This window comes from Sapajus apella, unplaced genomic scaffold (genome assembly GCF_009761245.1).
Source record: "Sapajus apella isolate SASKATOON/1434 unplaced genomic scaffold, GSC_monkey_1.0 scaffold2, whole genome shotgun sequence".
NCBI lineage: Eukaryota > Metazoa > Chordata > Mammalia > Primates > Cebidae > Sapajus > Sapajus apella.
In genome coordinates, this window is record NW_022436942.1 from 34583593 (window position 1) to 34655681 (window position 72089).

At 37.3% G+C, this 72089-nt stretch overlaps 2 protein-coding genes and 1 long non-coding RNA gene across 4 annotated transcripts; 1 reads left to right on the top strand and 2 right to left on the bottom strand.

Moving 5' to 3' along the window:
• Positions 1–2068: 2068 nt before the first annotated feature.
• Positions 2069–21489, bottom strand: LOC116563458. The gene is made up of 3 exons (XR_004274404.1): positions 20962–21489; positions 18876–18880; positions 2069–2079 (listed from the first exon to the last, which is right to left on the bottom strand). It is a non-coding gene; the product is annotated as an uncharacterized LOC116563458 (long non-coding RNA).
• Positions 21490–21590: 101 nt separating this feature from the next.
• Positions 21591–52675, bottom strand: KRR1 (KRR1 small subunit processome component homolog). 2 transcript variants are annotated; one of them, XR_004274397.1, is made up of 11 exons: positions 52519–52675; positions 49351–49523; positions 48466–48600; positions 48164–48289; positions 47997–48080; positions 46874–46930; positions 45601–45771; positions 43761–43838; positions 43576–43669; positions 41412–41653; positions 21591–21612 (listed from the first exon to the last, which is right to left on the bottom strand). XR_004274397.1 is itself a non-coding variant. In XM_032296066.1 (10 exons), exons 1-10 carry the CDS (start codon positions 52601–52603, stop codon positions 41514–41516), a joined length of 1143 nt encoding a protein of 380 aa, XP_032151957.1. In that variant the 5' UTR covers positions 52604–52675; the 3' UTR covers positions 39498–41513. The 2 variants fall into 2 exon arrangements, 1 of the variants encoding a protein (XP_032151957.1); XM_032296066.1 differs by lacking the exon at positions 21591–21612 and having other exon boundaries at positions 39498–41653.
• On the top strand, positions 21940–40773 carry GLIPR1 (GLI pathogenesis related 1). Its single transcript, XM_032296079.1, has 6 exons — positions 21940–22309; positions 23104–23349; positions 31527–31639; positions 37160–37245; positions 40454–40480; positions 40579–40773. The coding sequence occupies exons 1-6, from the start codon at positions 22136–22138 to the stop codon at positions 40731–40733; spliced, it is 801 nt and encodes a 266-aa protein (XP_032151970.1). The 5' UTR covers positions 21940–22135; the 3' UTR covers positions 40734–40773.
• Positions 52676–72089: the final 19414 nt, after the last annotated feature.

Consider the following 72089-nt stretch of genomic DNA (forward strand, 5'->3'; position numbering starts at 1 on the left):
GACCTCTGGGTCAGAGATAAACAACAGTATTTTACTCATAGCATTACAACTTTTTTAAACTTTCTTTTCTTAAATTTTATTTTTATTTGAATATATGTATGCGTAATTTTTTAAATTGAATAATTATCTCAGTATGTTAAAAAAAAAAAAGCTGTCATTGGAGCCACTGATGAGAGGTTGTGTTTTAAAAGATATTTTAACAAAGAAACTGAAAAATAAAAGAGAAAAAAACAGGAAAAAAATTTGGCAATGAGAATGTTCAAAGGAAACAGCAACACCGCTGTTGAAACCACCATTTCCTTTGAGTTAAGCAAGTTCAAAATAATGATTCTCAGAAGTGTGAAATTAAGCTAAAAATGTATAGCTAGCTGAATAATATAAAAATTCAATATTATCACACTATCTGGCCTACATTATCTCTTGGACTATTTACATCATGTAGTGCCAACCCCCTCCCCCAAAATAAACACTCAGATGCCTGATCAATTTAGATGCCTAAAATTTTAACTCATGAATGACTAAATCTAGCAGTGCTATTCAGAATCATTAAGAACATTATGCACACCAGCATTAACCTATTTTATTTATTTATGCATATTTAGAAAGAATATCCTGTTGGAATTTATAATAATTTAAAAAATTTAGCCATCATAGTTATCTTAGGATAATTGGTATCAGAAGACTGTTTAAAGCAAATATACCTTTTAAAAATAACTTCAACTTTTAGATTCAAGGAGTATATATGCAGGTTTGTTTCATGAGTGTATTGTGTGATGCTGAGGTTTAAAGTATGAATGATCTTGTCATCCAAGTAGTGAGAAAAGCACTCAGTTGGTAGTTTTCAATCATTGCCCTTCTCTCTTTCTCCCCCACTCTAGTAATCCCCTGCGTCTGTTGTTCCCATCTTTATGTCCCTGTGTACCCGGTGCTTACCTTCCACTTACAGGTGAGAACATGTGGTATTTGGTTTTCCATTCCTGTGTTAATTAACTTAGGATAACAGCTTCCAGCTGCATTCATGTTGCTTCAAAGGATAGGATTTCATTCTTTTTTATAGCTTCATCGTATTCTGTGATATATACATACTATATTTTCTTTATCCACTCTGCCATTGTTGGGCATCTAGGTTGATTCCATGTCTCTGCTTTGTGAAGACTATTGCTATTAACATATATACATTTTATATCACAGAATATATATATATATATAACATTATATATATATACATCGTATTCTGTGATATATTTTCTTTATCCACTCTGCCATTGTTGGGCATCTAGGTTGATTCCATGTCTCTGCTTTGTGAAGACTATTGCTATTAACATACTGGTGCATGTATTTTTTTCTTGCACAATTATTTATTTTCCTTTGGATATTCAACCAGTAATGGGATTGCTGGGTCAAATTATGGTTTCAGTTCTTTGAGAAATTTCCAAACTGCTTTCCACAGTGGCTGAACTATGTATTAAGTGTTCCCTTTTCTCCACAGCCTCCCCAGCATCTGTTGTTTTTCAATTCCCCCCACCATCCCCCCACTCCCCCGAGGCAGAGTCTCATTCTGTCATGGCGCGTTGTCAGCTCACTGCAACCCCCACCTCCTGGGTTCAATCAATTCTTTTGCCTCAGCCTCCTGAGTAGCTGGGACTACAGGTGCGTGCCACCATGCCAAGCTAATTTTTGTATTTTTAGTAGAGACGGTGTGTCACCATATTGGCCAGGATGGTCTCAAACTCCCAACCTAATGATCTGCGCGCCTCGACCTCCCAAAGTGTTGGAATTACAGGTATGAGCCACCGTGCCCAGCCTTTTTCCCATTTTTATAATAGCCATTCTGACTGGTGAAACATCTTGTTCTTCCTGTGAAGAGGTTGTGGTGCGGTGGGGCTCTTTACACTCCACACCCAAGCACATCTCCAGGCCTCTGGAGCACCCAATCTCTTGGATTAGGAGTTTAGGCTGCAACCCCCTCCCCATACAGAGAACTTGGGGCCAAGGAGGTTTCCCAGCTCCATGCCTAGAGACACCTCTAGGTGCTTGGTGGCTGCCCCTTGGATTCTCCCTCAGCATTGGTTCTTGTTCCTGCCATTGAGGAACCTGTAGGCAGGCCTTCTCATTCTGGTACCACTCATCTTTCCCCACTTCCAGATGCTAAGCAGGGAGCTCAGACCACCGTGCACTCTGCGGATCAGCCTATAGCCTGAGGCAAGAAAGAGTTTCTCCCAGTAAACAATGATCATGTATATATCCAGCTACTTTGGCTGCAGCCAGCTCCTACCCATAAATGCTATCTACTGGCTTGTAGCTTAAACCACAAAGCCTAATATAAAAGCTGCTGACAAAAGTGCATAGGGCTATAGAAGCAAAGCCAAAACACCCTATCCAACATTCTCTACAGTCACACCCCTAGGGTACAGGAGAAGAAAAAGGGGAAAAAATGTTATAGGGAAAGAAACAAAAATAAATCCTACCCACATGAAAATAATTATAAAAATTAGAAGTGCCAGTATCTTCAGATGTGAAGGACCCAGTGCAAGAATTCTGGCATCAGGAAAAAACTGAATGGAGTGATACCACCAAAGCATCATACTAGATCTCCTGCAGTGGTCTGTAATTAAAATGGAAACTCAGAAATGACAGATAAAGAATTCAAAGCGTAGATTGCAGGGAAGGTCAACAAAATTCAGGGCAAAGTTAAAAATCACCACAGAGGAACTTTTCAAGCATTCCAGGAAATGAAGAGATAAGCATCTTTATATAGAAATCAATCTGAGATTCCAGAATTGAAGACCAACTTAAGGAATTTCAAAATAAAATGGAAGGCTTTATCAATAGACAAAACCAAGAGTATGAGAGAATTTTAGAACTTGAAGACCAGTCTTTCAAACTAATCTAGTCAGACAGAAATAAAGAAAAAATTTTAAAAATGAACAAAGTCTTCAAGAAATACGGGATTATATGAAGCTGTCAAACTTATGAATTATTAGCATTCCTGAGAAAGGAGGAAAAAATAAGCAAATTGGATAAAACATGTCTGAGAATAATTCAGGAAAGCTTCCTTAATCTTGCTAGAGGCAGACATCCAGATACAAGAAATCCACAGAACACCTGTGAGATACTATACAAAATGAGCATCACCAAGGCATATGTCACCAGATTGTCCAAGATCAACATTGAAGAAAAAAACTCCTAAAGGCAGCTAGAAGGAAAGGTCAGATTATTTGCAAAGCAAACCCCATCAAGCTAAAAGACTTCTCAGACTTACAAGTCAGGAGAGATTGGAAGCCTACTTTTAGTACATTTAAAAGAAATTCCCATCAAGAATTTCATATGCCACCAAACTAAGTTTAATATGTGAAGGAGAAATAAAATCTTTTCCAAACGAGTAACCACTAGGGGAATTTGTTGCTAGACAAACATTACATGAGATTTTTTTTTTTTTTTAAGTTCTGGGATACATGTGCAGAACATGCATGTTTATTACATAGGTATACATGTGCCATGGTGGTTTGCTGCACCTATCAACCCATCATCTAGGTTTTAAGTCCCACATCCATTAGATATTTTTCCTAATGCTCTCCCTCCCCCTGCCCCCCACCCCATGACAGGCCCCAGTATGTGATGTTCCCCTCTGTGTCCATGTGTTCTCATTGTTCAACTCTTATGAGTGAGAACATGCAGTGTTTGGTTTTCTGTTCCTGTGTTAGTTTGCTGAGAAAGATGGCTTCCAGCTTTATCCATGTTCCTGCAAAGGACATGAACTCATTTTTATGGCTGCATAATATTCCAAGGCATGTATGTGCCACATTTTCTTCATCCAGTCTATCATTGATGGGTATTTGGGTTGGTTCCAAGTATTGGCTTTTGTAAATAGTGCTGTAATAAACATATGTGTGCATGTGTCTTTATAACACAATGGTTTATAATCGTTTGGATATATACTCAGTAATGGGATTGCTGGGTCAAATAGTATTTCTGGTTCTAGATCCTTGAGGAATCACCAGACTGTCTTCCACAATGGTTGAACTAAATTGCATTCCCACAGTGTGAAAGCATTCCTATTTCTCCACATCTTCTCCAGCATCTGTGGTTTCCGGACTTTTTAATGATCACCATTCTAACTGGTGTGAGATGGTATCTCACTGTGGTTTTGATTTGCATTTCTCTAATCACCAGTAATTATGAGCTTTTTTCATGTATTTGCCACATAAATGTCTTCTTTTGAGAAGTGTCTGTTCATATCCTTCACCCACTTTTTGATGGGGTGGTTTGTTTTTTTCTTGTAAATTTGTTTATGTTTCTTGTAGATTCCGGATATTAGTCTTTATGGTTTTAAGTTTTACATTTAAGCATTTAATCCATATTGGATTAATTTTTGAATAAAGTGTAAGGAAGGGGTCCAGTTTCTGTTTTCTGCATATGGCTAGCCAGTTTTCCCAACACCATTTATTAAATAGGGAATCTTTTCCCCATTTCTTTTTTCTGTCAGGTTTGTTGAAGATCCAATGGTTGTAGATATGTGGTGTTATTTCTGAGGTCTCCATTCTGGTCCATTGGTTTATATATCTGATTTGGTACCAGTACCATGCTGTTGTGCTTACTGTAGCCTTGTAATAAAGTTTGAAGTCAGGTAGTGTGATGCCTCCAGCTTTGTTCTTTTTGCTTATGATTGCTTTGGCTATATGGGCTCTTTTTGGTTCCATATGAAATTTAAAGTAGTTTTTTTCTAATTCTGCAAAGTAGCTTGATAGGAATAACATTGAATCTACAAATTACTTTGGGCAGTATGGCCATTTTCATGATATCAGTTATTTCTATCCATGCACATGGAACGTTCATGTTCTGTCTTATTTCTTTGAGCAGTGGTTTCTAGTTCTCTTGAACAGTTCCTTCACATCCCTTGTAAGTTGTATTTCTAGGTATTTTATTCTCTTTGTAGCAATTGTGAATGGGAGTTCACTCATTATTTGGCTCTCTGCTTGTGTATTATTGGTGTATGGTAAGGCTTGTGATTTTTGCACATTGATATCGTATCCTGAGACTTTGCTGAAGTTGCTTATCAGCTTAAGGATATTTTGGGCTAAGACGATGGGGTTTTCTAAATATACAATCAAGTCATCTGCAAACAGAGACAATTTAATTTCCTCTTTTCCTTTTTGAATATCCTTTATTTCTTTTTCTTGCCTGATTGCCCTGGCCAGAACTTCAAATACTATGTTGAATAGAAGTGGTGAGAGAGAGCACCCTTGTCTTGAGCTGGTTTTCAAAGGAAATGCTTCCAGCTTTTGCCCATTCAGTATGATATTGCCTATGAGTTTGTAATAAATAGCTTTTATTATTTTGAAATATGTTCAATCAATACCCAGTTTATTGAGAGTTTTTAGCATGAAGGGGTGTTAAATTTTATTGAAGGCCTTTTCTGCATCTACTGAGATAATCATGTGGTTTTTGTGATTGGTTCTGTTTATGTGATGGATTATGGTTATTGATTTGGGTATGTTGAACCAGCCTTACATCCCAGGGATGAAACTTAATTGATCGTGGTGGATAAGCTTTTTAATATACTGCTGGATTCAATTTGCCAGTATTTTTTGAGGATTTTTGCATCAATGTTCATCAGAGATATTGGCATGAAATTTTCTTTTGTTGTGTTTCTGCCAGGTTTTGGAATCAGGATGATGCTGGCCTCATAAAATGAGTTTGGGATGAGTCCCTCTTTTTCTATTGTTTGGAATAGTTTCAGAAGAAATGGTACTAGCTATTCTTTGTACCTCTGGTAGAATTCAGCTGTGAAATCTGTCTGGTCCTGGGCTTTTTTTGGTTGATAGGCTGTTAATTACTGCCTCAATTTCTGAACTTGTTATTTGTCTGTTCAGGGATTTGACTTCTTCCTGGTTTAGTCATGGGAGGGTATATGTGTCCAGGAACTTATCAGTATCTTCTAGATTTTCTAGTTTATTTTTGTAGAGGTGTTTATAATACAACCTGATGGTAGTTTGTATTTCTGTGGGATCAATTGTGATATTCCCTTTATCATTTTTTGTCTATTTGGTTATTCTCTCTTTATTAGTCTAGCTAGCAGTCTATCTATTTGTTAATCTTTTTCAAAAACCACTTCCTGGGTATATTGATTTTTTGAAGTGTTTTTTGTTTCTCTATCTCCTTCAGTTATGCTCTGATCTTAGTTATTTCTTGTCTTCTGCTGGCTTTTTAATTTGTTTGCTTTTGCTTCTCTCGTTCTTTTAATTGTGATGTTAGGGTGTCAATTTCAGATCTTTCCAGCTTTCTGATGTGGGCATTTAGTGCTATAAATTTCCCTTTTAACATTGTTTTAGCTGTATTCCAGAGATTCTGGTAAGTTGTGCCTTTGTTCTCATTGGTTTTGAAGAACTTATTTATTTCTGCCTTAATTTTGTTATTTACCCAGTAGTCATTCAGGAGCAGGTCATTCAGTTTTCATGTAGTTTTGCAGTTTTGAGTGAGTTTCTTAATCCTAAATTCTAATTTGATTGCACTGTGGTTTGAGAGATTGTATGTTATGATTTCCGTTCTTTTGCATTTGCTGAGGGGTATTTTGCTTTCAGTTTTGTGGTCAATTTCAGAGTAGTTGCCATCTGGTGCTGAGAAGAATGTATATTCTGTTGTTTTGAGGTAGAGAGATCCGCACCTATCAGATCCACTTGATCCAGAGCTGAGTTCAGCTTCTGGATATCTTTGTTAATTTTCTGTCTCATTGGTCTAATGTTGACAGTGAAGTGTTAAAGTCTCCCAATATCATTCTGTGGGAGTCTAAGTCTCTTTGTAGGTCTCTAAGAACTTTATTTATGAATCTGGGCACTCTTGTATTGGGTGTATACGTATTTAGGATAGTTAGCTCTTGATGCTTTGATCCCTTTACCATTATGTAATGCCCTTTTTTGTCTTTTTTATCTTTGTTGGTTTAAAGTCTGTTTTATCAGAGACTAGGATTGCAACCCTGATTTTTTTTTCTTTCCATTTGCTTGGTGAATATTCCTCCATCCCTTTATTTTGAGCCTATATGTGTCTTTGTACATGAAATAGGTCTCTTGAAAACAGCACACTGATGGGTCTTGACTCTATCCAATTTGCCAGTCTGTGTCTTTTAATTGGTGCATGTAGCCCATTTACATTTAAGGTTAATATTGTTATATGTGAATCTGATCCTGACATTATGATGCTGTTTATTTTGTGCATTAGTTGATGTTTCTTCATAGTAGCATTGGCCTTTATATTTTGGTGGTTTTTTTTTTTCCCTCCCCCCCCATGGCTGGTACCAGTTTTTCCTTTCCATTTTTAGTGCTTCCTTCAGGAGCTCTTGTAAGGCAGGCCTGGTGGTGACAAAATCCCTCAGCATTTGCCTGTATGTAAAGGATTTTATTTCTCCTTCACTTATGAAGCATAGTTTGGCTAGATATGAAATTCTATGTTGAAAGTTCTTTTCTTGAATGATGTTGAATATTGTCCCCCATTCTCTGGCTTGTAGGGTTTCTGCAGAGAGATCCACTGTTAGTCTGATGGACTTCCCTTTGTAGGTAACCTGACTTTTCTCTCTGGCTTCCCTTAACATTTTTCCCTTTGATTCCACCTTGGAGAATCTGATGATTATGAATCTTGGGGTTGTACTTCTTGAGGAGTATCTTAGTCGTGTGCTCTGTATTTCCTGAATTTGAGTGTTGGCCTGTCTTCCTAGGCTGGGGAAGTCCTCCTGGATAATTTCCTGATGTGTGTGGCTCCTTGCACTTGAGGGTGAAGCAGTGCCCCACTCTGCTTCTGCTTGCTCTCCATAGGCTGCACCCACTGCCTAACCAGACCCAATGAGATGAACTGGCTACCTCAGTTGGAATTGCAGATATCACTGCTAGGAAGTACAGACTGGAGCTATTTCTGTTTGGCCATCTTGGCCCCTCCCCAACAAGCGATCCTTAAGGGAGTTCTAAACATGAAAACAAAAGAATGATATCTGCTACCACAAAAACATACTTAAGTACATAGCCCTCAGACTTTATAAACCAATTATACAACAGAGACCACAAAGCAGTCAGCTAACAACTGCACAATAGTTTTAAAGCCTCACATATCAATATTAACTTTGAATGTAAACCTTCTAAATGCTCCACTTAAGGGGCACAGAGTGGCAAGTTGGATGAAAAAAACAAGACTCATCCACCCATCCAACTGCTATCTTCCATCTCATATGTAATAACACTCATAGGCTCAAAGTAAAAGGATAGAGAAAGATTTTTATGCAAACAGAAAACAAAATGGGGTGTTACTATTTTTATATCAACCAAAACAGATTTTAAATCAACAGTAAAAAAGGAGAAGGGCATTACATAATGATAAAGGGTTCAATTCAACAGGAAGACTTACCTAATTCTAAATATATACATAATGATAAAGGGTTCAATTCAACAAGAAGATTTACCTAATTCTAAATATATACATAATGATAAAGGGTTCAATTCAACAAGAAGACTTACCTAATTCTAAATATATACACACCCAAAATTAATTGGAGCACCCAGGTTCATAAAACAAGTACTTGTGGACCTACAAAAAGATTTTTGACAGCTACACAATAATAATGGGGGACTTCAACATCCCACTGACAATAGTAGACACATCATGAAGGCAGAGAACTCACAAATTCTGGGCTTAAATTCAACACTTAACCAATTGGACCTAATAGATACACAATTGAATCCTCCATCCATCTGCCACAAAACATACATTCTTTTTATCTGCACACAGAACATAGCCTGAGATTGACCAGATGCTTGGCTATAAAGAAAGTGTTAATAAATTCAAAAAAAGTAAAATTATACTAATCATACTCTCAAATCACAGTAGAATAAAAATAGAAAACAATATCAAGAAGATCTTTCAAAACTACGTAATTACATGAAAATTAACCTCCTAAATGACTTTTGAGTAAACCACAAAATTAAGGCAGAAATAAAAAAAAAAAAATTGAAATAAAACAGGGACACAATATGCCAAAATCACTGGGATGCAGCAAAAACACTGTTAAGAGGAAAGTTTATAGCACTAAATGCCTACATCAAAAAGCTGGAAAGATCTCAAATCAACAGTTTCACATTGCACCTAGAGGAACTAGAAAAATAAGAGCTAACCCCAAAACTAGCAGAAGAAAAGAAGTAAAAACTTAAGACCTCAAAATCCATACAAAGAATCAATGATACCAAAAGTTGACTCCCTGAAAGGATAAGCAAGATTGGTAGACTACTAGCAAGATTAGCAAAGTGAATATACTTTAAACGGGACAAGAAATAAAATGTGGGAGAAATTATTTAAATTTTTTTAAACTAAAAATGGCTGGACATGATGACTCATACCTGTGATCCCAACACTTTGGGAGGCTGAGGTGGGAGGAATGCTGGAGCCTAGGAGTTCAAGACTAGTGTGAGCAACAAAGTGAGACAACGTCTCTGCAAGAAATGAAAATAAAAATTTAGAAACTGAGTTTATTATTTTCTCATATTTAACAAATGCTTAACTAAGATTTGTATCTATGGACTAAATTTTAGGAAAAAAAGGTAAAATGAGTGTTGATTGAGGAGGTTAGCATTATTTTTAGCAAAGTTATATGGTAACACAGAGCTGCATTTTTCAGTTCACATTTGATTTTCAAAGTAAACAGAGTCATTAAAAAGTATGTATGTATCAGGCCAGGCATAGTGGCTCACAGCTGTAATACCAGCACTTTGGGAGGCCAAGGCAGGCAGATCACCTGAGGTTAGGAGTTCAAGACCAGCCTGACCAACATGGAGAGACCCTATCTCTACTAAAAATACAAAAATAGCTGAGCATGGTGGCACATACCTGTAATCCCAGCTACTCGGGAAACTGAGGCAGGAGAATCACTTGGAGGCAGAGGTTGTGGTGAGCCAAGATTCCACATTGCACTCCAGCCTTAGCAACAAGAGTAAAACTCCATCTCAAAAAAAAAAAAAAAAAAAAAAGTATGTACTGGAGATCTTCATCAATTTTCCAAAGAACTTTTACCATCATTTGACATTTAAATTATTCTCTTTTTAAGGACTAATGGAGTTATTATTTTGTTTGTTCTCCTTGAAATGTTAGTTGGTTTAATTCTAGTCAGCTGTTTATCAACAGGATTTTTAATTAATTCCTAAAATCCTGAATCTCTTGCAAGAATTGTGATGTCATTTTGCAATTGATCTATATATTGCATTTGCCTTGTATTGTTGGATGTTAACAGCACTGTACAATCAATAAGAAACCTACAAAGACGTTGACTCTTCCTACGAGGATTACTTGTAATTATATAGCATGTAATTGTATAAGTTGGTTAGTAAATTTGTGTGTGCATGTGTGTGTTATGACTACTTTTGCTGCCCTATGTCACCTTGTTACTGTAGTGACTTGAATGTGAATACTCAGAAAATGAGGGTGCCTATATTTTAATTGTTATAAAATTATATGTTAGTGCAGAATTCTATAGAGTTTTCTGATAATGGGGCATGGTGGCATTATCACCTACTTTTTTTCTTTTTGTTTTACTTAAGTTCTGGGATAAACGTTCAGAATGTGCAGGTTTGTTACATAGGTATACATGTGCCATGGTGGTTCGCTGCACCTATCAACCCATCAAATTCTAGGTTTTAAGCCCTGCATGCATTAGGTATTTGCCCTAATGCTCTCCCTCTCTTTGCCTCCCACCCTCTGACAGGCCCTGGTGTGTGATGCTCCCCTCCCTGTGTCCATGTGTTATTGTTCAACTCCCACTTAGAGTGAGAAAGTGCAGTGTTTGGCTTTCTGTTCCTATATCACCTACTTTTTAATTATTATCTTATATTGACAAGAAACTTGAATTTAGCAGACAGTTTGAAGAATTATAAATACAGAAGATTCTTAATACAAATTTATACACTACGTTCCCAGTTAGAAATATTCCTAAGCTCTTTTAGGCTAAATATCTGTGTTAAGCACTATATCTATACTGAACATTATGGATTTTTTATTTAAAACAGTGCTGTCTCATAGAAATATAAGGCACACATTTTATTTCACATTTTCTTTTAGCTACATTAAAAAGGTAAAAGGAAGCAGGTAAAGTTAATTCTAATTTTATTTAATCTAATATATCCAAAATATTATTTCAAATTGTAATCAATATAAAAACTATTAAGCAGATATTTTACGTTCTTTGTTTCATACCAAGTCTTTAAAATCTGATGCATATTTTGCATGCAGAGCGCATCTCAATTTAGACTAGCCACATTTCAAGTGCTCAGTAAGTAGCTACAGTATGAGATAGTACAGATTTGTTTATTTATTTATTTAGAGACAGGATCTTGCTGTGTTACCCAGGCTGGAGTGCTGTGGTGTGATCTCAGCTCAGTGCAACCTGTCTCTTGAACTCAACTAAAACTCCCACCTCAGCCTTCCAAGTATCTGGGACTACAGGCATATGCCACCACGCCCAGCTAATTAAAAAACTTTTTTTTGGCAGGGCGAGTGCCTGACACCTGTAATTCCAGCACTTTGGGAGGCTGAGGCAGGTGGATCACAAGGTCAGAAGTTCACGACCAGCCTGGCCAACGTGGTGATATCCCGTCTCTACTAAAAATACAAAAATTAGCTGGGCACGGTGGCGTGTGACTGTAATCCCAGCCATTTGGGAGGCTAAAGCAGGAGAACTGCTTGAACCGGGACTCAGGAGGTGGAGGTTGCAGTGACCTGAGATCATGCCACTGCACTCCAGCCTGGGCTACAGAGTGAGACTTGGTCTAAAAAAAAATTTTTTGTGTGTGTAGAGATGAGTTCTTACTATATTGCCTAGGCAGATCTCGAACTCCTGGGCTCAAGAGATTCTCTCACCTTGGCCTCCCAAAGTGCTGGGATTACAGGAATGAGCCACCATGCCCAGCCCTAATAGCACAGATTTAAGGATTGAGCTCTTACAAGTAGCTCATCTCTGGAGCACATCTTATTCAATACTCAAGTACTTTTCTTAATAAGATTTGAGGTAGGGATTCTGTAGTAGAGGGTGTTATGAACTCAGTGTTTTTGTCTTTCTAAAATTCATATGTTAAAAACTTTAATCCCTAAGGTGGGGCCTTTGAGAGGTAATTAGGTTCAGATGAGATCATGAGGGTGGAGCCCCTGTTCAGTATTAGTGTCCTTATAAGAAGAGGAAGAGACTAGAGCTCACTCTCTCTGCCATGTAAGTACACATCAAGAAGTTGGCCATCTACAAGTCAGGAAGAGGGCCCCCATTAGGAACTGAATTGGCCATCACCCAGATGGTTGTATGGGACTTTCCAGCCTCCAAAATAGTCAGAAATAAATTATATTGTTTAAACCACCCGGTCTACTAAGACAGAGGGAAAGACAATAGAAATGTAATATAATAATGACAACTACCACTGCCTCACAATTTGGTAGAAAAGAAAGACGCGTGAAAAGAAAATAAGGGAAGAAGGAGGAAAGGCGCTTCTTATGAGAGTCGGAAAATACAACATAGAAAAGGTAACATTTGAGTTGGGCCGTGAAGGATAAGCAGGAATTTGATAGAGAAATAAGTAATCAAATGACATTCCAGTCAAAAGGAACAGAAACCCTGAGTAACAGAAGAACCTAGCATTTGGTGTCTGATGAGAAGTTAAATGAAGCTGAACTACAAGAAACAGGGTCTCTAGGGTGGGTAGTTGGCGTGAGGATTGTAAAGTGTTTGTATCAACCACTGCTCAAAATAAGAGGATCTGATTTAAAATGTTGCTGAGCAACAACAAACCAGTGACACCCACAGAATAGTTTTTCCATTTTCTGTCGTTTTACTTAAACTAAAATAAATATTCTTTGAACAAGGATTGGCTAAGTTAGCTCATAGGAAGATCCTAAGAGTAAGAGTACTGGAGATCCTTGCATGAACATGCTTGTGATTGATTACTATTGGCTTCCAGGTTAGATAAAGATATAAAGGCAGGTTGGGACTGGAGATGTTGGGTTGAGAGAATAAGATAATGAAAAGCCTGCAAGTCATCGTAAATATGGAGAAAATATTTAGCCACAGGGACAGTGAAGAGCTTAAGAGGTAGAAGGGAGACTGTTGTGGCCAAGGGGCAGGAACTGGGGGAGTGAGCAATTCTAGTTGGTAAGGCCCAGGAAAGATTTGTTAAAATAGGTGGAATAGAATTGGTTAAAGAAGTTTGTGGGCAGAGTGTTAGACATTCAAATGGAGATGAAGACCACAGGCCAAGGCCCAAGTCCTCAGGGGTTGTAGAGGAGGTCTGAGGATGAGAATGGTATGAGTTGAATGGGTATAAATGAATGTCAGACATCTCAAATGTTACTGAAGAAAGGCTGTGTACCAATGGCGCGTTGGAAAGCTGGGAAAATTTTGGTCCCACCTGTTAGGCATGTTACTTGCATAAAGAGACCACCAGGAAGGCTTTGTGTGAGCAACATAGCTGTTTATTCACTCTGATGTGGGTGGGCTGAGTCCAAAAAGAGAGTCAGCAGAGGGTGGTGGGTTAGGAGTTGGTTTTACAGGTTGGGGCAAGTGGTCAGTTAAAGGTGGTAATCTATTTTAGGAAGGGGAGGTGCATCATGGGATGCATGTTCACAAGGGTAGGGGTCATCTGTTACAAACAAGCATGATCATAAGGGTGAGGGGTATCGGTTGCAAGCAGAGGGGAGGGTGTGGTAAATTACATAGTTAGAGGAGTGGGGGTCTTGAGAAACCCAATGTCCAGGGGGGAAATTCCACAAGGCTGAGCAGGAACAATGGTTGCAGGGGAAGAGCAATTAGTTGAGGCAGAAACAAGTTGTTTCACTTCTTTCTGTGGCCATGTGATTACTTGTGGTTACTTCTGACTTTCTGGCTTCTGGGAACCATCCAGAGGTGTACATGTGGGTCACCAAGGCCTTAATGGCCAGGCTTGGACTTAGAGGCCTGACACCAACATCCCAAGATACAGTGAATGAGAATGAATGAATGCTTTTAGCCAAGCACTTTACCAGGGTTAGGATGTCAGAAGAGCAGAGAGAAGCAGCATGGCACAGACTAGTGGCTTTCAAACTTTGACTGTGTCCAGGAAATGCTGGGAAGAGCTGACTAAAAGCACCGATCGGTTGTTATGGTATGGACATTCAAATGCACACCAAGAGAGCCATTGATATAAAGAAGAGAGACAACCTGGGTTTAAGTCACTTCTTTCACTTACTAATGGTGTAAACTTGAGCAAATTACTTAACTCTGGCCCTCAGCTTCCTCATCAAACATGTAGCTATATCATACATATATTTCAGGATCAAAATGAAGTAAACTTTAACTGAGAGCATGCCAGATTATACTGTGCCATCAAAAGTATCCAGCTGGTGGTCACAGGCTGCAGTGAACTGGCAGAAGATAGCTGTTCTCTGTAATTGGAATAGTCCAGTATATAACTATTAGACTTCCCCAATCTTGGGCAGGGTCTAAGCTAAAGGGCAGAAGATGAAAGCTCATTGCTATGGAACTGCGCACCAGCTGTCTGGGCCTCTCCACTCAAGAGCAGGTTTTCCTGCACCCCATTGGCAGTTTGTACCTCATCTTTGCTCAGCTACTGAGAGGCTGGTAGGCTAACTGCTGAAGGATATGAATCATTTGCTGAGGTTACCCAGAAGAGACGCTCTGAAGAAATTTGATGGAATACACAGTGAGAACTTTTCTCTTGACATAACGCATATTAGAACAGCATTACCTCTTATAGAAAAAAAAAAAAAAGGAGCCTCGACAGATGTTTATGCTGAAATTAACTTATATTTCAACCTCAAAGCACTCTTATCAAACTAAGAGGATTTGAAATGTCAGTAAATGTTTTTCTCTATGACATATCTATACTAAAGAAAGTTTCGAAAAATATTTAAAGACAAGTATAGCAATGTTTAAGAGTTTAGAAGTTCATATTATTCAACTCTCAACATTATCTTTAAATCCATAATTTTAAAAGTGACTTCTCTGTTAAGTATGAGCAGCATAGATCCCAGCAGTGCTTGTGAATTTGGTGTGGTGGCTCTCTCTGTTTTTATACCATACCAGTCAAAGAAAAAAGCAGAAGTTCCACCGCAGCTTCCTCTTGGGTGAAAATGCCTCAAGGGCAGCTACAGTTAGGAAGTGATAAAGTAAAATGTAGCCTGCAAAGGGGTAGAAAACAGGGAGTACTTAAATATATGAATTAACAACATGCCTCCTTTGACCAGACTTCAGTCAGGCTCCTTTAAGCCCTCTTCTCCACTGGGCCCTTATCTTGGCCCTCGTCCTTCCCCGACCTGCATAGCCTGGTTTTAGCAAGAATCCTGTTAAGTCAATTTGGAGGAAATATTTCCCATTCTTTTCTGATCATCCTGGCCAGACCACAGCAAGAATCCTGTTAGATCAATTTAACAAGAATCTCCTCATCCCTGATGTCTCGTCTTATTGATTTTCTATCCAGACTCTGTTCCTTGGCAAATAAATCCCCAGGTGTCTATTGTACTTAGAATTGAGCCCAATTCTATACTAAGGTCTTTTTTTCCTTATTGCAATTTTTTAAAATAAAATCTATTTTTACCACTTTAGTATCTGGCTTTGGTTCTCTTTAATAATAAGTACAACCAAGATACATGTATACACATAGTTCCAATGTTTAAGATAGAATACGTGGTTTCAATGCCCATATGCTGATGATGAAAGTGTAAATTAATACAAGTTCCAAGAGAGTAATTGGAGACTCTATATTTGAAATCTTTAAAACACTCATATTCTATTAGTCACTAATTCTATTTCTAGGACTCAATCTTACTAAATATAGAATATCTAAAGATATCCACAGCATTATTATAATAAAGAATAATTAAATCTAAATTTAATTCAACAGTGTGATATGTAAATTATGCATTCATTTGCAAAAACATTGTATAGCCCTCAAAATGTTTATGAAAACATGCTTATGAAATAATACAGAAAGCAAGATATAAAATTGCGTGAAATTATGCCCTTGATTAACAAAATATCTATATGTGTATTATATATTTTAAATATATATGAATATATATATAAAAGATTGATAGAGGCACATGAAAATGTTGAGAGGGCATCTTCTTAGATGTATTGATGTTTTTTCCTTTATCCTCAAAAAGTCAGGATTCTTAGTTGCAAACAAAAGAAGCCACTCTAGCAAAGTAAAGTGGAAGTGATATTTATTAAAAGAAATAAGGTAGCTGACAGAATGATTAAGGGGGCTGAGAACAGTCCCTAGGCTAAGCTTTCTAGGGCAATGTCCAAGTCTGCTGTAAAAATCATCACCATTGCTGCTACTGAGTAATAAATACCAGCAACTGAACTTGTTTAAAACTTCTGGCTATCCTGCTCTTCTACAAAACTATCACCTCTTAAACTACAACCCCCAAAAACTGTACTTGTCTGTTGCTACCCATCTATCAAAAATATGCAGAGGCTGTTTCTTCATATTGCTCGTCTCCAGATCAAAGTCTTAACTCTGAGCATAGGAGTGACACAGCTGACTTATACGGTAAAAGGATAATTCTGATTGCCAGAAGGAGAATATATATAAGGGCAAGGAAGGAAGCAAGGAGAGTACTTAGAAACCATTGTAAAAATCCAGGCAATAAGTAAATATAGGCTAGTAGAAGGCGGAGTGGTGAGAAATAGCCAAATTCTAGATAAATTTCAAATATAGACATTGTAGGATTTACTAATTGCCTACGTGTGAGGAGTAAGAGAAAGAAAATTCAGGAATGATCCCAAGATTTCGACTTGAGAATTTGAAAGTTATTTGGGTAATAGTGTACTGAGATGAGGAAGCCCTTGGGCAACGTGACGGGTAGCAGTTAAGTACGCGAGGTGAGCTCAAGTCTAGAGATAGAAATATGGAAAATGCCTTGCATAAGATCTGGTACCTACTAGGATAGTAAGCGGGGATTTCCTGTTTGTTGAGTACAATTCTGGGTATATCTGGGCTTGCCTAATCAAAATCCTATTTTCATATAAATGAAGGAGCCTCCTAGAAAGAAAACTGCTGAAATTGACTCTACAGAAAATTCTTTAGCCCTTGACAGAGAAGGAAGATTCTGAACAGCATAGATACCATCACTTGAATTTATCTCCTAATCCAAATTCTGTAGATAGGCAATCAGGGAAGATGTAAGCAAAAATGAAAGGGCGTCTGAGCATGGAGCACTGCTTTGAGACTGACCCTGTGGCCTGGCTTCTTGATGTACCTCTAATAGAAACCCATGGAACAATGGCCACACAAAACAAAAGACCAGTGTCTGGAGAAGTAGCATAAGCTCTTGGTGGAAATGGACTTCTTCACCAGTTAATGTAAAAGAAACCCTAAGACAACCTTTTGTGGGTGATTTTACAAGGCATTGAGGTCCTTCCTATGTTAGGCAGTTGTGGGCAAAATCAATGAGGTATGTGTTATCATCCTAATCTGGCACAATTGGCTCCACTTGGGGAAGAAAGCTCTGGTTATAGTACATATTATCACTAATGAAAGGAATTGAGAAAAGGAAAGTAGTAAGAGTACAAATGAATAGATGATTTCTTCTCTTAAGTCTGAGAAATCGAAAGGAAATATATAGCAGAATCCTTAGCAACAAGAGAATTCAGTTTAGCTATATTTATGCTTGAATACACAAATATAATTAACCTAGTCCTGAGAACAGCATACAATCCAAAATCATCCGAGCTAGGCAAAAGAATTAAAGTAAAAATTAACTTTACAAAGCTATGTATTTTTAAAAGGCAATTATTTTTGAAAATGATCATTTGTTGAGTAGAGAAAGGGAATACATAACAAAGCTAAAAATGTCCAAACATGCAACATAAAATTGTTGCATTTTAATAACTAAAAAAGCCAACATTACTGTTTTGTACATTATTTTAGAAGAAATTGGTATATTTAGTAGGAGCTTTGCTCTGCTCCAGTGTCATTGTATAATTCTCTTTGAATAAGAAGTGGCGTTTGCCCAACATTTTTCATCTAAATATCTAAAAATGTCTAAAAACTAATTATAAAACATCATTATGGGTCATTCAGTACATCTGTTTCTAATAGGAAAATAAGTTATTTATGTAGACTATCCAAATGAATACCAGATGCAGTGTATGGAAAGTCAGAAGATAAAGAACCCATCAAGAAACAAATTTGACACCATTGTGAATAATTGATATCAAAACTCATTATTGAACTATAGCAGTAATATTTATAGTGTCTAGATACATTTTTTCCTAACTTGATCTTATTCTCTTATCAAAATGTAATGCTATAAATATGAAAGTGTTCTAGGTTAAACATAGCCTCAACTGTATATATGTGTATTAGTCCATTTTCATGCTGCTGATAAAGACATACCTGAGACTGGGTAATTTATAAAGAAAAAGAGGTTTCATGAACTCACAGTTCTGCATGGCTGGGGAGGCCTCACAATCATGGCAGAAGGTGAAAGGCACATCTTATGTGGCAGCAGGCAAGAGAATGAGAGCCAAGAGAGAAGGCAAAACCCTTATAAAACCATCAGATCTCATGAGACTTATTCACTACCATGACAACAGTATGGGGGAAACTGCCCCCATGATTCAATTATCTCTCACAGGGTCCCTCCCACAACACATGGGAATTATGGGAGCTACAATTCAAGATGAGATTTGGGTGGGGACACAGCCAAGCCTTATCAGTATGGAATGTACTTATGCATACCTAGAGTAATAAAGGAAAGTAATAATAGTACATATAGTACTTACTCTGCGTCAGGTACTCCCTAGTCTGTTCTTACAAATAACTTCTTATTTAAATTTATCAATCCGGTGAAGGAAATACTACTATTCCTATTTTACTGACAAGGAAACTAAGGAACAGAAAGAAAAAATGCCTATTCATAGAGTATTTGATTTGAACCCAGACAGGCTAATAAACTTGTGCTTTCAACAACTACAGGCATAACCATATCTGAAGTGTTAAGATCACCTTTGGACTGTGAATTCCTGATTAGAGTACTTCAGTTCTATTTAACTGCTTCTATCACATGGATTATAGTTAACTTATACATTGTCACATACGTAAAACTAGTTTATACCAAATTAAAGTATTATCACACAATAATATAACAGTGATGTGTTTGCTTAATAAATATCATAGTCCCTTTCTCTTTCTGAATCCTTTATCTTTGTTCATCCCCACATCCAACACATAGCCCCAATAAAATAGAGGGTTAGAGGTTTTGGAGCCTAAATGTTTACGAAATCCAACTGGAAAGTAAGGGATTATAAAAAATTCTGTATCATTTCTCCCCTAGGAATAAAACTCATCATGTATGTAAATGAATATATTTAGAACAGTATGGCAAGGTTGAGATTTTTCCACATAATGTAAATGATTATCTCCAGCTACACACACTGTTGCTTTTTATAAGACACTTCAGTAAAACATGCTGGGATAGAGAGACATAGTCTATCATGCAGTGTTACCCACAATACTGAAATTGCTGAAATTCCTTTAGTCTTTCATCTATGCATGAGTTTATCAGGCTATATATATGTGTGAATTTGTGCATGATTTTAAAGATCCCATGACTCTCCAAAATAGTTGTAGTTTATTTTATGACTCTGAAAGATAGTCTATTCTCACTGTAAAAAAAAGAAAAAAAAAGTTAAATGATACAGAAAAGAATAAAAAAGTTAAAAAATCTTTTAGAATGCTACTATGCAGTGATAAGCACTAAAAACCAATCTCTCTCTCTTAACACACATGCATAATTATCAAAGAGATCATGGCGAAAACTCACAGCAAAGTTAGAAGCCTTCTGAGAAGTGAAGGCTTACATTTGCTTCCAGGTAAAAGTTCCTGTTCTGTGGCAAACCACTTCTACGGGCTTTTGTTGCAAACAGATAGTGTGAATTGAAAAGTTTTAGAGGTGTGGCTCTAAGGAGCTAACATGGTCTGCCCAGTAACACAGAAATCATTTCTGTGATGGTAGACTTACCCTTTTGCTGATTGTTGTCAGGAAGTTAGAGAAAAAAAAATATTAAATCATTTCAACACCAAGATAACATTGGTTATTCTTGGGAGTTGTATAACAGGAATTACAAAAGCAACCGCAGAACACCACTGAATTTGCTTGCTTGTGGGGTCTCATATTTCTTGTTGTTGTGTTCAAAACTCAGTTCAACTCACAGAGACCCAGAAGAAATTGAGAAGCAGACCTTGGACGTGGTTACCACTGCACACTGGAGAAAGGTCTCTTTGTTTATTGTTACTACATTGATCAAAAAGTTGCCTATGAGACCTGGATAAGAAACTGCTTATCTCAGGTTGCTATAATGTAAAGAGATGCCAGTAGAAATTAGGAAGCATGGACAAAATTTGAAATTATATATGAGTATTTTAAGGGTGTGTGTGTGTCAATAGTAATTCTGCCTTATGGTTCTATAATGGTTTCTTTTTATTTGTTTTTAATGATGAGGTTTCGCTCTGTCACCCAGGCTGGATTACAGAGACATAGCTATAGCTCTCCATAGCCTCGCCTCAAATTTTGGGGATCAAGCTATCCTCCTACCTCAACTTTCTGAGTCACTGGGGCTACAGTTGTGCCTGAAATGTTTCTTTACTTTTTGTTTGCATTAGAAATATTTCCCCAACCCATTCCATTTTCCGTATCTCTTAATTTTCTAAAATACGGGTGTTTTCTAAAACCAGGTCTAAACCCCACACACAGCTAAAATCCTCCAATAACTTCCATTACTTTGGTGATAAAATCAAAAATCATTAACAGAATTGAGAAATCCTTCCTGATCTGACTCTTACTTCCCTCCCCCGAGAGGCATGAAAGCATCATTTGGATTCTGTATTCTATGAGACCAGGTATCATGTTTCCTACCAGTCAGCATCAGTACTTGAAGACCATATTTACTTGCCATAACACCATGTTTTCAACTTCACAACTAGATATATAATAGTTCCTATTCCTCCAATTCCCTTCTTCTCTCCAGCCCTTTTTTACTTGATCAGCACCTAGCTGATTCTAGCCTCAGCAAAGGCCTCACCTGCTCTATGTAGGAGGCTATCTCTGACCTTTCCAGAAGGGGTTAAGTATGCTGTCTTGTGTGTCCATATCTCCCTGTGCTTTTATATCTAGATCTCCAACAGTCCCTGTTGTAACCACTCTTGTCACCACCATATCACAGCTCTTACCACAGTGAGCTCCTTGGGGCCAGTGACCGTATTTTTATTTGTGTATTACTAAGGTGAATATACAAGGCAAGAATTTAATATTAGCTAGTTCATTTGATTCTGCCAAACCTCTATAATTAAGGAAGTAGAAAAGACCCTATAGCCTCCTCATTCAATAGGTAGCTGAGGTTTAGAGAGCTTAGTATCTTGTCCAAGGTCTTACAGCTAGTTAGGAACATAAACTAAAATCTGAAATTGAGATCTGTATTCTCTCTCTCTCTCTCTCTCTCTCTCTCTCTCTCTCTCTCTGTGTGTGTGTGTGTGTGTGTGTCTCTCTCTCCCCACCTCTATTCCAGCTTTCTCTTTGCCTGAACACACACACACACACACACTCTTACATGTTTCGACCATTGTGAATGAATTCTAGGTCAAGTTTATGATGTTAACCAGATATTCCAACCACTGTGTGTTGATATGACTCTAAAAAGAAAAAGATTTCTGAAAGCATTTTGCAAGGCATTTATAGAAGTAAGAGATATGTTTCCATTTTATCACCACAACCTCCATTAAAAATTGGAAGCTATTATTCCTGGAGACTTCAGAATTTTCTTTGGAAATATCCTGCAATTCAAAAGGAAGTCTGACACAGCCTCATAAAAATCTATGTTGCAATAGACGCTGTGTCACTGAAAACCACCGAAAAGACAGGGTTAAGAACACAAAGTGAGCTGCAAACCATATATGGAGAAACCCGTTTCTTAAAACTAGTGATGAACTCATGCTCCTTCTGTTTTCTCAAAGCTGAAGTCAGCTAGCTTTGTAAAGCTGCAGGCTGAGCACTCAGAAAGGCAATCACACTCAAAACGGTGGCGGCTCCGGACTGCAGCCTCCAAAGGCTCCATGCCAGACAAAGCATGCGCGTCACGCTGGCTGCAGTAGCCTGGATGGTTTCTTTTGTCTCCAGTTATTCACACACAGCACACATTTTGCCAGATATCGAAGATGAAGATTTCATCAGAGACTGCGTTCGAATTCATAACAAGTTCCGTTCAGAGGTGAAACCAACAGCCAGTGATATGCTATACATGGTAAGGAAAATATCATTATTCATGACGTAAGTCGGTCAGGAACAACTAATGTGTATTGACTTTGGTGTTAATGCCTTGGCAATCCTGAATGATTTTTTTGCATTGTGATTAATGTATGCAGTAAATTCACAATCTGTGATCATAGCGAATCCAGTTTAGCTCTCTTCTCAGCTGTTGTCATAAGCAAGTGCCACCGCACATTTCACTTCTCTTTTTGGACACTTCCTGTTCTCTGGTTTTCAATAGAGTTTACTTCTCTTTTTGTTATTTTCTTCCCTGTTAATTTTTGTGATTTTGTTTCTTTTGGGGGTTTTGCCTCTAAATTTACTGTTTGTGTTGCTGACAAAGTACTGAGTTGCTCAGGAAGGCAGCATGGCACCGGGGGAAAGGATGGAATTTTGATTCAGTAAGGCTTGTGATTGAATTTCAGATCTGTGACTTTAAGCTGGTTTTTAACCTTTCTGAACTTCTTAGGATGTGGGCTATGGTGGTTATTAACTAATGCTGTGAAACACAGCACACACTATTTTGCCCATAACTGGCCTTCCGTGAAATGTGTTTTCCTCACTTAGATTCTAAATTCCATGAAACTAAATCATCATGTTTCCTACCTGCCCTACTCCGTGCTTGAAGACCGTATTTTGCAGAGGACTTACATGCAGCGGTATCTTCTCTTTTCTTATCTCACCTCATTTTCCATTCAGATTCCCACTGTACTCATCCCAGTTACATTTTAGATGAGCCCCCTATTGTTTAATTTCTGACCCCCTATTAATTCATGTTTCTTTTTGCAGACTTGGGACCCAGCGCTAGCCCAAATAGCAAAAGCATGGGCCAGAAATTGCCAGTTTTCACATAATACACAGCTGAAACCACCCCACAAGCTGCACCCAAACTTCACTTCACTGGGAGAAAACATTTGGACTGGGTCTCTGTCCCTGTTTTCTGTGTCTTCCGCTATCACAAACTGGTATGACGAAATCCAGGACTATGACTTCAAGACTCGGAAATGCACAAAAGTCTGTGGCCACTACACTCAGGTAAGTGTCTGCCCTATATTTTCTTGAAACTGTCTTTTCCAGTGAGGAGAAAATTGTACTATGTGGTTCAGAAATACATAGTATGCTCGTAGGTCTGTAAATATAAGGGAGTTACAAACTTACTTTAAAAATAATAAATAGTACAGACTCCAATAACAGAGAAAATAGTACTTGAAAAGTTTAGTTGTGCAAACTAAACACATAATAGGTAATATGTGAGGCCCACCAACGTGGACAAGCTTTGAAGAATTCCTATGGCAGCTGTTCTCCCATACGACTTTATTTTTGAGAAATCAAAGAACCTTATGAGTGAATGGATTTTCAGGTTCCATCTGGCACAAGTTTTAAATGGAATTTGAAGCAATTTTGGGGGGACTATAAAATTGAAAGAAACAAGCCTCTCAGACAGAAACAGCAGTAAGAACTGATGCTCCACAACCTCTCATTCTCTCAAGCATTGACTGAAAACCTGTGTGCCGCCCACTGAGCGCCGTGTACTTTGCCACCCAAGGAGGCAGAAAAAGTCAGTTCCAGCCCAACAGAGACACCAATGTGTAAACTTATATGAACCGTTCTAAGGGTATTCTGCCCCCAGAATCCACATTAGTAGTCCCCGTAGCCACAGAGCCACCCATTGAGTTTTATTTTTATTTTTATTTTTACTCAAGCTGAGTCTGGCTCCCTAACCCTCCTTCACGTTTGCAGCGTGATGGAAACAACTCCCTAGGTAGTATCTGTCATAATCATCTTCCGGTGCTGCCTTCCTCTCCTGGCCACATTTTGTTTATTTACTTTCATTTCCTGGCCATCCTTGTCAAACTGATAACTTACCATACTTAACCTGTAACTGACTGTTTTTTTGGGGCACAAAAATCTGTTGAAATGAGGTATGAAGGCAAAAACGTTTCTATCAAGGCAGTTACATTGAAATATTAGGTGGTTTTAAAGAGCAACATGTTGTTAGAAAAACTCTCTCACTCCAGCTCAGCCTTACAAAGCCTGTGATCTCATTTATGGTGTCACGGATGAACCAAGTTTGGCGCAGTTACAAAAGATCAGTATTGTAAGAGTAAAGTGACTGATTTGAGTGAATTTTCATCTCGAGATTGTCGCAAGCAAAGGTGAGCTATCAAATCATCTCTAGGATCGATTTCTTTTTTGGAAATACGAATAAAATTTCTCCTAAATTTATCTCATAAGCCAACAGTTTTGGTGTACATTTACAAATAAATTTAACCAGAAAGTAAGTTTCCTTAGATTCCAACAAGACCTAGGGGAGAAGAAAGCTAAATCTAGATTCCCTACAGGTGGTACTTGGTACCATTATGCATTGTGGTATTTAAATACTCAGAAATAATTGTCATTTTGAGGGTGCCACTTCCATTTATTAGTCAGTGTTTAAGCTTCTACCTATACCAGGCACTGGTGGTTTGCTTAGTCCAGATTCTTGGAAAACAGAGCCTGAGACAATCGTGTATAAGCTAACATTTTACTGGGGTACAATCTTAGAGAAGTGGAAGTGAGGAGAAATAAGGAATGATCCAAGGAAGGAGGAGAAATACAGCTGGAAATGGTCCTTGACCCTCAGGAATTGACCTTTGGGAAGAGACTTACGTGTAAATGGATTATGACAGTGTTTGGCTGGTGCAATTTAGAGAAGCTGACGAAGCGCCATGTGAACAAGGAGGACAGAGCAACTCATCCAGCCAAAGGGAAGCATAAAGCTTCACACAGCGGGAGACACATGAGCTGGTACTAGAGAACTGAGTGGGAGTTTGTCAGATGAAAAGGAAAGGGAAGAGAATTCTCAGCAAGGTGTGGAAGGTATGCAACGTGTATGAATGAGCCTGGTAGTTTCGATGAATAGCAGGCAGCTCAGCATGCCAAATACAAAGAGGTCAAAAGACTGTAAAACTGACAACAGACTCCTAAACCATGCTCGGTACACAAGTTAAAACACTCCATGTTCATCATTCTAGGAAATTGAAAGAAGAGAAAACTTCAGTTTATATCATATGTACCTGAGATTTCGCAGATGGCCATTCCAAAATTAACTGAGCTTACTTGCAAAATTTCCCCTTACGTCTCAGGGAGAAAAGAAGGGCTAATATTTTGGTCATGAGAAAACTCATTTTCCAAAACCCAGTCCCATACATACAGACATTAAAACCCAAGCTGAGTGATCCTAACAGGAGTGATCCTCTTTTTTATTTTGAGACAGAGTCTCGCTCTGTTGCCAGGTGGAGTGCAGTGGCGCGATCTCAGCTCACTGCAACCTCCGCCCAGGAGTGATCCTCTTTAAGAGACCACTGCATTCTACCCCCACTTTAGAAGAGGGACATTCATCATGGGGAGAAAGTCTAAGAACCCTCTGGACTGGGAAGATACAGCAGAGCAACCACTTTTTTAATGGGCGTAGTGTTGAGCTCTCTACATTGAAGACCTCATTCGATTATCACCACAAATCTATTAAGGAGATGTTATTACCCACAGGTGAATAAACAGACTGGGGGGCATTAATAAGTTGTTTCCCTGATTTCATTTAGCTAGTACGAGGAAGAGTTGAGATTCAGATATTAGTTCTATTAGAAGGCTTAAATAATAAAATGTGTGTAAATTAGCTAATAAAATGCTAATATTTAGTAGGCATTGAACGAAGGGTAGATCCCTTAAATCAGCTGGTTTTCCAGCACTTATAATGGAAGAGGGATGTGATAGCTAGGTAAAAGACTCCATTTTCATCCTGACAAGAAATCTTCCTGGGGGACTCAAAACTTCTCCATTGCTGTGTTAAATTCATCCTGGACAGTTACTTGAAGTGGATATTATAACCTCCTACTTATACTCATCTTCTCGTCAAAAATCAAGCTATTCACAGATTTTGGTGGATCATGGGAGGTTGTACAGAATAAAGAAAATAGATTCAGACCCATTGTCTCCTCACAAAATGTATGATATTTCTTGATGTGTTCATTCAACACTTTAGCTTTGTCTTCACTAGAGATAGACTGGCATTGAGGGAAAATTCTGGTGTATAAAATGGAAGATTATTCCAACTTGACATTCTGTTGCTGTGACAGTTCAGCTTTACAAAGTTTGGAATTAGTTTGAATAAAATAGGCAGGGGAGCAGATTACTTGGGTTTGATAGTGCCAAGACTTCCCACTAGATGGCACTACTGATTTTATTTTAGTTTTTCTCTCCCTGCCTCCTCCCACCCTCTTGATATTTTTATTTTTATACTCTTGATAGAACCATGGAAATGTGACATGTTTCAAAATTTCTGTAGCAGGTTTCATATATGTTACAGTGTTACCATACTCCTGGTAGTGAAACAGATGAGCTCATACAAAGAATTGAAAGGGAAAGGTGGTGGGAAGGGGTTGTGGGTCTATAAGGGAGACACCTTCCTTCCCTCTGGGTTCCCCAGATGCAGTGATTTTGTAAGAAAGATATAGAGAGTGGTTCCCAGTTCTGGGGAGCTTGCTAAAAGAGAAAACACTCTGAAAGCATCTTGCTGAGGGTATGGACTGTCCTCCCAGTACTTCATGGTCAAGCAGAATTACGTTCCAATCTTTTATCTATAAAAATAAGTGCAATAACATTTATTGAGTTTTTATAAGGATTAAGCATGATGTCACTTGTAAAATGCTTAATGATACACCTAAGTTCTCAATAATGAGTAGCTCCTATTATAATTATGGTTTTTTGTTTACTATAGTAAAAGAAAAAACATGCAACAGAAACCTGCCTGATAAAGAAAAATTAATGTGTTAAGAATTTTTAAGAGAAGAAACATAGTGGTAAAGGAATGAAACAAGAGTGTTTGCTGAGTGCTTGTTATGTTCTAGAAGCTCATTTAAAACTTCAAAAAAGGCCTGTGGAGTTAGTATTGTTATTATCCTCATTTAATAGATAAGAAACCTAAGGCCAATGTCACACTGTAAGTGGCAAAGCTTGAATATGAACTCAACCCTTTGTGGCTCCAAAGCCCACAAGTTTAACCCAAAACCAGAGTGCCCATGAAACTTTTAGCAGAGATCAACTTGGATAGATAGATAAAACTGTGGTACATCCATGCAATAAATATTACTCATCAATAAAAGGCAATGACTACTAATGAATATAACACATGTTTATACTAAGTGAAAGAAGCCAGATTCAAAAGCTGTATTTAGACTGGTTCCATTCGTGTAACCTTCTGGAAAAGGCAAAACTACAGAAACAGATTAATGATTGCTGGGGTCTGGGGATGGGGGTTGAGCACAAAGGGGTACAAGGGGAATTTTCTGGGGCAGTAAAAATATTCTATTTCTTGAATGTGTTAGTGGCTACACAACTATATTCTTTTGTCAAAATTTGTAGAAAGGTACAACTAAAAATCATAAATGTTACTGTATGTTTATTATACCCTAATAAACCTGACTTTTAAAAAAGAAGCCGACTAAAACACAAAATGAATGGTAACTAACATCTGTACTCTTCTGGGGAAAAAGTATTAAAATGTGGAAGAGATCTAAATATTAAGAATACTTTTGATACAACAACACTAAGGAAGAAAGTGCTCAAAGACCAAAGGATAAAAATATAAAATGAGCCAAGGTGATAGTAAAAAAAAGAGGCCACTGAACACAGTTAGCATGCATAGGAATCACCTGAGGAACTTGTGAGAATGCAGATTCCAAAAGCAACTCCAGTGAATGGCATTCAGGGGGTCTGAGATGAGCCCACAATCTGCACTTTAAACGGAGCACCCCAGGTAAAATCACTTTGAGATACGTGAATAAAATTAAGAAATTTAAAAAATAAAACTGAATAGAAAGCAGCAGTTTAAGGATCAAACCTGAGGATTAACAGCCCTTATAAAGCTGTGTTTTCTCAGTGAGACAGAGGCCTAAGCTGCTTCATTGCCTATCCCAGCTGGAGTTCCGGGCTGGAGTTCCCTGCAGGAGATTCCTGGGGATAAAGAAATGTTTCTAGGGAGTACCCCTTTTAGATCATGGAGTAGGGAAGTACGCTCTCCCTTGCCCAAGGAGGGTACCCTCTCCAGTTGCCAAACCAAGGAGAAGGCAGCCCACACTCTGCCCACCGTCTCCCTAGTCATGTCCCCACCTCTACCACACCTTTAAATCTTGGAGAAGCTGAGACTCCAACCTCAGCTCCCCTCTTCCCTCACTTCCTACTCTCCCTCCGGGTGTTACAGGAAAGGGGTTGGGATCCAAACCCCAAGAGAGGGTTCTTAAATCTCACGCAAGAAATAATTCAGGGTGAATCTGTAAAGTGAAGGTAAGTTTCTTAAGAAAGTAAAGGAATAGGCCAGGGACAGGGGCTCATGCCTATAATCCCAACACTTTGGGAGGTCGAGGCCGGCAGATCACCTGAGGTCAGGAGTTCAAGACCAGCCTGGCCAACATGGAGAAACTTCATTTCTACTAAAAATACAAAAATTAGCTGGGCATGGTGGTGCATGCTTGTAATTCCAGCTACTCCTAAGGCTGACGCAGGAGAATTACTTGAAACTGGGAGGTGGAGGTTGTGGTGAATTGTACTCCAGCCTGGGCAACAAGAGCAAAACTCCGTCTCAAAAAGTATAAAGGAATATAACCATAAAATTGGGCAACCAGCAGCCCTCAGGACTGCTCTATGGCTACTCCATGGAGTAGATAAAAGATATGGAGTAGCCATAGAGCAGTCCTGAGGGCTGCTGGTGGCCCAACTTTATGGTTATTTCTTTATCAAATGCTAAATAAGGGGTAGGTTATTCATGCCTCCCCTTTTTAGACCATAGAGGGTAATCTCCTGATGTTTCCACGGCATTTGTAAACTGTCATGGCACTGGTGGGAGTGTAGCAGTGAGGACACAGAGGTCGTACTCATCACCATCTTGGTTTTGGTGGGTTTTAGCTGGCTTCCTTACTGCAACCTGTTATATCAGCAAGGTCTTTGACCTGTATCTTGTGCTGACCTCCTACATCCCCTGTGACTTAGAATATCTAACCATCTGGGAATGCAGACCAGTAGGTCTCGGCCCCATTTTACTCAGCCCCTATTCAAGATGCTATTCAAGTTTCGAGTTCCTAGGGCTGGGCATGGTGACTCATGCCTGTAGTCCCAGCACTTTGGGAGGCCGAGGCAGGCCGATCACCTGAGGTCAGGTTTAAGATCAGCCTCACCAACATGGTGAAACCTCATCTCTACTAAAATTCTAAGATTAGCTGGGCATGGTGCTCATGCTGCTCATGCCTATAATCCCAGCTACTTGGGAGCCTGAAGCAGGAGAATTGCTTGAACCTGGGAGGTGGAGGTTGTAGTAAGCCAAGATCACACCATTGCACTCCAGCCTGGGCAACAAGAGCAAAACTCCATCTCGGAAAAAAAAAATACAGGGAATGAATTTCATTTATTTTTAAAGCAAATTTCATTTCTTCATTTTCTGCCGCCACACTGGCTTTTCTTTCAGTTGGGTGAATGGGTCATGGGTCAACCCCACCCTGGGTTCACATAGGATGTTGCCCTCTGATGGAAGACTCCAAACCAGCTCATCCCGGCTCCAGCTTCACCTCATTTCTTCAGAGAAGGACCCCGAGCCATCCATGCCCTTAGCACCCTCCACTTCCCCTTTACGATCGTCAAAACCCTCGCCTGATGAGTTTCATGACTGCTTTTTTCTAAGTTTTGTGAAGGTTCTAGCTCATTCATTTTTGTGTCCCCTGTGTTTAGCACAGTTCTACAAAATTGCTCAAAAACTTATGAGTAAAAAAAATAATTTAAAATACAATTTGATATTGCTGTAAAAAGGAGTACATTTAATTGCTGGTTGTGTCCATCTTTAAATTATTTCTTCTTTAGCCTTTTGTGACACCAAATACTCTTGGTCAAGATGAGCTATATAGTTGAATTTGTGGAGCCCAGTGCAAAATGAAAATGTGGAACCTTTTGTTCGGAAAGCAAGGGAAAAGATATATGACAGCACTGATCTAAACCAAGCATGGAGCTCTTTTGAGTGAAGGATCCCATGTAACAGGGCAGGTCGCTCTGTTCTTGGTTTCCCCCTACATCACTGACCACTCCTTTCAGTCTGTTTTGCTGGCTGGTTTTGTATTTGCTTGCATTATCCCAGGTTCTCATTTACTTTATTATATTTGTCGGTGTAATCTAATCTTGTCCCATGTCTTCCAGATTGACATCTCTAGCATTACCCCGTCCTCTGGACTGCAGCAGCCAAGTCAATTTTCACTTGATGTTTAACAGGCATCTCAAAATTAACATGTCCTGAACCCCCTGCCCATGCTCCCACCTACCCTTCTCCTTCCCTCGTTTTTTGCATCTCAGTAAATGTTGCTCAGGCCCCAACCCAAAACTGTATTTTTCCCCTCTTACCCTGCACTCAAAACAAAAGCAAATCCTTTAGCTTTACCTCTAAGCTGAGTCATGAACCTGATTCTCAGGAACACCACTGGCATTATCCAAGTGTGAGTCACTATCTTCTCATTCTTGTACCATTGAAACAGCCTCCAAAATTACCTCCTTCCTGTTTCCCTTGCTCTTCTCAGTCCGTTTACTTCATAACCACCAAAGTCATCTCTCCAAGACACGAAAAAGAACATACCACTCACAAGAATCTCCGCAGTCTGTTTCTCTGCCTTTGACTTCATTGCTTACAACTCTTCCCCAGCTCATCAGATCTCAGCTTTGCTTGCTTTCTTCCTGCCACTCTAGCATGCCAAGCAAATTCCATCTCAGGGCCTTTCTCCCTGGTATTCTCTCTGCTTGGAATGCTCTTCCTCCATTGGTTAAGTTTCCTGAATGTTTGTCCCAAGTGCTGCATCCTCATCGTCCAATTCTCAGTTCAAATGCTTCCTATTTAGAGATGTCTTCCCTGAGCACCCAAGTAAAATCAGCACCACCTCAACAGCAATCACTCTGTATTGCATTATCCTGTTTTATTTCTTCATTGTACTGTCAAAAATTATCTTATTGCTTATGTTTATTTCATACACAAACAACAATAATAGTAACTGCAGGTCTATCCAGCTGATTTCAGAGCATATAAAACTTCCTGAGTTTTAAGCACTCTAACTGGAGTGGATACACCTCACCATGTTTATGAAGAACTAATCATACCCAAATATTTATCTTATTGTTTCTCTCTGTTAAAAATCCTTATTTCTTTTCAGGTTGTTTGGGCAGATAGTTACAAAGTTGGTTGTGCAGTTCAATTTTGCCCTAGAGTTTCCGGCTTTGAGAGTCTTTCCAATGGAGCACATTTTATATGCAACTATGGACCAGGGTAAGTGCTGAGAATCCTCTCATCCCGCAGAACAACAAAAATATTATTTTAGAAGTATTCCTCTTCATTATAGAAAATCTGGATAATAAAGTATAAAGAAAAAAGTAACATAACCCTTAATTCTTCTGCCGAGAGATATACTTCATTAACATTCTTGTACATTTTTCTTGGATTGAGAGAGAGAGAGAGAGAGAGAGAGAGAGAGTGTGTGTGTGTGTGTACATACATCCTTTATATATACTACATAAATACATATGCACATATTTTTAAGAGTGGTAAGACTAGGGAGGCTGAGGCAGGAGAATTGCTTGAACCCAGGAGGGTTGCAGTGAGCCAAGGTCGCGCCACTGCACTCCAGTCTGGCGCCTGGTGACGGAGTGAGACTCTGTCTCAAAAAAAAAAGTGTGGTAAGACTAAAATGTTTGTCAGGGACATAGATTGTATATGGTAGTAATACAATGAAGTGGAAGAACGGAGTTGTGTTTATTGGTTAAAAACTTAGCAATTTTATGCAATTTTCAAAACAAAACAATTCAATTCCTCAACTTATATAACCTATTTCATTTACTTTTGACAGTTGTTTTTAAAACAGATACAGTTCCCATTTTGGGAACAGGGAAAACACCTTCCTCCTCCTTTCTTGTAACTTACATATGTGTGCTTGGGTCATACCCATGTTTAGAATAAACTGATCATCCTGAAAATGCATATTTTCTATTTTTCACTTAAAACTATGCTATGAACATTTTTCCCCTTATCAAAATTTTAAGTGATTTTAATCATAAAAACAATGATAAATTATGTTTATATAATTCTTACAATGAACACAGCACTGTTAACGTGCTTCATATATTAATCTTCATTAAAAGCTTATGAGAGGGGCCCTATTACTACTCCTGTGTGGCAAATGAGAACAGCAAGCCATGCGCAGGGTGAATAACCTGCCCAGTCCTACAGTTAGTGAATATCATTGCTGGACTTTGATCTGGCTGTCTGGCTCCAGAATCCATGCTCTTGATGGTAGCACAACAGTTTATCCTGTTGAAGAATTGATTGTTCAGTATATTTTCTTTTAATATATGATGAATAACCTTGTGTATATATCTGCAGTCACTTCTATTTCCCCACAATTCCTTGAGATGATACTAGCCTGTAAAGAGTATGACCACTTTTGTTTTATTTTTAAATACATATTACTAAATTACATTGCACCATTACATCAGTTTGTATTTAGGGATTATAATTTCCTAGTATTTTCTAATTTGATGGAAATGGCATTTCATTTGTTTTCTTTTGCATATCTGATTACTAGTAATTATACATTTCTTTACATATTTATATTCCTTTTTCTGTGAATCATGGGGGCTGCACATTTTTCTACTAGAATGATTTTCTTATTTATAGTAGTTGTTTACATTTTAAAGCTTTTTAACCCTTTGCAATATATATGATGACCTTTAATTTGTTGCTTTTGAATTTTGTTTGGATTACTGGAGATTGGTCGAAAGAAACCCATCTCTCCCTGAAGCAATGTGCAGAAGACATGCTTGATAATATTCTGATTGAGTGTTGTAGGTATGAAGGAGGAGACAAACCAAGTGTCATTCAGAAGATGACAGCTTTGACTTAATATCCTAGAGTCGGAAAATAAAACCCAGAAAAAAGCAGACAAAGCCATGGTTCAGTCAGTGGTAACTTTTTATGACTTTGTTTTTTTTTTTGAGGCAGGGTCTCTAGCTCTGTCACTCAGGCTAGAGTACAGTAGCTCGCTTATGATTCACTGCAGCCTTAACCTCCCAGGCTTAAGCGATCCTCCCAACTCAGCCTTCCTAGTACCTGAGACTACAGGCACACACCACTATGCCCAGCTAATTTTTTGTAGAGACAGGGTTTTGCCACATTGCCCAGGCTGGTATCCAACTCCTGGGCTCAAGTGATCCACCTGCCTCAGCCTCCCAGAGTGTTGGGATTATAGGCATGAGCCACCACACCTGACCTCATATGACATTTTTAATGGTTAAGATACAGTTAATGTACTGTGTGACCCTGGACAAGTTAGTTAACTCTGAATCTCAGTTTAATCTCCAATAGACCAGGATAACGGCACCTACACTTAGAGTAGCTATGAAAGTTACAAGAGAAAGCTTTGTAAAATACCAGGCATATGTAATACCTGGCAATGGTGAATGTTTTATAAGTATTCATGATTTTTGTTCACTATATTAAAGTGCAAATGTGAATTTCCCTGCTTTAGGCTCACTTATCTTCAGAGTTATAAACAATATTAAATTGTAAAACTTATAACCAAAGTTAAAATCCTTCCATAAAGATTGAGTAATTTCAAATATTCATTTATTCAACAAATATTTGTTTACTGAGCTCTAAAGGAGAACAAGGCAGTCTCTGCCTTTATGAGAGTAATATTTATGGGGCAAACAGATAATAAAAATACAAGTAAAATAACTGCATCATTAAAGGGGAAATTAAGAAAATATAAGTAATACTGTAATATAAACTATCAATAGGCAAAGCCCCTATTTAAAATAATCAGGGAAGAGCTTCCTGTGATGTATTTAAGCTTAGGCACGAAGAATGAGAAGGAATCAGACATAAGCACTTCTGGAACAGCTGTCTGGTAGAGAAAAGAACAGCAAGACTCTGTGAAGAAAAGTTTGGCAAGTTTAAACCACAGAGATCTGCGTCCTGCATCCATTGAACAGATGAAATGGTGGGGAGGAAGGCAGTGCCGATCTAGCAGGAACGTTTAGAACATGGCAAAGTTTACATAAGAAGCCATCCAAGTATATTAAACAGGGGAGTGATGAGACCTTTAAATTTGGAGATCAGTCAGGATGGAAAATGGATTAGAGGAGCATAAAACATAAAACACAAAACACAAGAGACCACTTAAGATGGTCATCATTTCCCTCTGCCTTCTGAGGTGTTATTTTCTTTCTAGATACAAAGAAAAAGTTGTAGGCCCCCATTTCACATAACCTTAGGAGATCCAGTATCCTCCCCAGTGTTTCTGAGGATACCGTAGAATGGGGTCTGGGATGCTTAATCCTCCAGTTGCCTGTAACACACTCTTAATTTCCCCTGGGCACCACTCAACAAGGGTATGGTGTGTAACCGATCTTTACTCAGAGTGAATTCGCGGAGGAGAGGATTACAGCACAAAAGAGGAAAAAACTTTGACCTCAAGATAGTATCAGTGTGCTTAGGCCGTCACTGCCTTAGGGACCCTTACTCATATTTATATTTTTCTTTTTTTTGAGAGAGTCTCGCTCTGTCGCCCTGGCTGGAGTCAGTGGCGTGGTTTGGCCGACTGCAACCTCTGCCTCCCAGGTTCAAGTGATTCTCCTACCGTAGCCTCCTGAGTAGCTGTAGCTGGGACTACAGGCACCTACCACCATGCCTGGCTAAATTTTGTAATTTTAGTAGAGACAGCATTTCACCATGTTGGCCAGGCTGGTCTAGAACTCCTGACCTCATGATTTACCCACCGTAGCCTCCCAAAGTGCTGGGATTACAGGTGTGAGCCACCACACCCGACCCTTATCTTTTTCTTCAAAAATCTGTCTTCTTTCTTCTCCAAGGTCCCACAACCAACCCTCTTCTCTCTCAAGCTATCCAGGAAATCATTGAAATGTCTTGCCGCTTTATTGGGCTGAATACTTCAGGTCCCACTGTCTTAATACTCCTTTCTAGACAAATCCAAGCCTTGCCAGCAGCATGTTTTTCACAAGATGAATTCAACCATTTCCATAGACCTCACAACTGTCTTGGTTTTTAGCTTATTTTTAAGTAGCATTTTTTACCCTTTCCTTTACAGTTTGGAATGCACAACTAAGTATCATAAATGATTTTATTAAAACCATTCTAGAACTTAAACCACTTAGTAAATACTGTGCTTATTAACCATGAAAGACATTCCAATGATTAATGACTGTTTTGGACATATTTTAAATTGCTAACAGAATTTCTACTATATTACCTTTTTATCCATGGTGTAGAGTAAGCACAAGACAAATTTCTGAAGCAACTTAAAATCTGGAGCAAAATGAGATAAAAACATATATTTGGGGTTGGAAATAAGGTGTCATAAAGTTGTGTATCTAAGGTGAGAGCTCTCAACTTTGGAGGTAATTGTAGAGTACTGGGGAGAGGAGGACCATAAACTTTGATTAGAAAAAACATTTTATCTTTCTTTTCACTAACCTCTATTAAAAATAACATTTCCTTTCATTATGAATGAAGATAACACTCCACCATCATATTAGCAATAAATGTGACTTTGAGTTAGCAGTATCATCTTTGTAAATATCAGATATTTTCATACCATATTCCAGTTGCTGCAGAGATCTCAAAATATAGTTTATGTTCATCACTACTTTGAAACTAATAGCCCCTTTCTAGACCTTAATAGGGAAACACATATTATTGTAACACAAATCTAGTTTTAAACAGTTTGATAACTATTTCAATTTAATTGGTTTCCTTTATAATCCTATGTATTTTATGCATTTAATAACAAACTATGTTGAGAAAGAGCCCATAGTCTTCACCAGGCTGCTAAAGGGTACAATTACACAAAGTTTAGAACTTTTTCCAAAAGCAGGGTTCCAAAAAAGATTAGTGCAATGGCATGTTCATTGAGATAAATGTGCAGCCTCTGACGATTCTTACTACTATGAGGATATTTATGGGGATTTAAAGTGCTTGGGTATTCCTTCACTTCTAGTCTGTGACCTTGGTCAATTACTTATACTCTATGCCTCAACCTCTAGCTACGTAATGGGGATAAATAGATAATACTAACTTCTTCATAGGGTTTTTGTGAAGATTGTTTCATTCAAGGGTGTTTAGAACAAAGACAAGCACATAATGAGTGCTCACTAGCTAGTAGCTATTAGTCATATCACATCTTGTATGTGAAAACAATTTTCACTTTAGAAATTCCCCCATGCCATTATTTATTATTCTTTTTGGAAGGTACTTACGCCAGCCAAATGGCTCCTATCCAGTGAAAACTATGGAGGACTGACCAACTGACAAGATTGAATGTGGGTCAACATAGCTTTTCTAAGACGGACGGTTTTTTGAATGGCAGTAATCATATAAGCCAGAGGGTAGGTAAAGAGGAGGGAGCACAGCTCTGGAATGAAAGCTAGGTTTCCTCTGACTCTGAAATGTATAAATTGTGATTAAAGACAAGTTACTAATTTCTTACATCTTTTGTCTCCTTATCTGTAAAACAAACAATAACTTCCTCCCTGAGTTGTCACAGTTAAACGGAATGCAGATTAAAACAGGTTTGTAGACATAGGTACATAGAATGAACTCTGCAAATATTAGCAGCCTTCCATTTCTGCTTTCCTGTCTTCACTTCTATCACCAACTCTCTGAACCTTTGTACTTCATTCTACTATTCTTCTGGATTTAGTTAAGGATTCATAGTAAATTGCAATATTAAAAAACCTAAAAACTCCTAATGGACATCCTCCTTCTACTTTACAGAGGCAATTACCCAACTTGGCCATATAAGAAAGGAGCCACCTGCAGTGCCTGCCCCAATAATGACAAGTGTTTGGACAATCTCTGTGGTGAGTAAAAGGAAGAGTCTACCAATAGAATCACTTAATAGTAACCTGTAACTTTCTACAGAATTAAAAATGAAACCATTTGTTTTATCCTAATGACTGCCTTCAAGGAAATTGGCATCAAGTAGCAATTAAACCAATGGCTTACTGTTCTAGGAATATGTGTAAGATAAATGTGAAAATCACATTCTTTTTATTTAGTTCTAATTGGTCAAAGTATGCTATAGACTAATGTTCCTAAGATTTGCTTATTTCAGCAAGATCAAAAATAAGTATAACAGGTCATCCAAACAGATTCTGCATTCTGTAGTCCTATCTGCCCAAGGCGCTCAGGGTTTGAATCTTCATCTGTAGAACTAAACAAATGAATTAAAGCTGCAACAGGCCATGCACGGTGGCTCACACCTGTAATCCCAGAGCTTTGGGAGGCCAAGGCAGGTGAATCATTTGAGGTCAGGAGTTCAAAACCAGCCTGACCAACATGGGTAAAACCCTATCTCTACTAACGCAAAAATTAGCTGGGTGTGGTGGTGGGTGCCTGTATTCCCAGCTACTCAGGAGGCTGAGGCAGAATTGCTTGAGCCAGGGAGGCGGAGGTTGCAGTGAGCAGAGATTGTGCCACTGCACTCCAGCCTGGGCAACAGAGTGAGACTCTGTCTAAAAGAAATAAAAATAGAATAAATAAAGCTGCAACATGGCACTTTTATTAGCCAGACAGCATTTAATGAAAAAGTGTAGAAGCTGTAGGCAGGTAAATTTCCAAGGATGTTTTACTAAAAATCCAAGCAAAATTCTGCTTTGTGATTTTGAAATATTAGTAATTGACCAAAATTTTATTTCTGGTTCTTGTTCCAGACACAAGCTCCTCTATCCTAGTATGTTTTTATTTTTACCATAGTGTGAAAGGAAAACTTCAACTAAGCTACTACAGCTGTGCAAATCCTGTGGTACTTTTATGTCCACATCTGTAACAAACTGAACTCACAGCAGCTGTGCTAGAGTAGGGTGCTTAGAATTGAGGAAGGACAGAGTGGGCCAAATTTCACTGCATCAAATTTTGTTTGAAAAAAAGTGTTCCATTGCTCACATGTTTTTTAAGGTCCTTTCCAGGCCTAAAATTAAAATTCTACATATTAAACTGCTTGTTCTCCTCCTTCCCATTTAATGTTGAATACTTATTTTACATATAATAGACGTTTTCAAAGTTTGTTGAGCCATTTGTCTCTCAGTCCAGTCACGCTTTATTTCACTCATAGGACTCTTGTGAAGAAAACTCAGTAACATGTAGCCACAATTCAGCTAATATCAAGGTATCAACATACTCACTGAATTCTTCCTTTTACAGTGCTGTAGCACTTAAAAACATACATATTTCTTCCAAGTTAAGCAGTATACATAAGAGTTAAAACCATGGGTTTTAAAACCAGTATGCCAAGTTTCAGTGCAGTTTCCAGTTCTACCACTGTGACTGGGCAAGTTTCTGCCATTTTTTCAACAAAACAATCCAATGAAGAAAATAACTTTCCCTTTAAAAATCTATGTAATTAGTAATACTACCACCACCACCACTACCACAGTGACAAAAATACCGCTGGTTTTAGCTTTTGATCTTTGGCAATCTAACTTGAGATGATCTCTAATCTTGGGGAATAACACGTAAGATTAAAGCTGTAGTCCAGTAATGAATACCCTTGGACTCTTGAGAAAACACATGCTAACTTGCATGGTATTTATAAGATGTGAAACTCATTACCCATTTACTTCAGATAAGAGCTCAACATCCTACAGATTGATCTTGTCACTAATTTTCCATTCTCAAAGCTAGATTTTATTTTTTTTGAGACAGAGTTTCACTCTGTTGCCCAGGCTGGAGTACAGTGGTATGATCTCGGCTCACTGCAACCTCTGCTCCCGGGTTCAATTGATTCTCCTGCCTCAGCCTCCCAAATAACTGGGACTACAGGTGCACGCCACCACACCCAGCTAATTTTTGTATTTTTAGGGTTTTATCATATTGGCTAGGCTGGTCTTGAAATTCTGACCTTATGATCTGCCCGCCTCGGCCTCTCAAAAATGCTGGAATTACAGGCGTGAGCCACCGCACCTGGCCAAAGCTAGATTTATGTAATTTGTTTTCATGTAAGTGTAGACTTATTTGAAAGTATTCTACTCAGCACTAATATTGAATAAGACTTGTGACTAAAAAAACTTACGAATAACCATTTCACCTTTTGTAAGGTCTGATGAAGGTCAAGTTTAGAGGGTAAAAGCTTTTATTTAACAGATTCCACCTCTGACAAATTATGGCAAGCACAGGAATATAAATTCCTTTGTGGTCTCCTAGATATTGCTGGTAGCTCAATAAATACCCCTGGAGGCCAAATCAGGACTGCTTTACAAAATGTGCTGGGCATGCTTGTGGTACCTAAGATGATTTTAGCTAGTGCACAGATGCATATTTGTTTCAATAGTTGAATGTTGAACATTTAAAAATATAAGAAAAAATAAGTAGAACATCACACTCTTGATTTCATGGACATAATTGCCAAGAAAATGAGGGTAGCATCTTTACAGTAATTCACCACAGACAAAGCCACTCCCAGGTATACAGACCAGGAAGGCTCACAAGTCCCCAGAGGACCAGATTCTTGATGGCTTCTACCATGAGTAGAAAAATGACTGCTGCAGAACTGGTGTGGAAAAGGTTTCTATTTCATAAAAGAAAATATCCAGAAGGCTAAAGGCAGTTTGGAATTTATTTCTTCCCAGTGCTCTGAATGTCAAAATCTGAATAAGGCTCAGTGAAAGGAGGGGAGTAACTAATAACTTTTGATAGCCAAACAACATAATGATGATTTCATGATATACTAGACTGGATGAGAGAGATGTTACTGTCTTTTCACTGTGGACTCATCATAAACAGTATTTCTTCTCAAGAGGGAACTTAGTTTTAGAAATATATTTTAATAAATTTCTCACATGATTTCTAATATTTTTTAAATTTTATTACCTGCTAGTTATGATGTATAATATGATTTTCCATTTATAGTAATGGTATAGTTTCCTTTTTATAAAATTTTATATAAAAAATCAACTTAAAAGTACAAAGTTAGTTGCAAGTTAATGGTTATAATTAAAGACTTAGCTTTTTAAAATAAACCCTCACTTATACCTACCCTTTCAATTTTTTTTCTTCTCCCTAACCTTACAGTTAACCAACAGCGAGACAACGTCAAACGTATGTACATCAATCTTGTTTATAAAGAGCTATGTGAATTCTGTCAGTGCAATTTGAGGAACTGTGTCTAAGAGGATATTCTATGTTTTTTTCCACAGGTTACTACTCTGTTGTGTATCCAGGCTGGCCCATTTATCCACGTAATAGATATACTTCTCTCTTTCTCATTGTTAATTCAGTAATTCTGTTGCTGTCTGTTATAATTACCATTTTGATACAGCACAAGTATCCTAATTTAGTTCTTTTGGACTAATATGATCTAGTTTTAAAAAAAAAAAAAAAAACCAACCTTATTCACATATGGCTTTTTTTTAACCAATAACAATTAGGTGTATTTCTATTTTAAAACATTTCAGAAAAAAAAAATATGTTGCAGCAATACTCTTACTCAAAAGAAGAAACTTCCTAACTCTATAAATAAGTATTGTTTGCAGGTTGCCACATGTGGACTTCCAGTAAGTAACCTAACCCGTGTTTCAACTTCCAAATCTACAAAATGAGCAAGGTACAGTAGCACTTTTTTAGGTGATTCTTAGTAACTCCAGTTTCCTTCATTAGTTAAAAAAATTATTATCGTTTACATGCTGCTTCGACTCTAAATGTCTGGTTTTCCTGCAATCTGATGTGTCTCTGATTTACCACTTCCCCAGATTGAGAAAACAGGAGTATCTAGGAGATCTAATTTCAGAGGGCTTAATTTTCAGCTTGCAGATTGTTTAAAGGATTGATCAAAATTTCAAAAGAGATAAACCTATATGTTTACTTGTTATCATTAGAGAGGGAGCACCAAATACTGAGACATCATTATATTTGATCAATGGCATCTGTCACTGGATTTAATGGATAATCACAATGGTCATAATGTATACAAAGACATACATACCACGTTATAGTATAAAATTTTCAAAAAAAATTACAATAACTTATGAACAAAACTCAGAAAATTTCTCACAAATAAGGCAACTAATTAATGCCTGGTATCTCAAAATCCTTTACAAAAGGAGATAGTTCTAGTCAAGGAGTTTTGTGTATGTTACTTTTTTTTTCTTTTCTTTTCATCTGCTTCCATCTTAAGTGCAATTTCTTCAGCAGTAAGAGCGCCCAGTTTCTTATTCTTTGCTTTCTTAACCTTTTCCTTGATGCTGGCCACATCAATTTTAGTTTCAGTAGAAGCTAAACAAAGTAAAATCACAATACATGTAATACTTCTATTTTACGAAGTAAAAAAATGTATGTTTAAGGCAGTAACTTCAGAGTACTCTTATAAGTGAAAGAAATATAAAAACACCTGCCTAAAGGAGTTAAGAGAAAACAAATCATAAAATGCTTTAAATATACAATATACATTAGTACAAGTATACATAAAAATGGCATGTTGGGACCAATTACTAGATTCAATTATTAAGACTATTTCCTTAAATCCTACTTGAGACTAAATTTTACTTACATTCTTTTCCATATTTTAGAACTTTTGAGTCCTAATTATTTTCCATCTTGCACATTAAACTTATTGAAACTAGAAAGGCAACATGTAATTTTAATCCGCTAACCATAACCTAGAGGTCAAAATCTACTTTCTCTGTTTTCCAAATATTAATTCAATGAATACCTGATAGTCGTATTTTATTTAACAAGATTTTGGTAATAAAGACAATAATTTGGGAGTATTTGGAGGTCCCGCTTATAGAATCTAAGTATCTAATGCTAAAAGTGTGAACAAAATAGAGAAAGGAAGCAGTGAAAAAGAATGCAAGTTTTTCTTACCATTTAAAGTACAGTATCACAGTATAAAAAAAGTAAGACAAGACGTCATAATGTACAAACTACCCAGCAACCTGAGAAGTATAGAGATTTAAAGCTTCCACTTTGTGGAGAAACTATATTCTTAATCATTATAGATAAAGATTAAGTAGCTACTGCGTACCTTTCAAAGCACTCAACTGACAGGTTGTACAGATTAGAAATTATAATACTTATGACATTTTTATCTTTTATATAATCAATAATCTAGGACAGAAGACAGTATTTGCAAGTATTAAGCAATATAAGATATTAAAATAATATGTTATATCTGTTTCTGACCAAGTCTATGTACAATATTGCTGGTGAGCCCTCTCCCCTCAGTGTATCACTGTTCACTTTGAAGGGTTACTTTAGGAAGAAGACAAGTGTTACCACAGGGAAAGTAAATGCAGAAGAGGATGCATCAGAGTGAGACTAGAAATGAAGAAAAGGCATGGAGTGTTTTCTCTTAGTGTCTTTTAAGTGCTAGGTTAGTATGAAAGTGACTATGGTTTTTAAATGGCAAAAACTGCAGTCGCTTCCACACTAATAGCTCCTAGATAAGGCCTGTCGGCATCCTTTAATCCAAGGTGATGAGAAATCCATGTTATTAATATAGAAACCAAACTTTAAGCCAACATCACAATCCCTCTATGAGAGGCATGACAGCAGTGCTCAGGGATCTTCTTGCTTCCATTACTTTTATTTTTACAAAAGATGCACTGGCTGCTCTGGGTTTGTATCTTTCAGAACAAAGAGTCTTTCCCAAGCACAGACCAGAGGTCAGGGGAGGACTGTCAATCCAGTTTGCACTGAAATAGGCACTAGCTGCCTCTAAATTATAAATTATCTCAGTCATCCCTGGTCCTTAAGATTAGTAATTAGAGGCCGGGCGCAGTGGCTCACGCCTGTAATCCCAGCGCTTTGGGAGGCCGAGGCGGGTGGATCAGGAGGTCAAGAGATCGAGACCATCCTGGTCAACATGGTGAAACCCCGTCTCTACTAAAAACTACAAAAAATTAGCTGGGCATGGTGGCGCGTGCCTGTAATCCCAGCTACTCAGGAGGCTGAGGCAGGGGAATTGCCTGAACCCAGGAGGCGGAGGTTGCGGTGAGCCGAGATCGCGCCATTGCACTCCAGCCTGGGTAAAAAGAGAGAAACCCCTTCAAAAAAAAAAAAAAAAAGATTAGTAATTAGAGAAATGACGAAAAGATAGTTATTTCTTTACTCAACACTTAAAGAGACTCAGACAAATTCACTATGGGTTTACTTTTCATGGTTAATAAAGACTTTTACAACATAGAAAGCATTACCTTTCTTAGGTTTCACAACAGGTTTTTCTTTAGGTGGAATAAATGCTTTGTTTCTTTCCTCTTGTCTCTTACTGACGGCTTCTGCTTGTTTAGCCTACATTAATAATAAATACATTAGTTAAACACATTTAGTTAAATAATTCAAGTACCTATGAAAGTTGTGAGCTACGCATAAAATGTCTTACCTTTATTGCTTCCATTTTCTGCCGCTTCTTCTGATTTGCCTTCAAAAAGTATTCACCACTAGCCAATTCTTTATCAATCTGTTGAAAACGGTATTTACAATTAAATTACATTAGAAATAACATTGTGGAGAAGTCATGTGGTGAGCAAGTCACAATATCTTTAGGGTAAAACTGATGAGGTCATTTTATTAATAAAAATGGTAGTGATATAAAGGATATAGAGTCTAAGCTGAGGGGATAACATACACAAAAGTATGCAGGTAGGAAAGCACCTCCATGGAATACAACCCAGAGTAGTTCAGGTGGTATGGAAGGTTTCAGAATAGTGTGTGAAGAAACCACAGGGAGTGTTTTGGGGAAAGTTGAATGCTAGGCAAAGAGAGGGGATTAGATTTAGAAATGACTGTAGGTTTCTGAGAAGACTGAAAAGACCAAAGCATAATTTTAATGGAGAGGAATGAAGAATGGATGAGAGCCTGGAATAAAGGTAGTGACATGCAGAATTAAAGCAATAACTGTCAGGAATTGGTGACTAGAGAAAGCAACAGCTTGTTCATTCAATATACAGCCAACATGTAAAATGTGTATAACTGACCCATCTCCCACTTATATAGCATTATTATATCTAAGGCACTGTTCTAAGCTCTTTACAATTGCTCACTCATTTAAGAAACTTAAGTATGAATGTGATAAACAACTTACCCAGTCACATAATCACATAATGAATACATGTAAGAACAAGTCAACTGAGACATCACTGTTTCTAATCTAGCTTATACAGCTAGATTAGAAAGATACTAACTCCAAGAAAGGGCCATAAGAAATAAGGGTGGTGTAATGGAAGCATGATTTAATGACTGCATCACTCCACTTCCCCCAATTGCTATCAATTTCCTCCATGATCCAACACTTTCATTGTTTTTTCACTATGATCATCAAACCTTCCCTGAAAGGCTCCTAATACGGTTGTGGAGAAAAAGACATGTACAAAGGGAAGGCTTTAGGATAGAGCCAAGGGACGGAATAATGAAGCAAGAGCCACCAGGAGACAGGTGAAGATGGAATTCAAAGAACACATACAAAAGGTTGATGCAGATGGAAGAAAACCATACGTAAGAGAAGAGGAAACAGGGGTTCTTATCTGGTGGTCTCGAAATATTTCAATAAAATGCAATGTCATCTGCTAAACCTGGGAGGGCCCTGACAGAATTCAGAGGAAACATGGATTTTGAATGAATTTAATCCAAAGATAAAACTTTCTCTAACTTAGTTTGGTAGCCATGTTACAGGGAAGAGGTCAAGTTTTTAGACTGATCCAAGTTTTAGAGTTTTCCTGAGAAGGTGTGACAGAAGTTAAAAGGGGCATGAATGAAAACAAAGATGGGCAAGAATGAAAAAAGCTTTGGTCACATTGGGAAAGGAAATGAAGCAGAGGACAGCTGACAAATGGAAGGGAATCATAACTTAGAAAAAGGGTGGGTGTTACAATTTAAGATTTCGGAACTAGAACAATCATAGAGCACACAGTCAGAAGACTGTTGCCAAAGCAGAGTAAAGAGTACTGCAGGCTAAACCACTGAACTTTTATCCACTGAACATTCACAGTGGCTACAGGGCGCAACAGACACAAACCACCTGGACGCAGTTTACAGTCAATGTGAAGGCCACACTCCCCACCCCTATGCACTCAGCTCAAAATATGCCTATTTACACTTGCCCTCAGTTTATTACACCTCTCATGCAGAATATACACTCCACCTGAAATACCTTCAATAAATTTTCTGACCAAATAGATTAATATAGATTCTCCTTCATATAAAGTTCAACATTTAGTACTAACCTGACTTTCTGGCTGTGGTGGTGGAAATGGTGTATATTCTTTCTTAACAGTTTTCTTCTTTGGTTCCTTGCGTTTATTCACATTTTTATGTTTGAACTGTGGCAAAAATCTCTCCCAACTTTGTGATCGTAATTCAGAATCTTTTGCCAACTCTCTTTTAATCATTAAGCTCTTTAGTCATGCAACAAAGTAAAAATCTTAATGTTCAAAAGTCACACATTTGTCAAATTAAGACATAAATACTGCTCTTATAAATAAAAAGAACAGCTCCTACTTTTAGTGAGATTAAATCAATTACATAAGCAAAAAGGTCATCTCAAACATGTAAAACTAACCAAGTATTAGAAAACTTAGAAATTTAATTACAAAATGTAGAATTGTTAAAAATGAGATGAAAATAAAACTGACTTAACTTTTCAACCCTTATTTCATGAAAACGTTTAAAATTCAACTGATAAAAGCAGGGAGGGTTCTTAATTAGCTGTTCCCTGAAAGGAAGTTTTCAGTAGCAAGTGAAATATAGAAAAAGACAAAAGTACACTTTCTCATGATTACAGAAAACCAATATTCTCAGATTTCCCTATTCCATTTAAATTTCAGACCTTGGAACATCAGAGAATGCAAACTGAGAATCAGACACATAGCTTTGTTTTTATCTGCAATGTCCCAATGTAACTCAAAATCACTTTCACCCTAACAGTGACTTTCTAACAAGTTCATCAAATTTAAGTGGATTGCTCAACAAACCCATCATAAAATAGTTCTTTATGCCACGGTTACATTTCTAAGCATAATCGAACTCTGTGCACAGTGATATAACAGATTTCTCTCAAAGGGGCTACAATTTGAGTATTAAATTTAAAAAAGTTTTAATGCAAATCTAATGCAAGATGTTCTAGATTTTATTTACTAGAAAAAGGCAGAATTCTGAAAGATTGTATCTTTAAATACATGGGTTCATAATCTAAGAAAACTGGATTGATATGAGCTACAACAAATTCTGTGAAGCTTATTTACATTGATTAGAATTATATAACACATTACAACACTATCCCCTTCAGTAGTTTTCACACTGTGCTCCATAGAGAGCCAAGCTTCCAAGGAAGTACCTACAAAACTTGGGTACAGTTAAGTCAGCTGAATTCTACCCCTAATTTACCCAAAATAACTCTGCTTTATCTGGTTGTGCTTTAGAATTTCATAACACATTTAATTTCAAAAAGGTTTCTGTAACTAAAAGAATTATGACAACCACTGGTACAGTTATACTCACTTTAATGTTATAAATTGGATGAATATTCTTCATAGTATCTAGGACTACTTTTCTAACCTGAAATTTGCAAAGAAAAACAAATTAGTCACTTACAGGATTTTAATGAGCTAAAGAGAAGAGGATTAATAACGCAAAATATCCAATCAGGTAATGGGTACCAAATTAAACACAGTAGTTCCTTTAACTGCTTTGAGTGGCTTCTAGATCTTTCATAAAGGCAGTCAATTTCCCTTGAATACAACATAGTTTCTCAATTACTGCTAAAATGTAGCACAAAGAACTAACACAACACTCAAGAACAATGTGATTGAGGAGGGCTGGAATACGAGAACTGCCACTACTTACAGGAAAGTCACTTTCCTGTTCCAGCTCCATTTGTAATATGAAGATAAAACCATAAACGTCAAGACTCTAATGTAAGAAATAATATAAAGACTTTATAAAATTATTCAATATACTTAATTACTGCTCCATGAGAAAAAAGCAGATAACTTGTGAGAAACGAGGCCAACAGGTTTACTATTAAAGGCCCTGGAAAGGAAGCACAACCTCACAAGCCAGAACTAGACAGTAATAGTACGAAAAGGAGTCAACAGAAATAGCATTTGCTCCACAGATTTTCTCACCACATTTAATTTGAAAAGTTAAATGTTCGTGACAAGTTATTAACCACTATACTGAAATTCAAACATAAGAAAATATATCTTGAAGAATCAAGTTTTCAGAGTGTGCCCTCTACTGGCTGCATACACTACTGCAAATAACGATTTTTGCTCAGTTTTCCCACCATTTGAGCACATGTGACTACATGTTTTTCATACGTGCTACCGACTGAAGATCTTACATGCCCATTTAAATTTTATGGTGGGAGGAGTGATGGTATGCAGACCTTCTAATTCAGAAACGGATGTCTCCACAGTTGCCAAAGATTGGCCATAACATGTTAGGGTCCAGAATTGATTCCCTTGAATCACATAACATAAAAAGTATTTACTAATGGCAAATCAAAGTATATTCTAAAAAAAAAAAATTATAAAGCAATATATTATCCAATAAACTATATTATAACCAAATCATTTGTTCTCTGCTGAAAATGAATTGAAGATAATACATAGGTTCTCACCTCTTTTAAGCCACTAAAAGGTCCAATGGCTGAAACTGTGTTTCCCTGAACCATAATATAACAATTAGTTAAGAGTTCCAATGCCTGTATCAAAAGAACAAGTTAAAATAAATTACTCTGAAAAATTAATAAGGAAAAGACTCAAGTTTTCCACTAGTAACAAGTACCTTCAATGTAGATCCTTTGGGACCAATAAGCCGTTGTCTTCTTTTTACAAATCTTTCTTTATTTCTTACTAAAGAACCTATTTTAATGATGTCACATGCAACATCATCCTGAAGAATTCGTACTGCCTTTTGAAAAAAAAAAAAGTCAACATTTTTTACAATCACATTTATTTTCCAAGCCCACACTAACATTATCTAAGCACAAACATGAAAATTTGATAGTGGAAGAGAGGGAGGAAAAGATGGGATGCTATAGGTTTACACTAATGCAAATAAAGCAAAGTCTCTAATTCTACATTTACCTGTTCATACGAAACACTCCTTGCTAACAGTCTTATCAGATCTCTGGCTCTGATGATGATATATGGATCAAAAGTCTTCTTTGTAGTACAAACAGTCATACTGCCCTCAATCAGGTCCAGGGTTGCATTAACATGCTACAAAAAGAAGGAAGAACAAACACGCAGTTGTCTAAAAATCAGTTTATTTTTAGATAATCATAAAGCCTATCCTAACCAACCTATTAATTTCTGTCACCTCTCAATTTCTATCAATTACTTCCTTGAAGAAGCTAGATAAGCATAAATAATGAATACTCAATTGCTTTCATACTTTATGGACTATAAGAAACAGGGGCAATTGAAACCATTTACACTTGGTTTTAGAATACTTTGTAAGCATTGGAATATTGATTGCCTCTAATTTTAAAATTATAAATCAACAAATGAGGCCATACTTAAAATCTGACTAAAGTAAAAATGTAAAGCTGTACAGCTTCCCTATTCTGGACCCAGCTCCAGTCTACCATCTGCTCTATTAGTAAGAATTGACTTTCCCTTTCACACCTTATCAGACTAAATACAAATTTAAAGCAAATTCTCACAGGTTCAGAAAAAAACAATGATTAGAAAAGCATTAACTTTCAATCAGAAAAAAACATTTCAATGAAGCAAATTAAAATCCTGTTTTCTCACTTGTGAGCATCTCAAGAATATTTCAACATAAAATTAAAAACAAATGATCATTAGGTAGAAAGAAGACTTACCTACATTATTTAAAATACCAAAGGAACCAGCTATGTTAGCACCATTAAAAAAAATACATCAGCACACATACACTTACTTAAAAGTAAAGGCATAAGCAAAAGCAAAGTCTAAAATAAATGTATTAATATAATATACACATACATGTTCATTTAAGGCTTTCTGCACCAATGGCCAACACTCTTTCAAGTAAGCTTCTCTGTATTTGGGGAACAAAGTTGCAAAACTGCTCTCCTCCAAGAGTCCTCTAGGATTGTCCTCTTTGGAAAAAGCTGGTTCCTTCCAACCATCAGGAACAGTAAGGAGTTCTGATTCATCTATAGAAAGGAAAAAAGTTACACATCACATTTTAACTGTCTTTTGGACACTTTATGAACACTCTATGCACATATTCACAGGTCTTCTAATACTCCTTACATTTCCTCTTCCCCTGCTGCTTTTTATATTACTTAAGAGTCAAAGAACATTCCTCTGTCATTATCATCAACTCATTGTATTAAAATTACCTGTACACATTTCAGTTGCCTCAGAAGACAAAGTCTTCTAAAAACAGAAACCCTCCTCACTCTAGTTGGCATATGCCAGGCAGATAGTACTCAAGACACATATACTTCATCATGAAGATTTGAATGCCATTTTGTCTATTATTTTAAATACAATTAATCTTTTGACTTTCCTGGAGTGGATGGAACCTGGGGGGTGTGTGTTTGTGTAAGACTTCTGAAAATGGATTCTAGTTTATACTTTCAGTTAATAATCACTGGTAATTCTAGGTTTTCCTAAGTGTTTTCAGTGCCTTATTTCCATATGCCTTTCATCATAACTATAGAAGTTAGAACGAATCTGTATTATTATTACCATTTTATAGAAGATGGTCTGAAAAGGCTAATTGCCTAAGTGAACACAAAGCTGACTCAGCCTGGGACTCCTTTCACTAAAAGAAAATGCCTCCTAAGGGTCATAAATTATCTCCTGAATCATTTATTTTAAAAACTCCTGGTCCTGAATTTTAAGAACCCCTGAAATTTAACAGCTATACTCTAATTCAGTTATACTCAAAGGTATGATCTATAGACTTGCAGTATCATAATAAACTCTAAGTCTGTTAGAAATGCAATTCTTGGGCCCCACCCCAAACCTACTGAATCAGAATCTCTGGGATGAGGGAGACTCTTAAGCACAGTAAAGTCTGAAAAGCAGGTCATTAGCCTATGTTATTAACCTCAGACAGCTTAACTTTCTGCATATACTCACATCTGCTTTGCTATTTCTGGTTCAAATCACAGACAATTGGCTAGTCTTCATATACCATTCACTCTCCAATATCTTTTAAAGAACTCATTCTACAAAAGTGATTATATATATATAGTGTGTGTGTACACACACACACACATATATATTTTGGAGACAGAGCTTCACTCTAGAATACAGTAGCTCCAACCCAGCTTACTGCAGCCTGGACCTCTTGGACTCAAGCAATCTGATCCTCTTGCCTCAGCCTCACATCTAGCTGGTTCTACAGGCATGTGCCTCCATGTTCAGCTAATTTTTGTATTTTTTTTTGTAGAGAAATGGTTTGCCATGCTACCCAGGCTGGTCTCTTGGGCTCAAGCAGTCTGCCCACCTCAGTTTTCCAAAGTGCTGGGATTACAGGCATGAGCCATCGCAACTGGTTACCTACAATGCTTACCTGACCAAGTCCCCATCCAATTTAAAATCTTCAAAGGCTATGGATCAGTTTTTTTAAACTCCCCACTCCAAAATCAGAAAAAAAAAAAAAAAAAAAAAAAAAAAGACAAATAGGGAGTTTCACAGTTAAAGTACAAATAGCCTCAAAACACGTGAAAAGATATGCAACCTCATAGGTGATCAGAAAATGCAAATTAAAACTACAACCAGATACCATTTCATACCTACCAAAATGACAAATTCAAAATTCGGATAATATTTGTACGAATGGAAGGCAATGAGAAATTTCATTCACTGCTAGTGGGGACAAAACTGACACAACCCCTTTGGAAGAAAAAGTTAGCATTACTTACACACACCCTACACTTCAGTGATTCCAATCCTATGTTCATAACCTAGGGAAACCCTTGAACATGTTAATCAGAAGACATGTACCACGATGTTTTAGCAGTATTGTTTATAATTGTAAGCAATGTGAACAAACCAAATGTCCACCAACGGTAAAATGAAAAAATAAATTGGCGTATATTCATTCAAGGAAACACCACATAACAGTGAAAAGACTAAAACTACACCTACAGGTATCACCCTGTTTGAAAAACAGAAAGCTAAATCTAAGAAGACACATTAAAATGCATACAGTCCACCTTGATGTATAAAATTGAAAAAGACACAAAATTAAGCCACTTCGTGACTACAAGAAGAGGAACAGAATATAATACAATTCAGAGTGGTTACTTCTGATTCTGGAAAAGAGAATATGATCTGAGAGGTGTACATAAGGGTTTGAGGGGTATAATAATGCTTGCTCTATTCTACTTAGTAGTCTGAATGCTAGGTTCTTGCATGTTTTTATTATTTAAACTGTACATAAGTTGTATCCTCTGCTATTTACATTACATAGTCACTTAATGAGCCACAACAAAAAAACCTTTACTACTTTCCCAATGTATCTAAATTGAGAGTTCAATGTTTTTAACACTTCCTATAGCCTGGTTGCTCAGGTCCCTGGGCTATTTCTCTGACTTCTCTGTCACTCATACTAAAGAAAATGGGTAAAACCAGACAATAACGCAAGAGTTAATTGAAAGGTAGCACAATTCTAAAGAGTAAGAACTGTGTCGTCTAATATTTTAGCAATATGACACAGGAATAATTGATAAATCTTTTAAAATTTCTTTACTGACAAACCAAAGGTAAGGGCATGTCAGCTCCTTTCCCCACATCTCACTCCATTATGAGGGTCCACACCTGTATATCATGACTACCTATTTCCACCTCACCCTATTTCTCATTCCGTCAATGACTTTCAGCCACCCACGCGCTACGAGGTTCCGCAGCGCCCTGGGCATTTTCTCAACCCTCATCCTTTTACAGAAGACATATTCCGCAACAGCTTCGCTTGGGGGACCCTTGAGCAAAAGCCATAGTTAGGAACACGTGGGTGGCACCATATCGGCTTGTCGTTCCTGTGGGCCCGGCCAACAATATTAATCATCAGCAATTCAGATACTCAACTACACAGAACAGGCTCCAGGTGGTTTTATAAGTCAACAAGCAACAAAAGAAACATCGCAACTCAACGTCCACAAACCCCAGGCTTCGGTTCCCACATAACATCACCTTGGTTTTCCGGCTTCAGCTTCTGGTTACGAAATTCACTTTTTCCAGCAGCTTTTTCTGGCCGCGCCAGCGAGGACGACGCCATTTTCAAGCTGCTTCCGGTGGCGCCGGATGTGTAACTGCTTTTAAGTCCTACCTGCTGAAATGCCCACAGTCAAAATGAGTTCCGCGGAACTCAGACGAGAAGACCTGCGCAGTCTCCGTGCGTACGTGCGCTAAGGCCTGCGTTTTTGCCCAACCCACAGCTTCTCTTTGTCAATTGAAGAGCCGGAAACTTTCTCCCAGGATGCACTGCAACCATGGAGTTTGCGTACTGGGAATTGTAGTTTAGCAAGCGGTATAGGCAAATTGGATAGTAATCCGTAGTTTCCTCGTGGCCTAACTTTGTAACCTGGACCACCGGACTGCCGAGTGCGACCAGGCTGTCATGGATGTCGTTTATTCTTTCGATGAATATTATATGATGGCCAAATATGCACTAGATGTCGGGAGGAAATAAAAAAACGAGAATACGATGTATATGGGTCTCACTGCAGGAAGTGACAGGAATAGCTACTATTTATTGTGAAAAATACGTTGGCTTTACAAGAGTAAATAGTACCTATATATACTTACTAAAAAGTAAAATTGACAGTTAAATGAGAACAATATTTCAACAATTTGCTTAGACTACGTTTTAAGCAATTTCGAAGAAAATTTTTAAAAATAAATATGGTATGGAATAAATAAATTCCAAAATAAATTCAACTAGTTCTTCTAAGAATTAAACATTGCAATCAATATTACATATGAATGGTTTAAACTTTTAAAACCTCTAAACAATAGTTTCCACGTGTGAGAACTGTGTGCTCTAGATGATCTAATTTCAACATCTTCCAAAAATTCATTAGAATTGAAAGAACGATTTTAAATAAATATTGACTAATAACTAAATATTATATTTATTGAATACATATTGAAAATAAATATTGAAAAATCTCTTAAAATCATCTTAGAAGACTAGAAACTCAAAAGTGATGATCAAAATGATGGTGTCCAAATTTTCATCTCAATTTCAGTGACTCACTGATTATAAAGTATTCAAAATAATAATTTAAAATTTAAAATGATGAGAAATAGTGTGAGAAAAATAAAAGATATAAGAGAGATGGGGAAATATTCACAAAACATTTAATGAGTTGATTACAATAATATTCAAGGTGATAAAAAGATGTAAGCAATTCAGTAGAAAAATAAGGAAAATAGTAGATATTTGTGATGGTTAATTTTAAGTGTCAACTTCACTGGGTAATGTTATCCAGATATTTGGTCCAACATTATTATGGATGTTTCTGTGGGAGTGCTTTTGGATGAGATTAACATTCAAATCAGTGAACTTTGAGTAAGGCAGATTTTCCTCTATGCTGTGGGTAATCCTCATCCAATCAATTTAAGACCTGAATAGAAAAAAAAGACTGACCTCCCCTGAGAAAGAAGAATTATGCAGCACAAGTCCCTTGGACTTGAATTGCAGCATTGTCCTATCTCTGAGTCTCCAGCATGTCAGCCTACGCTGCAGATTTTGTACGTACCAGCCTCCATAAATGTGTGAGCCAATTTTTAAAATAAATAAAAATAAAACACACACACACACACACACACACACACACACACTTACTGGTTTTGTTTTTCTGGAGGGCCCAAATACAACAATTTTTAGTGGCGCAAATCCAAATGAATAACAAACATATAATGTTCAACCTCACTACTGTCTACAAAGTATACAGACCTAACAATGGAATATCACTTCTCACCCACCAGATTGAAAAAAAAAAAGAAAATAATAAATATGTATTTTTAAAAATAAGACTGCTAGAGGAAAGAACACTCTCATACACTGCTGGTGCAAATGTAAACTGTTACTGCGTTTTTGCAGAGCAATTTAGCAATATAAATACACATGTGGTTCTGTAGTAATTCTACGCCAGATAAACTATTGAATAGAAATAAAGGACCATTCAATTAAAGTGTTTGTACAATAGTGTTGATTACTACCTTCTATAGAAGTAGTTCAGTGAAATATACTTTGGAGCCATACTGACTAGTTTGCCGCCTACTGGCTGTATAGCCTTGGGCAAGTTTCTTACCCATGCCTGCTCAGTTTCCTAAAATGGGGAGTATAGCCTAACCCTTCAGTAGTTTAATACACGTAAAGTAAAAAAAAAAAAAAAAAAAAAAAAAAAATTTAGCATATGATAAACACTCAATAGGTGTTAGCTATTATTGTTTACTCTGGCAAAAAGTAAAAGCATTTTATCTATCAATTAGGGATATACTTAAATAAATTGATGTTACCTTCATAACCAAGAGCTATTATACAACCATTTATAATAATTAATAAAATATATATAAAAAATTACATAGAATATTGAGCAATAAAAGCCAGATACATAAACATATATATACACATATGCACACACACACATATATATATATAATATGATTCCACTTTTCTAAGACAATTCATTCAATAAATATTTATTGAGCACCTATAATGTTCAAGACACTGTTCTAAATATTTGGTTATATTCTATGTGCTGAACATAATATATGATTATATGAATTTGTATGTGATTGTACAATGAACAAGAATTGGGATGGATACAGGTTAAGCTTTTAAGACTGGCTAACTTAGAGATGAAAGTGATTAGAAAAGAAGATGAAACTAGGCAAAAAGACAAAAGAAGATGTCCATAATAAAACAGCATGTATAATATGATCCTATTTACATAAAACTGTCTGTGTGTGTGTGTGTGTGTGTGTGTGTGTGCCTGCATGAAAAGATGGTCATCAAAATGTTGACTATGTTATGTTACCTTTCAGTATAGAGACATTTCAAAGTATGGCAATTCAATAGCAATACGACTGATTGTAAGTCAATTACAATATATATCATTTTTCTTTAACATCTTTGGAAATCTGAACATAAATATGTAAATAAATAGAATATGTACTCAAATAACACTAAAAGGGAAAAGAAAAATTGACATCTCTAAAGGGTTTCTTGACACAAATCTAGACTAGATTGGGAAAGTCCTTGGGTCTCAGCCCTTTTTTATTTTTTATTTTTCATTTTTCAAGACGGAGTCTCGCTCTATTGACATTGCTGGAGGGCAGTGGCTTGATCTCAGCTCACTGCAATCTCTGCATCCCGGGTTCAAGCAATTCTCCTGCCTCAGCCTCCCGAGCAGCTGGACTGCAGGTGCCCACCATCATGCCCAGCTAATTTTTGTATTTTTAGTAGAGATGAGGTTTTGCCATATTGGCCATGCTGGTCTTGAACTCTTGATCTCAGGTGAGCTACTCACCTCAGCATTCCAAAGTGCTGGGATTACAGGCAGGCCCTTTTAGGCCCTTTTTGATTGTGACTTCTCCCTATTTTGACCTTTTTTTTTTTTTGGAGGCAGAGTCTTGCTCTGTCATCCAGGCTGGAGTGCAGTGGCACAATCTCAGCTCACTGCAATCTCTGCCTCCCAGTTCAAGCAGTTCTCTGCCTCAGACTCCCAAGTATCTGGGATTACAGGCGTCCGCCACCATGCCCACTAATTTTTGTATTTTTAGTAGAGACGGGGTTTCACCATCTTGACCAGGCTGGTCTTGAACTCCTGACCTCATGATCCACTCGTCTCAGCCTCCCAAAATGCTAGGATTACAGGCATGAGCCACTGCACCCGGCCTCTTTATCCTCTTAAGCAATCTAGACCCACATGCAGCCATCATCTTCCTGTGGGAAATGTGCTCCACCTGTTCTTAGCCTGCTTATTCATTTTCCCATGGAAAGCACAAATTGGCCTCACACAACTCTCCTTTGGAATTAGAGACCTTAATTCTCACAGTAACCAGAGGGTAGAGGGGAAAGAAAGAGTACAGATGAGATTTAACAATGTCCTTGGAGAATGTATTATCTCTTATTAAACAGGCAAATGGCAAATAAATGTGGTTTATTTTTAACATTTCTACACTCACTTATCACAGACAAAAAGTAATTTTGCACAGTGATCTACTTTCTTGCAAACTTTGTTTTGTTTTTTAAATAATCCAGATAGGATTTTTCAAATACGTAGGGTTGACACATTTTTATTTTCTTTTTTTAAATTTTATTTTAGGTTCAGGGGTACATATGCCAGTTTGTTATATGGATAAACGCGTGTCATGGGGGTTTGTTGTACAGATTATTTCATCACCCAGATGCTAAACCTAGTACCCAATAGTTATTTTTCCTGCTCCTCTCCTCTCCCCCTCCACCCTCAAGTAGGCCCCAGTGTCTGATGTTCCCTTCTTTATATTCATGAGTTCTCATTATTTAGCTCCCACTTATAAGTGAGAAGATGTGGTATTTGGTTTTCTGTTGCTGCATTAGATTGCTAACGGGATTAGATGACTCCTGCCTTCTCACATGGGAGTCAGTGAAGTGTTTAGAAACTGCTGCAAGACAAACAAGCCTCCAGTGGGTGATCAGTAGGAGAGCACGTTCAGAGGGAAGAGCCATCTCGACAGAATCACACCAGATTCTATTTTCAGGATGAATTTCTTATTTCTGCCATCTTTTGGAATAAATATTCTTTTCCTTTCTATGGAAAAAAAAAACATTGCTAATGCAGCAACAGAAAATGGATGGAGCTGGAGTATGGAGTCTCCAGCTCCATTTATGTTCTCTCAAAAATCATGATCTCATTCTTTTTTATGGTTACATAGCCACATTTTTATTTTCTAATATACATTAGTTGCTTTTTATCCAGACATCTTCATGGAAAAGTTTGAAATTCTAAATTAATATATCTAACAACATCAATAACAGTAATAATACCTGTCGCTGTAAAAGTAAGCCCTCTTCTAACTCCAAGTGATTTCATAATGAAATAGGTATCTAGTCAGGCACACACACACAAATAATGTAGTCTAGCTGTAAACTAATTATATATAATCAGTCATAAAATTATTATATTATTAGCCTATCTTTAGAAAAATAATGTGTTGATAAAAGTGAATTGTTCTTCATGAAACCCAAGAACCCTTGGAATCTAGAGAGAGACCAGACTTAAGACACATTCAGAGTAAGTCTTGAAATGTTTTCTGCTGTGCAGCAGGGTGTTTCCTGTAGTCAGCGCCTGGATGAAATATCTTTACAGGATACCCACCTCTTTTGCCAAGGCCACACTTAGCAAATTCTGTGAAGAATAAGATATAATGTACTGTTTTGGCTGCTATCCAGACATTCAATCTTAGATAAGACTTAAGCAACTGGTTTCTTTTATGGTAAAATGAGAGTTGGGTTAGATTACTGTTCCTCAAACTTTAACCAGCCTCACAATCACATGGAGGGGTGGCCCCACTCTCACTTCATGATAGTCTAGTAGGCCCTGAGAATTTGCAGCCCCCCCAACAACAAAGAATCATCAAACCCAAAGTATCAATAGTGCCAAGGTTGAGACACTCTGGCCTAAAGGTGTTCTGAGTGGCTGTTATTCTACTTTAAAGAACCAGTAAGTGCTTAACCAAGCATGCCATGAAAGCAACGTTATTTTCCACTTTAAAAAAAAAAAATCAGCCTATTTAGGGCAAAACTAGATTGGTATGAAAAGCCAAAGTTTCCAGATGGCTGTTCATTATTATGCTGGGCTCCTCTGCGGACAGATCTCCACTTTCCTCCACCATATCATTGTGGAATTCTGTTGCCTCATAAACTGAACAAACATTGGGATTTGTACATAGAGTGGACACTTTGGGTCAAAAGACACTCATTACTGCCTGAATATTAGTCTCTTCTAGCCCCAAGCCAATAAAACATTCATATTTTCATTGGGAATCTAGCGTGTCCTACAACTTACAAGCAATCTTCCCTCTTTCTCTTTGTGATTATTCTCATTGATAAAGACTAGCTTTGATATAATTTTCAGTTATAACACTCTTCCCTCTAAAGGAAAGCTGAAATACATTTCATGATATGAGGTTCCACCATAGCAACAGAAGGCTCTTTATTGCATGCATGAATATTCAGGATTTAATTAGTGGCATGTGAAATGTATTGATACTGCTGAGACTTATTATTTTATGCTAATAGAAAAACAAATTACAGTATTTTATTTGTAAACATAACACTGGAAGAACATCTGAACTTTTCTGGAAAGCAAATCTTTAGTCATTTGTTGAAGCTATACGCCTTTCTCATCTTTTAGATGGCAGTAACTACAGATGGCCCGTAATAAAATGAACATTTTGAGTAAAGTATTTTAAACATTTAATAGATTTATATTTTTAAAAGTGATTTCATGATGTTAATAAGATGGTGGCATTGCTTCTTCATTGTTTCAAATAGTCTAATTAAAAGATCTAGCTACCTGACACTGGGAGGTATGTAAATGCAGGCTTTAACATAATACTTCATCGTCCAACAGTGATTTTAACCTCTTTTTGTTTACCATTCCCTTTACTATGTGATGAAATATGGACTTTTTCCCCAGAAGAGCACATTTTTGTGTATACATAATAGCACTCTTCCACAGAATCCCTAGAGGACCAGGCTACCAGTTTAGGGGATCTTTCCTTAAAGCAATGTGAGAGGAGCGTCTCAGAAGCCTGAATCTGATGTTATAAGCACCAGAGTGCCCTGCTCTTAGAGTTCCCCAGGGAAAACAGAGGGGATGGAAGGACTCTTTACCTTCAATAAATATGCATATGCCTTCTTCTGCAGTTACAATTTCAGTATGATTAAGTAGTTGCATGGAACTATACTTCTCAAGACTCCTTTGACTGCAAGTCACAGAAACTGAAAGTAACTTAAGTAAAAAAGAGGATTTATAGTCCTATAACCTAAATACTGCATCTAGGAACTCAATTGTGTCATAAAGACAGTCATGCCCTCTTTCAGTCACTGACATGTCTCTCTCTCTCTCTCTGTCCCCCTTCTGCATTTATCAGCAGTTGTAGGATACACATTCTCAACAGAAGAAGATTTTCTTTTTCTGAAGAGTTACATCAAAAGTCCAGGTGATCACTTATGTTTAGTTTGATATTTATCAACTCCATGCATATTTTTGTTTTTATGGGTACTACACACACACATACACACATACAATCTTTAAACAAGATAAAGTAGGCTTTACATATTTTAGATGACATATTGTACCTTATACATTAATAAACATGTATATAATTATTATATAACTATTTTATATTAGTTAACATTCATAAAATACATATATATTATATATACAAAATTATATATATTATGCTTCATATACTTATGAAACTTGCTTTTTATGTGGAATATTTTGTTTTTAGATATATTCATCTTGAATCCATGTAATGCTAGTTCATTCATCCATGGTAAATAACTTTTTTAATTAGTTTATAAAAGACATTGTAGCTTCCATCTTTGTTGCATTCTCTCTCTCTCTCTCTCTCTCTCTCTCTCTCTCTCTCTCTCTCTGGGATCACTCATTCTGGGGAAAGCCAGCTGTCGTGTTGTGAGCAGCCCTGTGGTAAGGAACTGAAACCTGTCAACAGCCACGTGAGAGAGTTTGGAAGCAGCTCATGTAGTTCAGTCAAGCTGTCTGATGACTGCAGCCCTACCTAATTTGCAGCCTCCTGAGAGACCTCAAGCTGCAATCTCCCAGCTGAGCTGCTCACAAATTCCTGACCCTCAGAAACTGCACAAATGTTTAAGTTGCTAATTTGGGGGATAATTTTTACATAGACATAACTAACACAATATTGAAACAAATGTAAGCATTTATCAAAATATATGCTTTGGTGGGGATATAGACAGGAAACTTTTTCTCAGTAGGAATAGTTTTCTCTGATTCCTGCCACTAGAGGGCAAATGGTCACAAATGATGGATGGCTTTTTCTATTTCTCTACAACTCAGACGTGCGATGCAAAAATTCTTAGAGAACATTTGCCCTGTTGCCTGAGATAAGTATACAAATGCCCATAGGCATTAGCTTACTTGTTCAAGCTCACACAGGCTAGGTCTTACCGTACAAACGCAGCTGCAGTTAATAACATACAAATTAGTTATTTTTATTTTTTTTAATTTTTGTGAGTACATAGGTGTATATATTTACGGGGGTACATGAGATGTTTTGATACAGGCATGCAATGTGAAATAAGCACATCATGGAGAATGGGGTTTCCATTCCCTTGAGCACTTACCATTTGAGTTACAAACAATCCAATTACACTATTTATGTTATTTTAAAATGTACAATTAAGTTATTATTGACTCTAGTCACCCTATTGTGCCAAGCAGCTATTAATTAATGCTGCTATTTCTGAAAGTCACTAGGTACAAATAAAGAAAGCTCTTTTTTATCTTTTTCATTTCAACTAGCATGTTAACATTCCTAAGACCACAAAACTTATTATAACAACTATTCCTATTTATTGGGTACCTATTATGAATAACTTATTATACATATGTGCTACATGCCTTTTTACCTAATCTATATAATGAAGCTTTGAAATTTATGACTACCAATGCATGAGGGTCAGTGTCTTGTCCAAGGACACATAGCTAGAAAGAAGGGAAAAAGAAATTAATTCTGATAGAAGTTAAATCTCTTTGCAATATTTTTCTTAGGGGACAACTCATAGCCTTTGATTATATCAGAAGTTTGTTGCTTCTGGAAATCTTTAGTATGTTGAAACATTTAAATGATTGCATATAACATTGGAAGAGAAAATAAAAAATTTTGATGACTCTCCTTCCTTTTTTCCCTGAAATATTTTTTTCTCTCTCTGACACACACACACACACACACACACACACACACACACACACTCTCACACTCACACAGCCTCTTTTCTTCATTCTAGAGGACCAGCTGTGTGATACTGGTTAGCCTTCCTAGAGCTTCATTTTGTTGCACCTTCTTCATTTCTAAAATAAGAATACACCTACCTCTTTTAAGCTCACAGCAGGGATGCTGTGATAATTAATGAAAAAAATCTTCACCAATCTCATTTGATTTTGCAGAAGACAGGAGTTTAATAAGGCTGAAGAATCATTATAATGATAATTAGTCATATTTTAGGACAGATGGGAAAGTGTCTGGCAGTGGTGGCTTAGCTGGAGCTGTTGCCACACCAAAGCAATAAAGTAATGTCAATGTGTCAGTCACATCAAGTTAGGCACAAGAAGGGTGCAATAGCAGCTTACTTCACACACTGCTTTGTTAATCATCCCTGCCTGGCACAGACTGGGACAGAGTTACAGCATTTCCAAGACAGATAGGCAGTTTGAGAATAACCATCTCATTATTATCACATATAATCTCCAAAGACAGCCACCATTGATAGCTTCCTTCCTTGATATGCATGTTACTCCTCACACTGGGAGAGTGAGTCTACCCCCTTGAATCTGGCCTGGCCCTGTGAGTTGTTTAGATCAATAGAATACTGTGGCTATGACTCTGCTAATTGTAGGTCAAGCTTTTAGAAAGACTGGCAGCTTCTGCTTCCTCTATCTTGGAAGAAAGCAGTAGGATAAGCAGTTCAAATACTCTGAGCCCATCTCACTATGAGACAGCCCAAGCTAGCCATGTAAAAAGAGGGACAGAAACAGGCCTGACCAGCTCTTGGATATTCCAGTCACCCCAACTGAGGTTCTGGACATGAGTGAGTGAAGAAGCAATTTTACACATTTCAGCTTCAGTAGATACCACGTGGAGCAAAAGACCTGTTCAGTCCAGATTGTTTTTAAGCCGTTATGTTCTGGCATGTTTCATATACAGTAACAGATATTTGAAACACCTGTCAACATTTAAAATAGGGTCATATATCTCTTGATCTCCTCTCTTTGCTAAATGAAGTAGAGCATTTCTTCAGAGAAATGAAATAAGGGGAAAACAGTAAGAATTTGATACAATGGAGAGGGTAATTCCTTTTCAGAGGATACAAATTTTAGTTTTATAAAAGTCCTATTAATATAGAGCAGTTAACCTTTCTTTGTTCACTCATGCATTCATGTGTAAATATTTTTTGAATAAATGTATTGCTTACTATACATAGAAAATCTCCAAACTGTGATGATTAGATTTTCTGATGGTACGCAGAAAGTCAAAAAATTTAATTCTAACCATCATAACTTGGAGAGTCATTCTGTTTCTCACTTTCAGTACAGTAGCCAATAAACTGCATGAGACATCAAACACTTTATTATAACATAGGCTTTGTGTTAGGTGACTTCCCAGCTGCAAGCCAATAGAAGTGTCAGCACATTTAAGACAGGCTAGGCTAAGTTCTGATATTCCATAGGCTAGGTATATTAAGTACTTTTTCAATTCAGAATATATTTTCTGACTTATGATGGATTTATCAGGACACAATCCCATCATAAGTTGAGGAACATCTGTAGGGCTAAATGAGATAGATAAGGTCCCTGATCTCATAGTGCTTATATCCTAATTTGGGAAGACAAATAACAAGAACCAAAGCAAAAAGACAATTTCAGTTGGTGATAATGCAATTAATCTGGGGAAAGGTAATGTGATAGCTTTATCAGAGTCTCTCTAAGGGTTCCCCACAATGCATCAGCAATAAACAACAGAAAAAAAAAGAAAGAAAATGCTCACCCTGAGATTGTAATACAGTTTAATTATCTGTAACCTAATTCACAGTTTCTGGTTTGAGTAAACACAATTCATGGTGTGGGCGGGGCTTTCCCATTTTGAGTCTTACTTTGAGTCTCAGCTTTGTTAACACTGAAACTGATCTGGTGGGGCAGGTTCTTTTTCTCCTACCTTATTAGCTTTTAGGGAGGTAAAAATGGCACGAGCTAGCACTGGAGGTACAGGTACTTTACTGGCCCACAGGTTGTCTATTAATGCATTACCTAAGACAGAGCCATTGATGTGCTCAAAGAAAATAAGTTTGATGGGCATGTTGGTTGATTCCATGACTTCACTGTTGTGAATAGTGCTGTGATGCACATATGAGTGCATATGCCTTTTTGGTAGGACAATTTATTTTCCTTTGAGTAATGGAATTGCTGGGTCAAATGGCAGTCCTGTTTCAAGTCCTTTGAGAAATCGCCAAACTGCTTTTCACAGTGGCTGAACTAATTGACATTCCCACCAGCAGTGTATGAGTGTCCCCTTTTCTCCATAGCCTCACCAGCATCAGTTGTTTATTGACTTTTTAATAATAGCCAGTCTCACTGGTGTGAGATGGTATCTCATTGTGGCCTTGATTTGCATTTCTCTGATGATTAGTGATGTTGAGCATTTTTTCGTATGTTTGTTGGCCGCTTGCATATCTTCTTTTAAGAAGTGTCTGTTCATGTCTTTCGGTCTCTTTTGAATGGGGCCTCTTTTGTTTTTGCTTGTTGAATTGTTTAAGTTCTTCATAGATTCTGGATATTAGACCTTTGTGAATAGTTTGTGAATATGTTATCCCATTCTGTAGGTTTAATCTGTTAATAGTTTCTTTTGCTGTACAGAGCTCTTTAGTTTAATCAGGTCTTACTTGTCAATTTTTGTTTTAGTTGCGAAGGTAGATTAAATAATAAAATGTGGTACTTATATGCTATGGAATACTACGCAGTCATAAAACAGAACAAAATTATGTCCTTTGCAGCAACACAGATGCAGCTGGAGGCCATTATCCCAAGCAAATTAATGAAGGAAAAGAAAAACAAATACCACATGTTCTCACTTACCAGTAGGAGCTAAACACTAGGTACCAATGGACATAAGATGGCAACAATAGACACTTGAGACTGCTAGAAGGACAAAGAGGTTGAAAAACTAACTACTGGATACTATTTTCAGTACCTAGGTGATGGGATCAATCATATTCCAAACCTCAGCATCAAAAAATACATCCATCTAACAAACCTGTACATGTAGCTCCTGAATTTAAAATAGAAGTTGAAAATATTTCTCAAAATGAAAATAAGTTTGAATTGAGAGAGAGAATCAAGGAACTAGATATTTTACAGTCCTGTATTTCTGCAAGGCTTCAGTTACTTATTTTCTTCTGAAGAAAGAGTATTTTTCATAAGAGAATTGGAAAAACCACTCTTCTTTCACAAACATAGCATGGTTCTCTGTGATATACCATGAATCTTCTGTTGAGACTCTTCCACATTCTTTTGAAATTAGCAATGACTTCCTTGAAAGAGGGTATATACTTAGAGGATTATAAATCATTCTACTATAAAGAAATTTGCACATGTATGTTTATTGCAGCACTATTCACAATAGCAAAGACTTGGAACCAACCCAAATGCCCATCAGTGATAGACTGGTAAAGAAAATGTGGCACATATACACCATGAAATACTATGCAGCCATAAAAAAGGATGAGTTCATGTCTTTTGCAGGGACATGGATGAAGCTGGAAACCATCATTCTCAGCAAACTAACACAGGAACAGAAAACCAATCACCATATGTTCTCACTCATAAGTAGGAGTTGAACAATGAGAACACATGGACACAGGGAGGGGAGCATCACACACTGGGGCTTGTCAGGGGGTGGAGGGCTGGGGAGATGATGGGTTGATGGGTGCAGCAAACTACCATGGCACGTGTATATCTATGTAAAAAACCTGTACATTCTGCACATGTAGCCCAGAACTTAAAGTAAAAAAAAAAAAAAAAAAAAAAAAAAGAGGAAATTCTGTCTTAATTTCTGCTTATTTATCCTCTCACACAATATCCTGCCCAAAGTACATGCTTAATAAATATTTGTTAAATAAGTGAATGTCAGATAAAGAGACCAGTGTCTGCATTCAAAACCCAGCTCAGCAACCTACTAGCAGTGTGACCTTGGTCAAGTTACTTAATTACTCTCAACCACTACATTGTTACTTTAAAATGAATATTAAGTTTTCAAAATGGGGACTCTGGATAAATTAGAATAGACACTTAGCCATTGCTAGTTAATGCTGGCAACACTGTGTGTGTGTGTGTGTGTGTGTGTGTGTGTGTGTAATGCCTATACATATATACATGTATATATTAGTTGTATTTGTATTATATATTTTAATTTCAATCATTTGTAGGCATATATATATACATGTATACATACATTTGTATGCCTAAAGATGATATATATATGTATATATATACACATATATATATACAAGCATATATATATACACATATATATATACAAGCATATATATATACACATATATATACGTGTGTGTGTGTGTATATATATATATATATATATATATACGCAAGTATACAAACATACACATACGCACACACACACACACACACACATATATTTGTGCCTGCAAATGTAATCGTTTCCTCATAGAGGTTATTTGCCTTTAGATAAAATCTGAGAAAAGTGAAGATCATTACTGTTAGAATTCAATTTGAATGTATTTTTATTTAAATACTGACTTTTTAAACTTTGCTTTCTTCTAAGACAAATTTCTTATTTGGCCAACATTAACTTGCAATGCCTATGTATCTATTATAATTTACCTAAAGCCACCACTTTAAAAACTTAATAATATTAATTTTAAAATAATTATGTGGTAGTTGAAGTTTATTAGTGGAAAAGCGGCAGAAGGACAGAGGAAAGAAACAGCAAACTTGACTTATTTTACAACCTAAAGGTCTAATACCAGAAGACCTACTCTTACAATGTCTATTCATGAAAAACTCATTGAAAAGTCCAAATGATACTAATGAGATAAGTTAAATGTCCTTGCCTGCAAAGAACCCCAGTAGAAATTTTATAATAAATTTGTCTTCAATTAAAGGTAATAGGGTAGAGAAAGGAAATAAATCATATAAATTAAAAGTTTTTGCCATTTTTTATGTTGGTCACATATTTGTGGACTAAGTAGATGAGGACTTATTGATACAGAATTAAACAAAATTGAGTGATATTATAATTAATTTTAGAGCGTAGCATTTATTTGGCAAGATGAGAACACATAGGGGCTGGATGCGCCAGTGTTTAAAAATGAATGATAATGAGATAGTATTTTAGTTAGGACTATCGGCTTAACATCAAGAGCCATTTGCTTAGACTATAATTTCACAGGAAATATAATGCTAATATTCAGTTTATAGAATAATCCCGTTAAGTGGTAGAAATTATAGCCTTTAAGAAGATTTCAACCTCTTTTTTTTTAACTTCTAGGGAGAACTTTATCTGCTCTCAAAAGGTCTTAAAATAACCATCTGATCTTTCAAAATATGTATCAGTCCTAATTCTAGGGTGCCTCATCCTTCAGTGAACCTAAAAGTTTGTAAATAGATTTATAAATAGTGACAACAAATGATTCCTCTTTCTAAAATGCATTCTTACCTTGGCTAACAAATAACTGAAAGATTTTCAACTACTTGCTTGCCCTTCTAACCAGGCAATCTGAGGGCATTCTCTAGCCCTCGGTCATCCAAATAGCAACTTTGCTTGGAATAAAATTAGAGAGAACATTATCACCATAACCTGACAAACACTGAGACCATCCCACAGAAGTAAGCTGGTAAAAAACATAAGATAAACAATGATCCTAAAGATATACCAAAAATTAAATATGGCGTTTTTATCATTGAACTCCGGTGGGATATACGGTACGAAATGGGGAATATGAACAGGTTACACGTTCCATATCACTCTAAACAGCTCAGTGAAGATTCCTTGGGATTTATTATGACAGATACTGTTACAATTTCTTTAGCTCTCAACTTAAAAGCATGTGTTTGGTTCAATCCCCACCCAGAATTATTGGGTTTATATCAATGTCACGTAACCAATGTCTTCCCAGATAGTGGAACATGTTACTGAAAATATCTTTATTTCCCTTCACTCACAGATTTACACACAGGAGGGGCTTAAATGATTCTTAGTCCTCAGAAAGTGTGTAATGAGGGGGTCAGGAATGGTACAGGTAGAAAAATGTTCTCTTAGTGGAATGTAGTATTGGCTCTTCACCCAATTTCTGCAGATGACCTAAATAACAATTGCCTTAGAGATGCTGGTAATTTGAAACAAAAATTACCATCTCTATCAGATGTTGGCTAGCATCTCTTAAATCATCTAGTCTTTTATTTATTTGTTCCATAAAAATATATCGAGTGCCTTCTCTGTTCCCCAAAGTGTACTGGGCCCTACAAATACTGCATTTAATGAGACAGACATTGTTCATAACCTGCATATGAACTTGCAATATAGAGATGGAGGGAGATACTAAACTACAATAAACTAAAAGCAGAGCTAAACAGATGTTTGCAGTCAAGTGTTACATATGGGAAGCACATAGTGCTACGGAAACATGTTATAGGAATGTTCCTACTTCTTCCAACTGGTAGAAAAGGACACCAAAGAGATCCTCATCTTTGTAACCCACTGCAAATGACTTAATTTCCAGGGCTTTGGTTTCCTTGGATAGAAGTAAAAGGAATGGAAATAAATGAGTTCCAAAGTCCCTTTCAGTGACAAGGGGCTAGAATCCTTTCCAATCTTCCCAATCCTAAAAGCATATTCCAATGGCATGTTCTCTGCAAGAATAATTTGATGGCTTGTTAATGACGAAGTGCAGACAATAGCTATGTCTTTGACTATCCCTAGAGTGCCAGCAGTGAGGCTGGATTTCAGAACCTGAGATGCTCACTCACCTCTACTGGAAATACGCTAGGAAGAAAGTCCTTGTGGAATCCCATAGGGTCTTTTTTTTTTTTTTTTTTTTTTTTTTTTTTTTTTTTTGAGATGGAGTTTCGCTCTTGTTATCCAGGCTGGAGTGCAATGGCGCAATCTCGGCTCACCACAACCTCTGCCTCCGGGGTTGAGGCAATTCTCCTGCCTCAGCCTCCTGAGTAGCTGGGATTACAGGCATGTGCCACCATGTCTAGCTAATTTTTTGTATTTTTAGTAGAGACAGAGTTTCACCATGTTGACCAGGATGGTCTCGATCTCTTGACCTCGTGATCCACCCACCTTGGCCTCCCAAAGTGCTGGGATTACAGGTGTGAGCCACCGCCTGGCCCTCCCATAGAGTCTTACTGTCTATTTCCCAAAGGCTCCTTTTCCTTGTGTGTATCAAGCTGGGTAGGAGTACTATTCTCTTCTGATTCACAGTGAGCTGTCATGTGCCCTAAAGGTGCTGCCTCAGAATGTTGTATCCTCTCAGTTTTCTCCCTTAAGTAATAATGTAGATGGACAAGAACCCCAAAGGATTCTTGTTAGCCTTTCATTACCAAAATAAGGGGATGAGTCGCATAAACAGAGAAATAGAAACCTGCCTATGTTTTCCATGGTTTCTGAAGTAAAGATGCAAATGACTTCTGTAGTAGACGCTGTAGTATGGCTCTTTCAATATATTTTCCAACTCCTTTCTTGTTTTCCTCTTCTATTGTGGCCAGAAAATGGAAGTGCTTAATTCTCAGCCTCTCTTTCAGGTCATGATAGCTCCGTTCTGGCCTATCAGATGTAGCAGAAGTCCCTAGGAACTCAAAGGGCGTCCTGTTGCTTTGCTTTTCTCATTCTTCCTGTTTGGAACAGGCATGTGATGGCTGGAAATATAGCAGCCATCATGAAACTGTGAGGAGGAAAGTCATTGGTGAAGTTCATGGAACAGAAAGAAAATGAACTTGGTTCTTTGATGACATATTAGAGAAGCTGCCTCAGCCTTGAACAATCTTCATTAAAACTGATATTTAAATATTTACTGGGTTTTTGTTTGTCACAATGAATTTAATTCTAACTGATCAACTTGCAGTAATAATACGGATTGTATACAGGAAGATCATATACAGAAACTTCAGGGTGATCTTGGTGTACTTGGAAGTAGCCTAAAATTGATCAGAATGTCATCATACTTCTTTGGGTTGTATGAGATCATCCTTGTTATTTCATAGTATTTTATCTCCTAGGTATAAGATTTTGGTCAATAAATATTAGAATATTCAAAGTAATGGAAACAAAGCTGCCAGCCCCTACCTGTATTGACAAAATTAAAATGCTTTTAATTTAGAGAAGCTCAGTGTTGTGACCACTCTGAATTCAAAGGTGAGGTGCTGTACCTCATTCAGAGGGATAGAGTCTAAGACGAAAATATTTGTTTTAAAAAATGCAAGGCTATCTCAAGCTATTTATCATGGAGCATATTAAATAAAAGTTCCCACTCTGAAGAAAACATTCCTCCAATATTTAAATGTTTTGGGAATGTGAGAGGTTCATCGTGTCTTATTAAACAAACAGAAAATACCACCGCTCTAGGCTCTAGAGTCAGACTAACTGGCTACACTTTTTAAACCCTTACTGGCAGCACAATTTTGACAAGTTATGGAACTTCAGTAATGTTCAGTTTCCTCCTTTGTAAAAAGAACTAATAACAAGAATTACCTCCTAAACCTGTATCTATTGGATACAGTTATTTGCAGTAAATGTTATCAGTTACAATTATTGTGGCAGAAGCTTTACCTTGAAGGTTTGTTTATGTTTCATTTTTGGTTGGTATTACATTTCTTTACCTGTGTTTAACTTATGTGGGTCTTTTTGGATAAAAAGTCATCAGTAGTGTATTCTAATAGATGATATGTAAGTTTACTAGACTTCTTAGAGTCCTTGAGGCACCTTGAAGGCAAGAAATATTTTTATCCAGTGTCAAGCACAGTGTTTGGCACATATAGGTGCTTAACAAACATTTGTTAAATAAACAAGTAAGTGAATGCTATGAAAGGAGATAAAGAAAATCCCTTAGGCAACTCTTTATTACTTTACATTTATTAGGGGCCAATATAAGAGCTATATTCAGAGCATAAAGTACCCAATGTCTCTGTATACTAACTTCTGAACTCCTAGAACTCGTTTTTATCTACAGTGTAACTAGCATTTTGAAAAGACCTCAATTTCCTGGGTTCTCTTTGTGGGTTATTCATTTTGTTTGTTTTGTTCAAGTAGTATAACAATGGTGTGGGAATTAAATTTAAACCATATGAACTATGTGCTAAAATCTAACATGTTCAAGCAGGGAAAAGCAGAACCAGACAAGAAACAAATTTCAAGTCTCAAGAAGCCAGTTTTGTGTTTCTGCAGACCCCACAGATAGAATCTAGGCACTGTATTAATAGTAGATTAATGTTTTTGTCTTCTACAGAGTGATTTGATCAACAATAGCCATTCCACAGCACTTATAAGCTGTAGTTGACTGGCATATATTGCCCTTAAACACAAAAACATAACCATAAATAAAAATGTAAACTCATCAGAGAAGGGAACTCAACATATGTCCCTGATTTCCCTTAGGCAGGCTTGGGGATACAGAAACTCTTGCAAATAGAGACAATAAAACAATGATTTCAGGTTCTGTCACTACTGAACAGGTAGAATCAAGAAATTCCTGAAGACACTGAACTGCAATTTTCTAAACTTCAAGTTAGATAAAAAGTTGATGTCTGCCACCTTGTTGATATTTGACACATTCTTAGGTACTATATCTGTTATTCATTTCATTAGTTTTGTCTGGTTACAAACAACAAAACAATCTAAAAGAGCTGCAGCTTAAACTACCTAGAAGATTATTTTCTTTCATGTAAAGTAGTCCATAGATAAGCAATCCTAGATTGGTATAAACATATCAAATATTCTTAAATGTCTTCTCCTACTTGTGCACTTTAACTAGAAATTTGGCAGACTTGAGAGATTCCATGTGATGGTGTTGCTACGTTTTGATTAAAATGAACTCTTAGCTAATTCCAAAATTTATTTTTCCCCTTAAATAAAAAAGCATTATCACAATTTAGATTTTTTTTTTTTTGATCTGGAGTTTCACTCTTGTTTCCCAGACTGGAGTGCAATGGCACAATCTCAGCTCACTGCAACCTCTGCCTCCCGGGTTCAAGTGATTCTCCTGCCTCAGCCTCCTGAATAGCTGGGATTACAGGCATGCACCACCATGCCAGGCTAATTTTATATTTTTAGTAGAGATGGGGTTTCTACATGTTGATCAGGCTGGTTTCAAACTGTCGACCTCAGATGATCCACCCACCTTGGCCTCCCAAAGTGTTGGGATTACAGGCGTGAGCCACTATACCTGGCCTAGAATGTTTTTAAAAAGCAGTATAGAATGCTACATTGATTTAGAGACAAATAGAACATCAATATATTTAAAAAATAGTTTAAAAATGTGTTCACGTGCGTGTGTGTGTGTGTGTGTGTGCACACGCGCGCATGTGCGCATCCCAAGATCACTAAATTGGAATTGACAAAGACTATTTAATATGTAATCCTATTAGGGTAGGTAGTTAGGCAGACATGGACAGGGCAGGAAAGGGTACCCTCACCATCCAGGAATGTCAGGTGATCATCAGGTGATGGTTTGGTAGTTGTTAAACTGTCTAAAATAATAATTGGTCACACCTGGTGCCAGGGAAAGACAGTCTCCCAAGAGATGAAAAACACCCAAAGCTGGTGGTCAGCAGCTTCCCAGTAAGATCTCAGAAGCTGGGCAAGTGGGTTCAAGCATGCACAGTAAGAGGCAAAATGGCAGAGTTTAACTCATATATAACCTTTCTCTAGGAACACTTGACGGGTAAGGAAAAAAATGCCTCAAGTGAGCA

Excerpts from the sequence above, each read along its gene's own strand:
- KRR1 (XM_032296066.1), bottom strand. The coding sequence starts at position 52,603 with ATGGCGTCGTCCTCGCTGGCGCGGCCAGAAAAAGCTGCTGGAAAAAGT. Across the intron at positions 45,772-46,873 it reads ATCCAATTTATAACATTAAA|AGCTTAATGATTAAAAGAGA; the intron begins GTGAGTATAACT and ends GCATGACTAAAG. Across the intron at positions 43,839-45,600 it reads CACCACAGCCAGAAAGTCAG|ATTGATAAAGAATTGGCTAG; the intron begins GTTAGTACTAAA and ends CGTTTTCAACAG.
- GLIPR1 (XM_032296079.1), top strand. The coding sequence starts at position 22,136 with ATGCGCGTCACGCTGGCTGCAGTAGCCTGGATGGTTTCTTTTGTCTCC. Across the intron at positions 22,310-23,103 it reads CCAGTGATATGCTATACATG|ACTTGGGACCCAGCGCTAGC; the intron begins GTAAGGAAAATA and ends TTCTTTTTGCAG. Across the intron at positions 31,640-37,159 it reads ATATGCAACTATGGACCAGG|AGGCAATTACCCAACTTGGC; the intron begins GTAAGTGCTGAG and ends TCTACTTTACAG.